This window comes from Gastrolobium bilobum, unplaced genomic scaffold (assembly GCF_033153095.1).
Source record: "Gastrolobium bilobum isolate Gb01-03AN ecotype WA unplaced genomic scaffold, APGP_CSIRO_Gbil_v1 utg3161, whole genome shotgun sequence".
NCBI lineage: Eukaryota > Viridiplantae > Streptophyta > Magnoliopsida > Fabales > Fabaceae > Gastrolobium > Gastrolobium bilobum.
The window spans coordinates 151717-223805 of NW_026899561.1; the positions used below are offsets into that span (position 1 = coordinate 151717).

Consider the following 72089-nt stretch of genomic DNA (forward strand, 5'->3'; position numbering starts at 1 on the left):
ATAAGGCACTCAATATTCTTTAGACTCCTTAAAATCCAAATTTAATTCTTTTCATGACATACTTCTCTTTTTCAGAAATAACTCTTTTTGTATTTAAAAAAAAAATATTACTACTTTCTCTTAGATTTTTACTTTTTTCTAATAAAAACAATTCAATTATTTTGAAAATTTGCAAACATATTTGTTAATTAAAAGTAGTGTTTTTAGAAGAAGAAAAATTCAAACAAATAGGCCATAGACATATGTTATAAACTTCTTATCCTTATACAAATATTTTGTTTTTGTTATTATTAGAACAAAATCAAATCAACTTTCTCAGCTTATGCTGTTTTGATATGGTTGACTTAATTTTGATCTAAACGTAATAAAATAAATCTAAGAGGTTATATGTATTATGTGTAACTGTAGCTTATTACTTATCAAAATGGAACTTTATTTCTAAATATATACGCATGCAAACTGCAACTTGTTTTATCTTATGAGGTGTCTCATAATATTGCATTATATGTGAACCTTAAGACAGGTTGGAACATGGGCCGGTAAATGAAAGATAGAGATGGTTCCTTTCAAACCCATTTTGCACGGGTTATTATTATACAACAGCGAGGTTTTCAAAAAAATAAAATAAAAAATATTATACAACAGCGAGAGGACAATGGACATGCATTTATTAGGTTTGGTTTATTTTTCAAGTTTTTTTTGGTGGAATTAATGACTTCAAATTAATAATATAAAGAATTAATTCAACCCAAAAGCTTAAGTTGAGAAATATTTATGATACTATTGTTGTATGTATCATTCACTCAGTACATTTATCCAATAAAAAATGGGGAATGACTGTCAGGCTTGTATAGAAAAGAGAAAAAAAAAAAAAAAAAGTTTAATGGAGATCTCGGCGATTGGTGAACCATCCGCTGAGGAGGTTGATCTCTTGAAGCGTAGTACTGACAGAGCTAAAGAAGTGTTAGGGAAGAAACCGATATCTTATAAGGATACACTCTTACAGTTGAATGGGCTGAAAGTTACGGATGACGTCGAGGAAAGGGATTGGTTTGAGGAGTTGGATGTTCATGGTATGGAGGAGGATGTTTAATCAAATGACCAAGATGATCCTTTCTGTCCTACATACAGATTTTCAAAAGAGCTATATAAGGAGAGTTGCAGGCCTTGGAAGCAAGCTGTGATTATCAAGCTCTTGGGAAAAAAGGTTGGTGTAAAGTTTCTGCTGAACAGACTCTTGAAGATGTGGAATCTGTCGGGGACACATGAGTTCATTGATATGGAGAACGATTACTTTTTGTTTCGTTTTGCGGATTTGAATGACTACAACTTTGTTTTGGAGGAAGGGCCTTGGATTGTGGCAGACCATTATGTTTCTGTTCAACGGTGGCGGCCATTATTTGATCCTTACGAGGACAACCTTAAAAAATTAGCTGTTTGGATCCGTATTTCGGGGTTACCTATGGAGTTCTATACCTCCCAACATTTGCGGAACATAGGTGATCTATTTGGGAAAACACTGAAGATTGATAGGAACTCTATACGTAAAAGTGATGCTGGTGATGGGGTTGTTACGGAAAGGGCCAAGTTTGCGCGTATTTGCGTAGAAGTAGATCTCAGTAAAGGCTTCTTGTCTAAATTCAATCTCATTAATAAGGTTTATACGGTAGGGTATGAAGGCCTTCACATGATCTGCTTTGCATGTGGTAAGTATGGGCATAGGCGTGACACTTGTTCTTCGGTTACCGATAGTCATTCTCACCAAAAGGATGTTTGTGCAGAGGTTGTTAACAATGGTGTCAGGCGTGAGATGGCAGAAGGTGAAACTTTTGGTTCTTGGATGATTGTCCAAAGGAGTCAACGGGGAAGGAAGGCAAAAGCTACCATGGAGACTGCCGCAATCAATGCTGCCGCAATCAATGCAGCCGGGAATCAGGGGTCATCCGTTACAACTGGCCAAAGGAGAATTAATGCTCAAGGAATAAATCATTCTGTTTCACGTCCAGCTAAAATCAAGCAGCAGAAACCCGATAATCATGTGGGAATTAAATCGGCTACAATGATTAATGCAAAAAATAACGGTTCTGGAGCTTCAAAGGTGGCGTCTTCAACGGCTGGATCAAGATTTTCAGTTATTTATGACGAATTTAATGATAATCATGATGTTAATTATGAGAATATTCAAATCATTAATGATAATCATGGCCCCTCTAAGGTAACCGCTAGTGCTGATTTGAAAAAGGGTTTAAATAATAAGATTTCGAATTTTCCTCGTGATAAACGTCATCTTTCAGCAGCTATTCTCCCTAACTCAAATACAGTTACAAATTTGGTGGGACCCTCTATGCCAAATCAAAATCTAAGTGGCCCTGAGCTTATGCCAGTTGTTGCAGGTAGAAGAAAGGATTTTGTTCGACCAAAAGGCTACCGTTTCCAAGTCTTCTACTTTGTCGCAAAATGAAAAAAAAAAAAAAAGAGTTACGTGATGAAATTAACAGGAATAAAAAGGCAGTTGCCTTATCTATTGTCCCAAAGAGTTTTAAGCAAAGGGCTAAGCCGTTCATTGCTTCGAGCTCGAGCTCGAAGGATGTTGAGGCTTCGAATGCTAGTTTGAGACCTGCTGATGTACCCTCGGTGATGCGGGATAGTTTTGATCTCCCCAAAGTCTAATGACAGGGTGTTTTTCATCCTTTCTCATTATTTTTTGTGGTTTTTTGATGAGTGTGTGTGTTTGGAATTGCAGGGGGGCTGGAAAAAAGGGTTTTTCTCCCCTTATTAGGGACTTGTCTCGTCGTTTTAATATTCAAGTTATGGCTTTGCTTGAAACTCGTATCGGAGCTGACCGTGCTCAGAAGGTGGTGAAAGGCTTTGGCTTTCAAAAGCATGTTATGGCTCATCCTCAAGGTTTTTCTGGTGGTCTGTGGGTGTTATGGAATGATGATGAAGCTCAGATTCAGATTTTAGAGTCTCATCGTCAGTTTATCCATTTAAAAATTTTTTTGGCGTAATAGGAGGAAGGAGGAAGCTGTTACTTTTGTTTATGCCAGTCCGCGGCGTCTTGAGAGGGTGTCTCTGTGGGATGCTCTAGGAAGGTTACAACAGCAATCCTCGGAGGCTTGGTGCATTTTGGGAGATTTCAATTCTTATTTGCATGCAGCAGAAAAGGAGGGAGGTGGCCCGCCTGATTGGAGGAGTATTTATGATTTCCAAAATTGTATTATGAACTGCAATCTGGAAGACTTGGGTCATCAGGGGCCTACTTTCACTTGGCATAGAGGCAGATTGAAGGAACGTCTTGATAGAGTTTGTGCGAATGAGCAGTGGCAATTGTCCTTTCCTGACAGGGTTGTGACTCATCTTCCCTGCTACTGCTCGGATCATAGACCTCTTCTTCTCTGGGAGGGTCCTTCTCCTCACCATCCTGGAGGGAGCCGTCCATTTAGATTTCTGGCAGCCTGGCTCACTCATGAGGATTTCCCTGGCCTAGTGCAGGAGTGTTGGAATGGGAGTACAGGTTGGGGCACAGCTAGTGAAACTTTTCGATCGAATGCTTCTCACTGGCATAGGGAGTGCTTTAGGGAAGATGCCAAGCTTAAGAATAATCTTCAGGCGAGACTAAGGGGTATTGACCGTAGTCTTAGTCACCATCCTTGCCATGCTCTAGAAATTCTGCAGAAAGATCTTTGGCGTCAGTTGAATCTCATTTATATTCGGGAGGATCTTACTTGGTTTCAGCGGTCTAGGGCTAGCTGGTTGAAATATGGTGACCGGAATACGAAATTCTTCCATTCTACTACAGCTGCTAGGAGGAGGAGAAATCGTATTGATGCTCTGAAAAATGATGCGGGTGATTGGATTGGTGATCCCTCTATTCTGATGAATATGGCGGTGGAGTATTATCGTAATTTGTTTAAAGAGGATAATACTGCTAGACCTGGGCTTCCAATTAGAGGCTATTTTCCTCACCTTGTGCAAGAGCACAACATTCATATTGGTAGCATTCCTTCGAATGAGGAGATTAGGAGTACAGTTTTTTCCATGGGACCTCACAAAGCTCCAGGGGTGGACGGTCTTCATAGTCTATTTTTCCAATCTCAATGGGATACTGTAGGAAGCTCTGTTTGTGATCTGGTGAAAGATGTGTTTAATAATCCCCAAAAAGTTCGGGATATTAATCAAACTCTTATTTGCCTGATCCCGAAGATAACTTCACCTCAATCCCTTAAAGATTTCCGGCCTATTAGCCTTTGTAATGTTATTTATAAGACTATTACTAAGCTTATTGCTAACCGTTTGAAATTGCAGATGGATAAAATTGTTATGCCTAACCAGTGTAGTTTCATCAAAGGAAGGCAAGGGACAGATAATGTAATTATTGCTCAGGAAATTATTCACTCTATGAGGTCAAAGAAAGGCGCCAAAGGTTGGATGATGATTAAGGTGGATCTGGAGAAAGCTTATGACAGAATTAGCTGGGACTTTCTCCGAGATACTCTTCAGGATGTGGGACTCCCCCCAAATCTCATTAATCTTGTTATGTGGTGTGTTTCTTCTTGTTCGATGAATGTTCTTTGGAATGGTTCTACAACTCAGGAGTTTTTCCCATCCAGGGGGCTTAGACAGGGTGACCCTTTGTCCCCATATTTATTTATTCTTTGTATGGAGCGACTTGGTCATCTCATTTCCCATGCAGTTAGGCAAAAGTGCTGGAAGCCGATCATGTTGAGGAGAAATGCTCCTCCCATTTCTCACCTCTTTTTTGCGGATGATCTTATTCTTTGTGCGGATGCATCCTTTGATCAGGCCCAAACCATTTCCAAGGTGCTAGATGATTTTTGTCTTTCTTCTGGGCAAAAGGTTAACCATGAAAAAACAAAAATTCTCTTCTCCCACAATGTGAATCATATTTTGGCAGAGGAACTTAGTGGTGAGTTGGGCTTCTCAAGGACGGTGGATCTTGGAAAGTATTTGGGTATTCCTCTTCATCATCGCAGAGTTGGGAGGGCGGCTTTCAGTCATATCCTCGATCGAGTTCAATCTAGGATTAATGCCTGGAACCACACCAGTCTTTCTCTAGCAGGAAGAATTACACTTTCGAAAGCTGTTCTCTCAGCTATTCCAGCCTACACAATGCAAGTTTCTGTTGTTCCTCTCGGAATCTGCAATGATATTGAGAAACATATTAGGAGGTTTTTGTGGGGTTCTAATAGAGCATCTACTCGTCCTCATCTGGTTGCGTGGGATCAGTTGTGCATGGATAAAGATCATGGAGGGCTGGGTCTGAGGAAAATGAAGGAAGTTAACAGGGCTTTTATTATGAAAATTGGTTATGGGATCCTTTCTAATCCAGACGCGCTTTGGGCTAGAGTTTTAAAGAGCAAGTATAAAGTTCAGTCTGATTTGGTTCCTAATATTTCTGCTACTCGGAATAGCTCCTCTCTTTGGAAAGCAATTGTTTCGTCTTGGCCTGTGATATTACAGCATTCCAGAATTTTGCTAGGTAATGGAAATTCTACTCATTTTTGGGATGACCCGTGGGTTCCGGGTTGTGGTGCACTCTCATCCTATGCTGCTATTTCTGATCCCTCTCAGATAAATCATCAGCTAATGGTCTCTGATCTTGTCTCATCCTCCGGAAGTTGGATGTGGGGGGCTTTCCAGCATAGTCTTCCCGATCACGTCAATGCTCGTATTAATAACATCCTTCCTCCTTCGGATGTTAATGGTCATGACCGAATTTTGTGGACAAGGACATCTGATGGGAGTTTTTCGCTGAAGTCCGCTTATATGGCCATATCCAGGGGTAACGAGGAATCTACCAATTTACCTTGGAATCGCGTTTGGCAGTGGCATGGACCTGAACGGATTCGTACGTTCCTTTGGCTGTTGTTAGGAGATAAAATTTTGACAAATGAAAGGCGTTGCAGACGGCACATGGCGGGTTCAGATATATGTCATCTGTGCAATTGTTTTACGGAAACTTCCTTACATGCGGTTAGAGATTGTATTGCAGCAAAAAAAGTGTGGGAGATTGCAGTTAAGCGAGAGGCTTGGGAGGATTTTTTCTCTCTTAATCTTCAGCAATGGTGTTGTCCAATATCTCTGAGGATCGTAATTGGTCCAATTTGCCATCATGGCCTCTTCTGTTTGGTATCATTTCCTGTTTCATTTGGCAAGCTAGGAATAAGAAAATTTTTCAGGGATCTTCTGTTCCTGCTTATGGCACTTTTAGAGCTGCTATGGTCTATGGTGAAGATTTTTCTTGGTCAGAAAACACGCTTCGGGTTGCTGGTCTTGAGACTAACTCGAATAAAGAGAAATTAGTTTCTTGGGTTTTTCCTTCGGACCCTTGGGTTAAGCTCAATGTGGATGGGTCAAGTATGAATAATGGAGAAGCTTCTGCTTGTGGGGTGTATTTAGGAATGCTAGTGGAAGGTGGCTTGTTGGCTTTTGTAAAAATCTTGGCTGTGGTAATGTTTTGTTAGCAGAACTTTGGGGTTGTCTCCTTGGGCTTGAGATTGCATGGAGGAAAGGTTTCCGTTTTGTCTGGCTTGAAGGTGATTCCTTAGTAGCCCAGTTTTTCATAAAAGAAGGGTGCATCTCTCATCATCCAGCCTCTAACTTGGTCTTGCGCATAAGGAATATGCTGGATTGGAATTGGAGGGTTAGAATTTCCCATATTCATAGGGAAGGGAATGGGGTTGCCGATTGGATGGCCTCTTTTGCCTACTCCTTTGATTGGTCTTTACAAGAGTTTGACTCGCCTCCTTCTGGTTGTCGTGACAAACTTGAAAGGGACTATGTAGGAGTAGTTTGGTCTAGGAGGTGTTCCTAGTTTCTTTTTTTGTTTTTATGTTTCCTGTTTGCTTTTCAAAAAAAAGAAAAGAGAAAAAAATATTTTTTTATCCAAATGTCATGTGTTGAATGACAGATGTACGAAGATAATCTCCTTAAGCTGATAGGTGAGGTTACATTAATGATTTTACATATTTCTAACACACTCATTCACACAAAAGTTCACTGAACACCAAAGTTGGTCCAGATGTACGAAGATAATACACGGTCCTACCTACCCGTGCTAAGAAACTCATAACACCAAAGCTCTAATATCATATAAAAACCAATTCAACCAAAAACTTAAAGCTAGTGAATGATACTACATTAATAATTTTATATATTTTTAAGGGAAATAGAAATATAATATTGTAGGAAAATGTTTTAAGTTATGTTATAGATATAGAGATTATGGGACTCGCACTTTTTTATTTTTTATTTTTATTTTTGAAGACAAGTGTGGGTCTCACAATTTCTATCTCTATAACATAATCTAAGTACATTCGTACAACATTATACTTCTTTTTCTCTATTTCTAATGTCTTCGTAACTTTTAAACAAGTTTTTTTTACAATGTGACAAGAATTCACCTCGATTGGCGCCATCCCTTTACCTCACTCAAGTATTTTTTTTTTTTAATTAGATAGAATGGATGGATGAAGGATATATATAATCAATTATTAATTAAAATAATTTACAGCTAGTTTTTTTATTTGCATGCTTTAGGAATCAGTGCGGTCACTTGAAACAGCTTACAAGGGCCTTTTGACCACGATGATCTGAGTTTTAAAATATATCACCGGAATAATTTGTGGATAAAAAGTTTTGCCAATATAATACATGACAACGCGGTTGAGAAATTGACGCTTAAGGACGTGATACGATCAATGCCGCGTTCTGTACAATATTTTGGCACCGTTATCCATGTCCTTAAGACGTGATACTATCCCTACCACGTCCCTGCTACGTTCTGTACCGTGTCCTTAGTTCTGTACCGTTGTCCTTAAGACGTGATACCATCCCTACCACGTCCCTGCACATTCTGTACCGTTGTCCTTAAGACGTGATACCATCCCTACCACGTCCCTGCTACGTTCTGTACCGTGTCCTAAGACGTGATATATTAAGTGCCGCGTCATTGCAACCAGTCACTTCCAGTCAGTCCACGATGCACCAGACGCGGTAGGTAATCAAACATGTTCCGGTTAGTCATTTCAAAACAAACGTGACACTGGTTCAAACGCGTCCAATTAGCCAATCAGATTTCTCCATGGACTGTGGGAGTCCTGAAAATGTCTCTTCCCCAACCGTGTTCGGGCCTATATTAACTACCACTCCCGGTTGCCATATCATCAGTTTGCCTCTGCATTTCACTAAGCGTTAAGGCCTTCTAGTATCTATCTTTGTTCTATACTTTTGTTGAAGTGTTTGTTATGTTATGGAAAAAAAAAATGTTGAGCTGTTTGTTCTTTTATGGAAAAAATATTTAATTATGCAAAAAATATAAGTCCAATAACCATAACATATTCATAATAAAATTACTTTTTTTAACAAATTTTATAATAGAAATATAACATATTTAACAACTTTAATAGAATAATGAATACAATAGTACTAAAATCTTATACGCATAATATAAAACAGTGTTAGAAGACAAAAAATAAATAGGACCAGTGTAGACACAAATTTTAATCATGCATTAAATATAAAGTCAATAATAATATAATACTTTTAACAAATTTAATAATATAAATATAGCTTGATTAACAACTTTAATGGAATAATAATAAAATTTTATGCAATTAAATATAAAACATTAATAATAAAATTACTAGCAAATCATAAAAACTAAATATACTAACCTAATATTTTTAGCAACAAAGAAAGAGACCTTTAAAGAACATAAAAATACAATAAAATTATTAATATAGCATATAACATATTGAACAAATTTTATAAAATTATTAATACAATAATCACAAATTTTTGTTGCAATTAAATACAAAATATTAATACTATAAACAATAGCAATAATTACAATTAAATTCACTATTCTAACATTTTAAGACAAAAAGAGAAACTTACAAAAATCTAATATCTTAATAATATGATTATAACACATGTGGACCAGATTATAATACTACTTACTTGAAAATATGACAAATCTAGTATGTTAATCATACAGCAAACCTAATATCTTAATAATACTGCAACCCATTAATTTTAATAATACAGCAAACCAAGCATATAATAATACTACTTACTTGAAAATGATACAGATAATGGCAAACTGAAAGAAACCCCACAACCACCAGACGCGTTCTTTGTTGGAAGACTGGGATCTTCTGCCGGAGACGAGGGAGAATAAGTAGTGGTCCAAGGAGGGCTGGACGCGGCATCTAGAGAAACGCCTCCTGGACGCGGCTCTGACACGACCGCCTTCAGTGGAGGAGATGGTGGACCACCATTGGCTGGCGATTCGCGGCTTGACAAGTACTGCGTCAGTGGTCTTCCGACATTGCAGAGACACGGTCTTCACATGATTACGTTCCAGTTACATCACTTCAGCCCAGTTCCATCACTTCCAGCACCGATTGTCACGTGATTTCTGTTGCATGTAACGCGGTTTGGAACAAAACGCGACTGAAAACGGTACATTGTCCACCGCGTCGTTATGCACTATTCCAGCAATACATTTCACCTCAAAATCATTCCGGTGATACATTTTAAAACTCACATCAGTATGGTCAAAAGGCCGCTTACAAGCGGTTGTGTAATTTTATTTTAAATACAATTGTTTAATTTAATTACGTCTTTAACTTTTTTCTCTAATTTTTTGGTAGCTGTGAATGATATTTCTTCTCTTTTATTAAATCTCTCATAGGTGTGAGTTTTCTTTTTCTTGTTTAAGAAAAGATCTACCGCTGACCATTGATGTGGGCCTTTAAGATAACACATAAGAGATTTCATGCAAAATAAAAAGGAAAAGGATAAAAATGACACAATATGCATAGCAAAACTAAATTCAAACATTTTTGTTTTATATCTCATAACTTTATCCATAGATATTTTAAGTGAACATCACAAATGTAATTAAATCAAACAAAATGACGTTTAAAATAAATAACACCACATGCATAAGTTTAACGATATATATATATATATATATATATATATATATATATATATATATATATATATATATATAGACATGTTATATTTACAAACTTTTTCGTTTACAAACTACATTATCTTCTCCCGGAAAAACACTAGTTACACTATCTTTTCCCGGAAAAACATAATGTAATTTGTAAAAATTTATAAAAAATATATATATGGGCATGTTATATTTACAAACTTTTTCGTTTACAAACTACACTATCTTCTCCTGGGAGAACACTAGTTACACTATCTTTTCCCGGAAGAACATAATGTAATTTGTAAAAATTTGTAAACGGATCATTCCCCAAATATATATTTTACTACTTGAACAATGTTTTAAATATTTTATTAGATTAATACTAAACATAAAGGTTATCAATCTTGTTACGGATGTTAAAAGCCCATTTATTTAAATTTTAAGAGGGAAAGAAATAAATGATATTTATTCATGTCACATAACATTAACCATATATAGAAGAGTAAATAAAATAAATATAATAGATTGATAACTTCTTCTGAAATGAATAAGTAGTCTTCAATGCTAGGAGACTATTGAAAAATGGAAATGGCGTTAAATGTAGTTAGGAATTTAACAATCTCTATAATAGATTATGTGCATCGTATTTTCAAGATAGTAAATTTTAATTGAAGAGATAAGACACGAAAAAGTGGACAGGAGATTTCCTTACATTGGAGATGGATTTAGAGTCGATTTTTCTTTTCTTTTCTGGTTACACAACTGGCATTAAACCAGCCAAAGAAGCAAACAAAAACCGATTCTTTTTAAAACAAACCAACCAACAATTCAATTGCGTGGCAAGCCATTTTGAGTTGAATTTGGACACCGATTTTCATTTCTTTGTTTTCTATTGTACTTTGAGCAGCTCATGTGCATATCAAACTTGTCACGCATTGTGGTTATTATTTTTTGAGACACCTATAAAAGCAACACAAATTGCCTTTATCTTTTTTTACATCTTTCATTCATTGTTGATATAATATATTAATCTTCGAAGAAAAATTCATTTAGCATACTATTTATGGATTATTTGACTAATTCGATTTAATAGAAACCTTGATTTTTCCCCGCTAATTTATAAACCTTAGCTTATATTTGAACAAATAGGGACATCTCATCAGCAGCAGGCGAACACTTGATGTGGAAGTCGTGTTATCTTCTCTCCTTTGCATGAGCAAATTTGATGTCGTCACGTCAAATGCTTATGCACCAAGGGAATAGGGAGATCAAATATTCCTCCTTTGTACTTAATAATAGGTACCATGTCGCAAAATTCTCCCATGACGTGCCAAGATATTGACATCGTGATCATCATGGAATGGTGATGGAAGTGAATCCTACATATGATTTGTGATACACGAGACTGCATGGGAGATAAGATGGGCTTGTTCTATTTTGTAGATGTAGAATTTTTTTATTTATTATTATTTTGGTAATTATTTTTATTTTTATTTGTACACTGCCTCGTTTATAATTTTTTTAATTCTATTTATTATTTTAATTAAATGGATTTGCATTTTCAAATTATATTCTTAAACATTAATTAAATATTTAAATTACTGTCATTATTCGTGTAAGAAAAATACATCATTACACAAGGAGGAAGGGAGAACTTCTAAGCGAAAGCGTGTGGTAGTACCCTCTTAATTAGTCTTATCCCTTAACATGCATCAGAAAAGTTTTTATTTTATTTTTTACTTTTTACGTCGCGGAACAAAGATCCCACTGCAGGTTCAACGTGTTTGTCTACTGGAAATTGGATAACCCTGCCATTGTCTCTCTCTTTCCTGATCACATCCACACTAAAAAAATGAGAGAGAACAGTAATGTAATTTGAAGGCTGTTTCATTCATTTAGGGTGAAATCAAAGCCTTTTTATGCGTTTAGCATGGTTGGAAATATAATTTCTAATAGAGGGTGGTGAATCCGCAAACCCATCCCACAAAACTTTTTTTTTTTTTAAGTAAGTGTTGCGACACTGATTAAATTTTCCCATTCTCCCCCTTCTTAAACAAGTGTCATATTGAGTTGGGTAGAATTAATGTGGAAAACGTCAATATTATAAAGGAAAGTTCTAACATGGTTATATGTGGGCTTAATTACTCATGGGGAAAAATAAAAGGCGATTTTCTTATACTCAACGGGAGGCAGGGATGGTTTCATTAACATTTACTATCTGGTAATTGCCAAGATTTACATTTGACCTCTCTAACTTTCTGGATGGTTATTCATATTGACACAATATATAACTACTGTCAATCTCATGTGCTACTTGATCACTCAGAATTTATAGGGTTAGCTCAAAGTTCATGCAAAAATCCTGTTACTGTCTGCAATAATGCTTCATTGCTTTCAAGCTGGCGTGAGGAAGCAGCTGTTTTTGCATCAGAAGCACTCCCTCTTGGTATCTGTTTACAACATGAGAGTAAGAGAAACAAAGGACAATGAAATTATATATTGCAGAAATAAGATGGAAATACTACTCTCATTTTACATGAGGTAGTTATCTCATTTTCTCTCACTTCGAAAATCGTGCCTCTTCTTTTTTCTTTTGCTTTTAAATAGTGGGCCCTACTTAGATTCTCTCTGTAACATGAGAGAACTACTCTCATGTTACATGACAGTAATATTACCCAAATAAGAAATATAATAAAATTATTCATGTGTGTATAAAGAACTTTATGCACTAGATTCATGAAAAATATGAAAATCAGTACAAGCATTAATTAATAGCTGTTTACGACTTCAATTCATAAAATACCCAAAGCTGTAGAATGCCATTTCATAAGTAAATTAGTGAAAGCTAGAGTAAGAAAGAGATCATACAAGTGGTACCTTTCGCCTCTTTGGTACCATGGTGCTATCGATATCGGGAGTCATTCGCATCAACTCATCAAACTGAAAGAATTGTAGACCCCCAAGAAAGATCGATTTGATTAACTTAGTACACCATATATATATATATAAGAGATTAATGTCAACAATAAAAAGAGAGAGAAGAAAACACCCCATTGTAATCTTCTTTTAAAATGTCATATCAAAACATTAAAATGATACCTGTTTCACTATTGTTTGATACTTCGTTGCATACTTGCGTAGTCTTCTTTCATCCTCTACCTCCTTGGATATTATCTCTGCAACTTCTTGCTCTTTGTGGGACATGTTATTTGAGAGCAAAAAGTTTCCTATACATAATTGGCCAAGGGCATGTCTTATATACATGAATAAGGAAGAAAAAAAGAAAAGAAAGAAGAAGAATTAAACGATCGTAGCTCAACATTAATGTTCACGTGATATGATCAGGTCCTTGCCTCATGACTCCTTAAAAGAAATAAATACACGTGACAGTCTATTATATATTGTCAATTTTATATCTGTTATTTATTTTGCAATCTTTAATTAATGTTTCTTCTTTTATATTAATAATACATTGTGTGCACAACTGCCGGGTCGATAACTAATATAATAACAAAACATGTGCTAATAACTAAAAAATTAAATAAATAAATAAATGAATAATACATTAATATTATTAAGCTAATAATCACTTAAGAAACTACCAAAATCTCCCAAGGTATGACTCTCATGAATGACAACAGAAGTGCTTGACTTTGTTACAAATATTTTATAATATTTCATGAAGTCCTAAAAATATAGTCTCATCATCATATTCAATTCAGAAATTATTTTTCATACTTCTAATTAATTTACATTGAAAATTATATATATATATAGCATTTTGGATGTTTCGGTCACAAATCTTCCATTTTATTTAGGCATGTACCTGTAAGTTCTGTTATCATCATATCCCTAAAAACGACCTGAGGAAACAACCATCTTCCATAAATGACCAGTGCGTTAAAGATAGCAAAATAATAAATATGTTCAACAAAGAAGACCAAGGTCATATGATAAACAATTGTTCATAATTAATTGTTCTCGTGATGGTGATGACTGATGAGGACTTGAGGAGGTTCTTCAGCATTTACGGATCATGATTCAACGTTATTGATATCGAATTGGGTTTGCTCGGCCCATCTTGAATTTAAACTGGGCTGGGCTGCGTAGAGAAGTTCTTGCTGGGGGATGGTTTTGCGCAAAATTTATATATATAATGAAAGCCCAATACGTCTGTCTTTTACCTCTTTAAAGATATGATTTTTTACATATACTTGTCATTTTCTTTTTCTTTTACATGGTTTGAATCCTAGTCAAGTAAAAAAAAAAAAAGTATAATACAAGCGTTAATTTATATTAGAAGAAATATGAGTAAAATCATTAACTATTAGGCTGGGTTGATCCATTACTTTCACTGTTTCACGAAAGAAATAAAGGACAACTAAAATTTTGTTGTTGAGATATATAGTCTCACATTGGTTGTATGAGCAACTAATGTGGAGTTTATAAGACTTTGGGCACTCCACCCCTTGAGCTTGCTTTTGGGGTGGTGTATCCCAACGTTCTTTACAGTTATCTAATATCCAAAAAAAAAAAATTTGTTGTTATCAACAACAAAAATAAAATGTTATCCTTGGAAATAATCAAACTACACGAAACAAATAATAAGAAAGGAAAAAGAAAAAAGAAAAAAGAATGAATTGGTAATAAGCAACAGAAAAGTCGCAATCTGATGTGGTCGTAGGACATAGGAACTAGGAAGTGTATCCGTGTAAATTGTGTTGGCAGGTAGGGATGTGGGGGCCACCGCACGAGGCTGAAATAGTGCCGCGTCATTCGAATTTCTGTCGTGTTCGGATTCCACTCCCCCTTTGGGTTTAATGCAGGCCTTCTTGACAAGGAGTGTTCCATCGTCAGTTCGTCACCCTTTCTTCTTTTTAACCCTTTTTTTGAAAAAAAAAATGAGATTTTTTTTCAAGTAGATAATTTGAGATATTTCTAGTTCGAAAATTCTTTATATCATTACTTATTAACGCATTAAAATATTATTTAGTAAATTTCATCATTTTAAAATATTTAATATACTAACATATTGTTAAATATGAATATTAATTTTTAAATTAAATTTAAATTCGTAAAAAAATTTACACACATTATTTAATAACAATTTACAATTATTTTGTATTGATGATACAATAAAATTAAACTTATTTTTTACGAGTATAGTATATTAAAATTAAATTTTTTTGTTTAGGTTAAAACCTCTTCTTTTAACCTCTGTTATTATTCTCTTTCTTTTTTTCCTCATGAAATTAATAATTAATTCATGTATAACACAAAGACAGATTGTTAAAAATATATTTGGAATTTATATTTTTTCTTAAATTCAGTACAATTCTCATTTTTATTTACTATTAAAAATATATTAAATATTTTATCTTTGTATTTTTTATATGCACTAAAGTATACGAAATTAATGACACATACTAGAATTAGTGTAATATAAGATATTTACTGAAGCAAAATATAATTTAATTTAGATCTCAATAGAATTAATCGATTTACCCGTTTCTTAAAAAATAAAGCATGCCAATAAGATCACTTACTTGTGGAAATTTATATTGAAAAATAAATCAGAAAACAAAAAAGTGTTGTGCAATTCAAAATGAGTGATTGTTAAATAATCTGGGAGAAAAGGTCAAATAATTGAGCATTCAAAGGGAGGAAATGATCGTTCAATTAGGGGAATGGATCTTTCATGTGAAATTTTTGTATCTTTCTCTTTCTTCATTAATTAATGATAATTAGATTTCATTTATTTAATACATATAAAAAGAGATACACACAAAAATTTTATATGATAAAAAATGATGTAAAATTTTGACACCAGAGAATCCATTCCTTTCAATTGAGATGAAGTACTTGTTCCATATACCGTGACCCCTTTATCAAAACAACTAAACAAGAAGAAGTAAGTCCCACCTTTTATATTAAAAGAAAAAGATAAGGAAAGATTATACTTACTATTTTTTTTCTTACTACTTGTTACTACCAAATCTTAATCGTTGATTTCTGTCAATCTAACGGTTATAATTTATTAGGTCACATTTATTAATTAATTATTAATTCTAACAAATTATAACCGTTAGATGGACGGAAATCAACGATTAAGATTTGGTAACAACGAGTAGTAAAAAAAAAGATAGTAACTATATAATCTGTGTCTAAAAGATACGTTCAAATTCTAACAAACAATCCGTTTATATTTTTTTAATTATTTAATTTTTTTTTTCTATTTAATTGATATTTCTCCATACAAGTAATAAACAAAAGTCATAGTAATTAAATAAAATATTTTCTATACAAAAAAAAAATATTTTCTATTTTATCAAATCCTCATTTTCTCTTCTTATTAATTTTCTATGCGTTTGGAAACTGACATTTCCTTGACGCAATTGTAAAGCCATGTACAGGTTTTAAGTAGGCAGGACTTTTAGACACCCATGCCTATACCATAACGAGTCATTTATTTCTAGATAGACACGATGCCATATTTGGTGGAAACTGGGTCCTGAATATTGTTGTTAAAATCGTGATATATCACTATGATTTTATGTTTTTATAATTTTTTTTTATCAAAATAATTTTACTTATATTTCAAACGTTTTTACAATTTTTTTACATTACGATTCTATGTTTTACGATTTTTTAATTCTCATCCGATTTTACTTAAGATCTAGATTTTAACAATTGATTGAAAACAGACTAATTGAAATTGAAGGCAAAATAGTTTTTGTCTCCTTTCGCCTGCCTTATTGCTCCATCTTTTGGCACTTTGACTATTAATTTTTCTTCTATATTGCTTTTTTTTTCTTTCTCCTAAGATAATTTGGGGGTGTGGATATGAACGAAAACTTGAGATAAATAATAAATTTATTAAGAATTTTGCTATATGTTCTTCAATTTTTTTCAATAATTTTCGTAATACTTAATAAAATAATGTACTTAATATCTTGAAAATATTAGAAGCAACCCAATAAAGAGATGTCGTTGACAAGACGGTTTCCTTTCACATGATCCAACGCAAGATCTGATCATTTATACGTATCCTGGTGTTTCGGGTTCTGTCTTTCTTGCTGGTTGAGAACTTTATAAATGAATTATATTAGTTAAAATTCTTTTCTTTTTTTCTGATATATTGAGGAATAAATCTCTTACCATTACACTAACTCTAATAGCTTGAGTTAAATTCTTTCAACATGGGATCTACTAAAAAAAAAATATTTGAACATGGAAACTTGGTATTCGAAGGAACTTTTTAGCTAATACGCTTTTGCTCTCTCAAAAAAACCATGCACCATGTGCTGACTAATAAGTAAAATGGTAAACGAGTTTGGACATGCTTCCACACCATTAACTTTTTGTTATTTTTATTGTTATTTTTACAGATCAATGTTTCTAGCTAATGATTACTTAGGGACTGTTTGGTTGAAGGAATCTTGTGAGAATGATAAATAAATGGGTGATGGGAATGTATGAAAGCAGCGTTTGGTTGAAGGTGGTTTTTCACTCTGCTACATAAATCTGATTCCTAACAAACGTATTTGCATAGGTATTTCAAGACAAAAAGCCGGCCAAGATTGCCCTTCTCATAGGTGGTTTTCCTGAAAAGCTCAATATTTTCACACATCACTTAAAAACCCAAAGACGAGCGTACCCCTTATTTGAAGTCTTTTCTTGAAATGCTAATCTCAGACATAGAAAATCAAACAGAGGAGACAACAGAGTTGGAGCTAGGTTCCAAGCAGAACAAAAATGCACAAATTCTTTCAATGCTTTTATATCCTTTTGGAACTTACATCTTCATCAGTATATAGACACGTACGGAATTGATAAAACTATCACAAATCATAACTATATCTCAACACTGTTGATTTTCGTTAATCAACTATTATTATTTATTGTGAATTAACAATTAAGGACTAGTCCCATCAATATAAATGACAAATTTAACTGCATTAATTTTAAAAAATTTATCCGATCAACTTTAATTGGACAATTTTTTTCTCCAAAAATTTTAAAATAGTAATTTTCCCATCAACAGCACGTGAGAAAGTTTCTCTGACTTGCTTGGTAGTTGGTAGAGTAAAGAAAAAGGTAATAATAAGTTCACGTGCGGTGAGATCAGCGACGGTAGTTTTACGCAGGTGTTGCGGCGCGTTGGCGACTGGGCTGTTTTGTTGTTGACTCAACGAGTTTTCGAGCTTTGACTAGCTAACCTAAGCTAACCCCAGCCCAAAACAACTATTTTCAAACTCGTCACTTACACCACTTTGATTGCAAAATTGTATCTTTTAACCCTTGTAGTTTGAAACTAGAATTTCCTACACACACAATATTTTGTGAGATTTGCAATAACAACAAAAAAAATATTTCAGCATGCAAAATGAATTTCTATAACATAACACAATCACTTTTCCTACAACATAACTTTTATAAAACCCTTGAAAGTATCATGTATACTCATTGTGATTATAAAAATGTATCACTTAAATCCTTGTGGTTTTATATATATATAAATGAATTGTTTTAAAAATTTATTTTAATTTATTTGGATTAATTCATTAGACGATAGATGTTTGAATATTGTGGTCTAATATTTTTATCGTGAAAATAAATTTAAGTCAAATATTATTTTATTTTGTTTATTTTTATGTGATATCATTATAATATTATAAACAACGTTATTAAACCTGACTCAGACATCAACTCGGACGTGGTACTGGATCATTGGGTCAATGGTCAGATCGGTAGGTCATTGGTTGGATTAGTTAACCCGGATATATAATAATATATATAAATATGAACATATAAATTTAATTATATTTTCTATTTTTAAAATGAGTTAAACAAAGTTTGCTAAATAAGCTCAAAAATTATCCAATTACATTTTTACAAATTCATAAAGCACAAATAAATAAAGGGTAATACTTCTCTTATGTTGCATAAGAGAAGTATTATCTCACCCAATGGGTGCAGCTCAGTTGGTAACTTGGCGCTGAGTTAGTGGGGTTGGATATGTGTTCAATTCCTGCTGAATGCATTCTTGGGGAGGGGGCTGAACCTTTAGCCATCACTGTTCCCCCGCACTCCGGATTAGTCCCATAGCCGGCTCAAAGAGTCGAAGCTCGTGGGGATATCGGAGGAAGCCAACTCGTCTCAAAGAGATAATTAGGGTTGGGTAACTCCAAAAAAAAAAAAAAGTATTATCTCATGCTCAAACAATAGTTAGGAGAGAGAAAAAAGTTGAAGGTGAGAGAAAAAAAATCTTGTGGGACCCATTTGAAAAATGTGAGTGTAGGAAATAATAATTTTTTTATGTAACATAAGAAAAATAATTCTCATAAATAAAAATGCACGCTATTATTCTGTCAATTTAAATTGCAACTCAGAATCCCCATAGCATACCTCTCAATGACTTTCAAAAGGCCAGATATTGTGAACTTATATTTTTCAAATTATCTACATTGAAATGACATATATCATATTTTTTTTAATTTATTATTCTGCAAATTGCTTCAGTGTTGAAAGCTGAAATTTGAGGTCATTGTAGAAAAGTATACTGCTAGCAAATAAAATTACAAAAAATTTTAAAAGGAGCTCTACATTTATTTCTAACAAGATGAAACAATTTTGGTTTTTTTATATAAAAATGCATAACCTGATCGTGTCACCAATTTTGTTTGGGTTTGGCTGAGTCCGATGCATAGTTGGTCAGATACTTGACTCGAACAGATTCGATGACTGGTTCGTCGAGTTTCAGGTCGATCAGGCCGGGTGGGGTCGTGTTTCACAACACTGATTATAAAAAGATTAAATTTAAAATAAATAATTTATTTAGCTAATACATCTTTAATTTCTCTAAAATAATATTTTTAATAATTAAATTTTAAAAGTTTATTTGATAATATCATAATTATATAAAATAAAAGTAAAAAAAAAATGTATATTTATAAAATCATGAGAGGTCTAATTTTATAACCACGATAGCTGTAAGTAAAAATTTGAAATCACATATGTTTAAATGATAAACTTATTTAACCACAATAAATTTGAAATCACAAAAGATTAAGTGATACACTATGAAATCACAAGAGATGGAAATAAAAGTTTTCCCTAAAATTATGATCAAAGTTGAAGGGATAAGTTGTATTCTAACCAAAATTTTACATAAAAAATATGAAATCATTAAAAAAATTAATTTAAAAAATATGTTCATTAGATTATATTACTCTCTGAATTAATATTAATATTATCTTATCCAAGTTAAATTTCTGGTTTGATTTTGGGATATGAAGTTGACGTTCGCGAGCAGTGTAAATCTGTTGCCGTGCGCGAAACATTAGGTAAGATATTAAACTGCTAACTAAGTCAACTGAACCTCTGTTTCAACTTTCTATCTGGTGATTAGACTTCAAACAAACTTTATCTTTTTGTTTTTATATTTCTCTTTCTCATGCTCTTCAATTTTCCGGGTCAAGCAAGAAAGTTTTTTTGGAAGACCAAAGATGCATCCAACTACTTCTACAAAAAACGTAACTTGTCTACGAGAAGACAAACTTGTTCACACCTCATTGTTAATGTCACTTGACATTTGTAATTGAATTACAAGTCTGAATCCATACAAAGACTGATGTAATTATGCACCAATTTCCTACCCACCAAAGCAGACACAGATACCTCATTGAATATTTATGGGAACATGAGCCAATTTTGTAAATGATGTCGTGTGAAATTTCAGCCTTAGAATTGCATTTGAAGCCAGATGGAACAGTGATTGCAAATAAATTGTCAGACATTGCATATGATAAAACTGATATTTATACAACAGCTCCAATAAAATAAAGGTACAAGTACAACCCCACAAAGCTGGTAACTACAGAGGAAAACGCTTCTTTATTTATCTCAACAAATATTCAAGCCTAGGTACTTTTTTTTTTCCTCTACAAAATCATTGGTGTTTATATACGTCCTATAAACCAATCATATTTATAGGGATAACCAAAAAAAAAAAAAAAGACAACTCTCCTGTTGAAGAAATTTTTTTTCTCATGCACACCTATCAAAAGTCATGCTGACTGTTTTTTATTTTTTTTTTCTCACTATGGGTCCACGCTTTGTTGTTTCTGCATTTGGTTATAAGTTTTTTCTGCAACCTTATAACCCATAGGCTCGCAACATTGCATGAGAAGTTGAAATTTTTCTATTAAGAGAGAAAGAAGTAGGGCTCCTCTTAAAAAAAATAGAAATAAAAAAGTGATTGGCACGAAAATAGAATTGAGGGTAATCAGAGAAGAGACTTCTTATACAACATGAAAAGTCTTTTTTCCTAAAAACAAATTGTACCCCTTTGCTCCTACCTCTCTTTTTTTCAACAAAATTATAAAAAAAAAAACCCCAAGTAAACCTATAATCCAAAAAGGGAAGGAAAAGCATGAGCTAACTCAATACAAGAAAAACTCGAATCCAAATATCTCCTTCGAGATCCAAGAGAAACATTAATGCGGAGAGTTTAATATTCAAAAATTAGATCAGACTGTCACCTTCCATTGCTTCAGGAAGGGTAAAGGGTCAGAATGGTAATAGAGGAATTGATCAACCAGCTGTACAATTGAAATAATGGTTTATTTTTTCCTCTACACTCTTCTATTGTCTCCGTTGGAATCCATTAGAATGTTCAACCTCTTGGCAGTTTTGGTGAAGTCCCTGAAATGAAAAAAGATTAACATGTTAAGCTCTAGTTTGACTACAATTTGCAATACAAGAGGATGGTGATTTTGATTCCTACCTGAATGGTTCATCTCCAATGTGTTTGACTGCCCCATTCATATCACTGTAAAGCACATGACTTAGCACCTCCGGTTTTTTTATGCAAAACATGTCTGCAAGTTTTCTGTACAGTTCATTGTAAGACCCAAGCAATGAGAGGTCTAGTGTCCGACCTACATCTTCTGATTCCATAAAAACTTTACATTGACCTGTCTCCAAACTAGCATCCTTATAATTATGGAACCTCTCACAAGAAGAGCGTTCTAGTAGGCCTTGTTGATGAAGAGCAGAACCTGAACCATCCGAAAAAATAGTCATTTTATCAGCATTTCCGTCAGATGAAGTATTACCATTAAGAACTGGGGTTACTGCATCAGCAGAGGTGTTCATAGACATCTGCTGCTTGGTGAGAATTGTTTGGCCAAAAAGCACAAGCTGGGGAGCCTTAACATCATTCAGTTTTTTCGAAGACTCAGGAGAACTTGACATGGATAGTAGGCAAGAGATGTTTTCAGTTGTGTTGGGCTTTTGCAATGCTGGGTTATTGGAGACCCTCATTGGTGTAGCAGTGTGATCAAGTGGCTGGAAACCCGGGAAACCAATCTGTAATAGACCTGAGTGCAGTTTATTGAAGTGCAGATCCGATAAGGATATACCATAATGAGCATGCCTGGCTCCCTGCATGCCAGCAGGAGTAGTTTCAGGGAGACAACCAAAGGGGTTGCTGGGAAATGTTGGCACTGAAATCTGGTCATCGAAGGGAAAATATGGGTTTTGAGGTAATCTCAATTTCTTCCGTGGTGGTGAGAAAGGGGAAAGATGGATGGTAGGCATGTTTGATACCAATTCAACCAACCAAGGGTTCACCCTTTTTACATTTTGAAGTAACTCTGGTTCATCCCATGTAACCTAAAAATATGACTTCAGAAGGTTATTCAGAGCTGAAACAAAATAGAGATTTACTTGCACAAAATAAAAAGGAGGGGCTTCAATGCTTTCATATGAAAAGCGGGGGCATATAACATGGTTTTAAATTTGATAAACATGCCAAACGGAATTAGAAATGAGATGCTCATCAAACATAATGAATTTCGTTAATAATTTCTCCAGTAGAAAATTTATCAGCAACAGCAATGTTTCGCTGTTCCTATATTATTTAGTCCAAATGCGCAAACAATTTTTCACATCAACTTGCTAACTCTAACATGTATAAGAAATGAGATATGTAAAGGTCCTGAATAAGAATTCTATTAAAGTCCCTTAATAACTAAGCTACCAATAATACATATTGTGCAGAAAAAAGAATTCAAGGACCACCAGAATGAAAGCACAACTTACCATTTCTCAGTACTATGTAATAGAGTATGTTCTGCTCTAGTTCAAGGATATCAAGTTTAATAAACATGATTATACCTGGAGAAGTCTCCAAGGAGAGTCAGGCCATCTAGGATCGGCAACCTGAACAGAAGATATGGTACCCATAAACCAACTTATCCGCGAGGAGTCCTCAGTTTCAAAGGGCATCTTGAACCTCATTCCAGGACACCACCTAATCTGCAGTGCTGCTCTAACCAACGAGGCCTTAACACAAAACTCAGGAGTACTTGCCCGAGGGTAGTAAACAACCTCAAAGGGTTGCTCATTGGTGGCAAGTGTTGCAGCTTCAATAACAGCTTCGGCCCTTACTTTCCCTCTACCCATCAAGCTTGCATTTGAGCTCAATCCATTGCCATTACCATTTCCAAGGAGCTGGTTATCATCCTCTCTCAAAAAGGCCGAAAATACACCATAAGGTACAGGGCGAATTCCACCTCCTGGATTCCACCCTGATGAACCCTCAGGTCCACCATAGTTTCCCCTTTTAGCCCGCCGAATTCCAACACGTAGATCCCCATTTTCTGCTCTTAAAAACACAATTGAATCCCCTGCAACAAGCTTCTTGTTGTTGACAAAAGTACTCCAACCAGTTGTCAACAGATGCCGCCGTGGCGTGCCCCTATAAATGTGCCTGAATTTCCATGTTTCGCCATGAACGTCTCTGGCAAGGATGTTTTGAACAGGAGGATCCGCTATATAGTCTAAGCGAGGAAAAATTGTCTCTGCACAAAATCTAGGAACAGAAAAGCCACCACCATTGTTGGCATCAGATTGCGTCAAGGTTTTTGCAAAGGAAGCGGGTTTGTCCTTTGTTTCACACCCATTGATGCCTCCAACACCATCATCCTCAAAATCAGCAGCATCATTATTGTTCAGAGGAACAAGCCTAAGTTTAGCATACACCTCGTCTGTTTCAGGATCAGCCATGTATTTGATAGCTGCTACTCTGCATTGAATGAAAGGTCGAATTTTGGGGTAAGCCCTGAAGTCCACGGGTCCACATGCATGTTCAGCGTGGCCCTGGGGGAAGTAGAAGACCTTAGCGTTCACCGTTGGCATTTGCACCATCCCTCCCGCACAAGCATGCCATAGTTGAGGATCCAAACACTTTTCCATCTCTTTCGATTTCTCTTTTGACTCCTCACACGTCATCATCTCAGTTGGAGCTAAATAGCAACTTTTTCCACTGCAAAATTCCTGCAACCATGTAAAATTTCTTAAATTAAGATTGGCCAAGAAGGATGATGATGGGGCAGGAAAATATATATATATTTTTTATTTCTTATTTTCCATCACTTTTCAAGGATCAGTAAGTAAATTGCATTTTATGAATCTCATACCTGAAAAAGCATATATGATCGCAACAAAGCTGAAAACACAAGAATCTGTGCCACTTGTCCACAAAAAATCATAGAAATCCCCAACAAAGTGATTGCAACAGAATCTCAAGTCGATGCCCACAGTTCCTGGGGTCCCAACTTTGTTGATTGACCAATTCTGTTTTGAGAGGTTTCCTTCTCTCTCTCTTTTTGCACGGTAAAATAACTGGTTTTTCTCCCCAATTTGGACACCTCGGAGAACCTTATTTTAAAGGCACAAGCAGAAAGGCTTTGTTTCCAAAATTCAAAAATCTCACAGTTGCCCCATGCTAACGAGTTCAAACTTCAAACCCAACATGTTTTAAAAGAGGATAGCTCAAACAGAGAAGAAGAGTGGAAGGGAGAGTTTGGGAGACAGTGAAAAAGGTTGTAATTGAATCATTGTAAAAATCAAAACCTGTAGAAAAAGCACAATTCAAGATCAAGGAGGCTACTACAACAGTTTCGGACTCAGTCACTGTCTTGGGGCACGACAAGATAGAAGGTAGAAGGATGATAAAACCAGATATATAAAAACCAAAATAAAATCCTAACTGACTATGCGAGAATCTCTGCACCAATATCTCAACCAAACTCCACAATTTAAGTTCACAATTCTCAAATCACTCATCCCAACCCAAAACTTTTTTTGTTTTATAAAATAAAAATCAGTAACAGAATTTTACTATACTGAATCTTTAGCGTTCATAGATTCAAAGTCACGAGATGATGAATTGTATGGCCGACACGGATGCGCGTATAAGAAGCCGACATAGACCCACACTATTACAGAGCATAGCAGAACAGAGAAACCTTTTTCTTTCAAAGTTTTAGCTCATGCAATGCAAGAGTCCAAACAACACAAACAAGAAAAATAACAGAAAAGGGCTTTTTTTTTTTTAACTAGAAAGACCCTGTGGTGTGGTACTGGTGGTCACCTTAATAATAGTGTGGGACACTTGGACCGTTGCTTTTTTTTTTTTTTTTTAAACTTATATTTTTTATCCACTTTGTTCTTGATAAGAAAAAAAAGAGAGAAAAAACTTCGGCTTTTTCTTCGGATCTGAAGAAACCCTGTAACTTGAGAAGCCAGCAAACCATTTTTTTTTTTTTTTTTTGTATTTAACATTATTATTTATTAAATTAAAGTGTCAAGATTCATGAATAATACAAAAAATAAAATGAGTTTATTTATTTTGGTAGTTGGAGAGGAGATGAAGGGGACAATAGGTTCCGACTAGAACTTAGGAGCCGACTCAAGCCGTTAATTAAACCTTGGTTAAGTTGAGCGAAACAGATTAACTCTATTTTCAAACCACGGGTTAACCGGGTCATGTTTATTTTACCATTTGTGGCATATCCCAAATGGTTGTTGGCTTCACTCTCTTTTTTGGTGCTTGAAAACACACACACCTACGAGTCAATGTCCAAGGAGTTGAGTGTGTCACGTGTGAACAAGGACAACGTTAAATCGTCAATATAACATTGTAAACTTTTCGTTTGAGGCGATGCTTTAAAAATTAGAGTGGGTGCTGTATCGACGAGGGTTTTGCTAGTTTATGATTTATTAGTTTGATATAAGATGAATAGATAATTTTAGTATCATGTAATATAATAAATAATAAATAATCATTTGATATAAAACAATAAAAATTAAGTTAAATAAATTTAAAATTAACTTAAAATTATTATATTATATCTGTTGTAAGATAAAAAATAAATGATATGAAGTTAAATAATAATAATTTATTCTTGAGCCTTTATATTTTGATATTAAATTTTTTTGTCTTAAAAAATATTTTAAATTGAATTAAAAAATAAAATAAAAAGTGAAAAGAATTGGTTCAAATAAGTTATTTACCATTGGTTCTCTGCTTATTTTCATAAATTTTTGGCTAATTCAACCAATTTTTTGATCGGTTATTTATTAAAGTTTAATGGACCAAACACCTAATTGATTCATTGATTTTCTGATCCCAGGATGTCTTATTAAATTTTTTTATTTTTCCCATCTGTAAATGTAGCTTCTTTTTATTTTTTATTCTTACGAAATCTTTAGTATCCATTTCCATCATAGTCTATGACTCTATGTACTCCGTATAGGTTGGAAATGTTGCATTTTCCGAAAGATTTAAACAGTTATAAAGTAAGTAGCATTTATATTTACCGTAATTTTAAGTTTACCATTCTTATTATTTATTTAGTTACTATTTAATTAATTTAAAATCAACGATAAATTTAAAATAATATTAAGTCTAATTTTCTCCAATTGTTAATATTACTTATTAAAGTTCCTCCCACCTTCAATGTGACTATCATTTTTACTACTTCCTTCACCGATGTTGGCATTTTTTTTCAATCGTTGCATTGTCATCGATCGTTGTCAGACGCGCCTCATCATACCACCATCCATCAACCTTTTGGTTCAAATTAAACAAGAATTTTTGCTTTGTACCCCCAAAAGGGAAAATATTTGCTTTGCCACAAATGGACAAAATTATGAAGTATCTGCAATTTCAGATTACCTATTAACTGAGTTTATTTTCTGTTTAGATTAATTTTAAGAAAATATTACTTCTTAAAAAAATTACTAATAAAAGTTCAAGTTATTTTCAACACAAAATAAGTTAATCTACAATCTTGAAAATAGTGACAATCTACGATTCTGAAAAATCTTGATCATGTATATCAAGTTGCAACCTAAACTGTTTGACAAAAAAAAAAAAATTATTGATTCTTTTATTAATTTGTTAGGCTTTGCTAAGAAACATGTTGCTATTATATTAGTATTATTATTTTTTAATTCATAAACATGAGAAGGGTTCGATTCATTTATTTAAGATGCTTAGTCTACCATTATTAATACAGGATAACTTTGTCTGTCGTAGTTGAATTGGCTGGGAGTCAACAAAGACTCTTTTTTTTTTTTTTGGATATGTCATCAACAAAGACTATTAAACGTGGATTCTAATAGATAGTGCCACTGAGCTATTTTAAATCATATGATAATTAAAATTTTAAAAATGAACAAAATTATAACATTTAAAATTGTCTTTGAAAAAAGACTGGACTGGATCGTTAGTTTATCCAACGAAAGCTTCAAAAATCAAAAATAGATGGGTAAGATCAATTTAATCTAAACAGTCCGATCCACAAATTAACAATAAGTCGTAATTTATTAAATTTCATGAGTTAATTTAATTGGACGACATCATATAACGTGTCCAACATTAGTAAACTTCAAGGACCATATAGCATGATTTTTTATTCAGAGACTAATGTGTCTAACGCATTATTTCTTAGGGACATGGGGTGTATGACTTGACAACGGTCGGCAAATGTTATTTCTGATTAGAACGAAAATAGACAGGCTTAGAACATCTGGAAGTTGGTTTTAGGAGGGGAAGAGAAGGAAATGGAGGGTTTTAGTAAGTCATTTTCTTGTTTGTGAGTTTTAAAAAAGGAGTAGAAGAGTTTAGAGATTTTTACTAAACCCTCCAAAACCCTCCTTCTTCTTAAAATTAAAGTTCTCCCAATTTGGAGGGTTTGAGGGGAAAAATATTAAAAAATATTTATCTACCCTTAGCATTACAATGTTAAAACTACATAATTGTGAATCATCTTTAAATGCGATATTATTAGAAAAGTCTCAAATACCGCAGAATTTATCAAAAATAGTGATGAAATTTTTGATGAAAATCATATATGTCAAAATATTTCCGTAAAAACTAAAGACAAGATTAGAGACGGAACCAAATTTTGTCATAATCACTAATATAAATTTTGTACCGAAAAAAAAATTCAGTCAAAATTATTGATAGAATCTAAATTCTTGTCGAAAATTTTAACGAAAATATTTTCGTCCAAAATTTTGATGAAACACATTTCCATCGAAAGTTTCGACGTAAAACAATTACGTCAAAATTTTTTACGGAAAATATTTCCAACGAAATTTTGACGAAAAATATTTCCATCAAAATTTGTGACTAAAAATATTTCTGTAAAAAATTTTGACGAATTTTTTATCAAAATTCTTTATGAAACCTAAATTTTGCCAAAATATTTCACAAAAAATCATATTCATCGAAATTTTTACGTAAAATATTTCCATCAAAATTTTCAACGAAACACATTTCTATCCAAAATTGTTGACGAAAAAAATTTCATCAAAATTCTTAACAGAATTTAAATTCTGGCGATAGTTTTCGAGGGAAATATTTTCGTTAAACTTTTTGGCAAAAAAAATTTCTGTCGAAAATTTTAATGAAACGCATTTCTATTGAAAATTTTCGAAGGGAAATATTTTCGTCAAGTTTTTTGATAAAAAAACATTTCCATCAAAATTTTCAACGGAACGCATTTCCGTCAAAAAATTTTGATGGAAAATATTTTCGTAAAATTTTTTGACGGAAAAAATATTCTGTCAAAATTCTTTACATAATCTAAATTTTGTCGAAAGTTTCGAATGAAACATTTCCCTCAAAATTTCTAACAAAACAAATTCTGTCGAAATTTTCGTCAGAGCATATTTCCATCGAAATTTTGAACGGAAAACGTTCCGTCAAAATTTTTGACAGAATTCTTTCTCGTCACTTGATGGAAACTAAATTTCGTTAGAAAATTTATTTTTGTAAAAATTTTCATCAGTTGAAAAATCCTGTCGCTTTTCGTCGAAAAGTATTCTGATGAAAAAAATAATTTTGTGATGAAATTTTCATCGGTTGCAACGTAAAAATTTCATCTAAAATATGATCTTTTTTGGTGTTGTGAAAAGTATATACATAATTTTGTTAAAAATTTTAAATTTAATTTAATTTGTAAAGTATAATAATTATATTAAGGAAAAAATGTGTGTCATTTTAAAAGATGTAAAATTGTGTCATTTTAAGATAGAGAAAGAGATAGATAAAGGAGGAGAGAGAGTTGACAAAAAATAAAGGTGTGGGTCCCACCTCTTTGTGAGAGTGAAATGATATAAGTTGTGTCATTTAAAAGGATAAACATTTTTCCCTTATATTAATTTTTAAAAACGGGTAAAATGGTAAAAATATCTCGTTGACCTTCCATTCCATTTTTTTGACTCTCAAACAAGGGAAGGGGATACCCTCCAATTTCCTCCCCTTCCTTCCCCTCCCTCCCCCTTGGATTCCCTTCCTTCTCTTCCCCTCCAAACTCCCAAACAAAGGCTAAGGCGGTCTTTTTCCACGTTCATTTTCACTAATTTGCTTCTTATTTGTGTGAAAATTATTAATTAAAACCTCCCGTGACATTTATTCATTTAGTATATCACCGAACTATGTAGGACAAGCTATAGTTATTAATGGAAAATTATTCTATGGATTGAAAATAAATTAAATTGAAAAATGATTATATTAATTAATTATTCAGTTTAAAAGCTTGATTTTGTATTAAAAAGTATTTCATACATGGGTTTAACTTTTCTTATGTTGTAGGATTGTAGGAGAGAAAAAAAGTAGAGAGAAGTTAATTGTGGGTCCCATATTTTATATTAAAAAAGAAAAGAAGAATTATTTGGCACGGAAAACGAATTTGTGTAAAAAAATGAGAGTATCTCATGTGGCATGAGAGTATTATTTCCCTTCATATATTCATTTTATCTGTGATATTAATTGTTCGTAAAAAATTAATATGATAATTACATGTTTTATCCTAATAAACAAAAGCAGGATAAATTTTAAAATAACATTTTTATTAAGAAACTTAATCAAACGATAAAAGAAGAAGAAACCCAAGGGGACTAATCTTGTTTTTCTTTTAAATATTATCATAACCTCAAGATAAATACCCCTAATAAATGTCTATTATATAGGGCCACCTATATATGCCAGTTAATCATAAGCCCTAATTACTTTGGGAATGTATTTTCTCATATTACATGAGGTTATGTGAGACGACTAGCCATTTATAAATAGATTAATTATCATAGAAAGTGCATTAGAAGAGTGAAAAAATAACATTGATTGTTAATTTAGAAAATGAAAAAAAAAAAAAAAACAAAAACAAATGTACCTTGCTAAGAATAACCACGCATGCACAAACCACAGCGGGTCGGATATTTATTAAGTAGCATAGCTTTCCAGCACCACTTTGGACCAATCCCATCTCTGTTGACGTTAAAAGCCATTGCTATTGCCAAATGTAGCGGCAGTAATATTTACCCCTTCATTTCTGGGGTCTGATTGCAACTACAAAGAAAAGGGGTGGGTTATTATTACGATTTCAACCAATTATTTATCTAAATTTATACCTATTCTAATTTTATAATCTCATATTTTATCTTAGTAATTTCTAAAGCCAAAAAAATAAAATCGAAACCCACGCAAGCCTATTGGAAAGAGAGTAAGAGACTCGATGCTAGAACCAGTTATAAACAAAAACAAGAACATGTTAATTACAGCAAGAAAGAGACAGGGTAACCACCCGAAAAAAAGGGGGAAAAAAGAAATAAAGACATAATAAACTTGCAAGCATGTTATAACAATTGATAAGGTCCTGCCCTACCCTGCACTAAGAGATAAATGAAATATATAAGTGGTGGGGATTGAGAGGAGAGAGAGAGAGAGATAGGTTAGTTAGGTCATCTCATGGAAACTCCACTACATGGCGCTGAGGCTGGCATCATTGAAGTTGAACATTGAAAAACACATGGAGCATACGTCAAATTTAGGCTCTTGTCGTTCCCCTTTGGCTTGAAACTTGCATGACCCATGCTGTGTGCACTTGTACCCAATATTACAGGCACCCATCCCACCTACACTAAATAGAGGGTTCATGAATTTGTCTGCATTTCGTTGGTAACAACTCAAGATTTCTTCCATCAACTTTCACCTTCCTGGAGCAACTCACCTACGGACCATTTGGTACGCGGTTTTTTTTCGAGATTTTCGAAGAACTGAATTTTTTTAAATTTTTAATTTTCAAATATTATCGTAAACTGAATATTTTCATCATAATTTCAATTGATTGGGAAAGTTTTCTCTTCTTTGAGGATGTGTCTGTTGGAATCAAACAATCACACATACAGTCCAAAAAAAAAAAAATAGAAAAGAAAGAGAGAGCCGGATTTACCTTTGTTTACCCAACGTGGATTATATATATCCAACAATATTTTATTATATTCTCCTTACTGTATTTATTACAAAGCACTCTATTTATAATGTAAATATAAATAAGTTTAGAAACCCTCCACAACTGTGGTTATTTATGGGCTAAATCTCAAACTATTAAAAAATAGAAAAAATAAAACAAACCCGAGATCCATAATAATACCAATCTTGTGTGAGATATTTGTTTGGCTTTATCTGCTTCCGACCAACCAGAATTATCATCTGAACGTAAAGTATGAGTCATATGTATCCAGATTTGTCTTGTCACCCATAGAAAGAAATCCCAACATTTTATTTTATATTTTTTATATTTTTTTAAAATCTAATCTACCTAGCTAATTAATAACTATTGTTCACTATACTACTCGTATATAGCCACATTTTCTATGCTTCGATGTGAAAGAGACAGAGATAACATTGAAAAGAAAACACTTGCAATTGGTCGGATGTTTAATCACATTGAAAGGACTAAAATTGATTAAAAAAAAATATTGTCTTTTTTGGTCTTGTAATTTAAATAAAACTTTTATTTAGTGATATATAGTACATAATTGTTTACAATAGAAAAAAATAATTTTTTTTATTATATAATGAAATAAAGCCTAGAGAAGATTCCCATTGTGCTATTACTATCAAAAAGTAAAATTGATGCCAAATTATTATTTTGTTTTGCAATATTACTTATTAAATATGGTCTCTTAAGACACTTTTTTTCATAATTAGTTTTTTTTTTATAGTCAATTCTGGTAAAACGTAGTTAAATAAACACATACTTAGAAGACTCCTGAAAGAAATGTTGTATATATTATTGGTGTACGATGATGGTTAAATGGATTCACAAATTAGGCGGGAACCAATGGAAACTGTGATATGTGTATGTGATGGGGATTGTTTTGATTTTGAACAACGTTACTTCATGTAAGACATCGCGAAAATAGGGTGCTGAAATGAATCTGTGTTCCCATCCGTCCCGTTTCATATATCTTTTCTTTGTGCATTCCTCCCAAACCCTAATTGTAATAATCAATGAGTAAATGTTCTCTCTTTTCTCTATCGGGACATTTGGTAGAAGATAATTTTTTTTTATCTGATAATCACGATTTCTGGAAATATAATGAGAAATATTTTTTCCTTGGAATGTTATTAAATAGCTCTTTGGTTGGCCCATATTTTTCTAAGAATATTTGGTTAAGTTTATTGAATTTGTGTTTGGTTGATTATGAAATATTAGTGGGAATGTGAGATTACTTTAGAAAAATAACTCCACCTTTACTTTTCTATTCTTCACAACTTTAACAAAGCAAAGACGAAACTACTTTCGGAAATGATTGATAAAGTACAATCCATATTGTTCTCTTTCTTAAACACGCAGCAATCTCAGGACTAAATTGGTGACATGGTTCGCGCTTTTTTTTTTCATTTCCCCGGGGAACCCAAAATACTAACAAATCTGTGGAATTTTTATCTTGGACATTGGGTGCTATTTTACACAGGCCATACAAATCCTGGAAAAAAACTTTCTTGGAATATTTTAGTATTTTCTGTTACCAAACACATCATTTTAGGATACCCAATGTCATTTTCTCAGACAACTTACAATATTCCTGCTACCAAACAAGCCCTATTAGGGAGTGTTTGGTATGGAGAATGTGATAGATACCTTGAGAAAGTGGGGTGTGGAATTTTTGTGGAACCAATGCACTCTACGTAAAGATTATAAAGGTTCAACGATTTTGATGATAACAAACAAGCATGAAAGGAAGGCTTCAAGTTGCAACAATAAAAAAGAAACAAACATCCAACGCTGATGAAGTCCTTCAAGAGAAGAATCTAAGTCCAAGAATTATCAAGTAATATACTTTAGGACTTAGAATTAATTGTGAGGGTAACTGACTTCTTGCATGAATAAGCTCAAACGTATTTTTGCTAAAATACATGCATTAAATTACCATCTGATTACACAGAGGATTTATAACATTACGCTTTCATATAGACATATTTGAAAAAGTCCTAGAACATTTTTAAATGTATTTCCAACCCTTCTAAAAGGTTGGGAATCGATTCCCTGCTATAAGGAATCGATTCCCACTCATCTAAAAGGTTGGGAATCGATTCCCACTCATAGGGAATCGATTCCTTCTGCACCAGAGGACGAAAATAACGGTCATAAATGGATAGTTTTACGAAAATGAGTGTGCAAATGGTCATAGGGGGCCTCTATAAATAGTGACCAATGTTCCCCTTGACGGGACACACCTCTTGATCATAATTCTTGCTTTATTTCACATCATTTACTTACTTTCTATCATCTTGATCATAAATCATTCTTGAGCTTTATTCTTGTGAGAGTGTCAACACCCATAGTTCTTCAACTTGTATTATTTGTACTTTAAGAGTACTTAGCCATTGCTTAAACACCTCCATTTGATTTCTTAAATAGTTAGAAGAGTGAACTCTATACTAGAAAGGTCACCAAATTCCTAAGAAAATTTGGAGAGAAAAAGTGTAGGCATCAAGAGCCCGAAGTCTTGAAAGGTTGTAGTGGTTTGTCAAGCACCCTCAAGCTTGATAGTTAGTGAAAAGAATTGATCGAGCGGCTTCAGTCTGGACGTAGGTCACGGTGTTGGTGACCGAACCAGGATACATCTAGTTTGCAATTTCTATAACCTTAATCTCTTTATTTAAGTATTAAAATTGCTTTTGAGATTGTCTTTATATATTCGCTTGCTTACTTTGTTAATCACTACATTTGCTCTTACACATAGATTTTTTCTTATTAAATCACTTTATTGAAGAAATAGTCTTTAAAATACAAAAGAAGGTACTTTGTGAAAAGATTTTGTAAAGCTCAATTCACCCCCCCTCTTGAGTATTGAAGCTATCTGTCCAACAATTTTTGTTTACTATGATTGGTATGGAGAATGCGATAAAAATTTAGGTATAAATTATTCCCTTGAATCTGTTTTTCAACGTGACATTGGAAAAAAATCTCATTTGAAGGGTGGTATTATTTTTTACCCATAAATCATGAAAAGTGTTTTACATTTTTTAGACAAAATTGCCCTAAGATAAGACATGCAGATGTCTTAAAAATTTGTGGCAAGAAACATGAAATCATCATTTTGCTTCAAAATCACATCAATATTTTATCCCCAACCAAATACAACATCATTCAAATTAACTCAATTTTTTCGATATGATTTTGGCATACCAAACACTTTTTCATAATTTACCTGGGCACAAATATTTACCACCATATTTTTAGAAAAAAAAAATTTCCGATAAAAAAAAAATATCTCTTATAACAAACACCCCCTTATTAATTTTTATAACTCTAATTATTATTTTTTGGGCGAGTCAAGTTGCTTAGGTATTTATGATCCAGGCAGAAAAAAAGCCTATATAAATATGAGATTAATTCCAAATGGAGCGGCACAATAATTGCCCAGCTCATGTTTCTTCAAGAATTTGAACCAGTTTTGAGAATTCGTTCATCAATCATCCCTGAAACTCATATACATTGTCACTTGAGTAAACTCTTAAATATTTGAGTCAACTCTTAAATTTTCTTCCAATGTAAGCAATTTTCTACCCTCACCACTACCACATTCAGAAATACATAAACAAAGACGGATTATGTACCTAATCACAATTAGAATTCCTGCCAAATTGTCATATCCTTTCGTTTCAAAAAATTTAATTTTAATTGCATGAGGATTTAAAAAGTTATTAGCTAATATTAATTATAATAAAATACAATTGCACTTGATTCAATTAGCCTTTATTAAATAATTTAAAATAATATTATTCCATTCATTTATGTTTTTGTATTTAATAACAATGATAAAAAAGCCAATAATTTATTAATTATCTAAAACAACATGAATTTCAAAATAGTTTTTTAAGTGACATTTATTTTAAAACAGAAAATTAAGGTGATGATTGATCTTATATATTGTAATTTAATAATTAAACTTTGTTTACCAAAAAAAAAAAAAATAAACTTTGCTTGCAATATAATTTCATATTTGACACTAAGAGAGAAAGGGAGGTTAGCGAGAAGATTTTTTGTGGAACGAGACCAGTCCTTCCCAAAAATAGAAAAAAAGGAGAGACAGAGGAGGAAAAATGAAAAAGAAAAGAGTAGAAATGGAAGAAAATTTTTCATTTATAAAAAAGAACTATTGAATAAATGGTGAGTCTGGAGCGTGTTAAATTTTTTCGAGGTTAGCATATAGCAAGTACATGCAGCTTGATGAGTAAGGCGACGAACGAGTTTAACGAGTGTTACACGCATAATAACATGTTAGGTTACAGCTTATAAATTTTAGTTTGACTGGTCAACAGAATAATATATGTTATTATTAATTTTTTTTTTTGGTGAGGTGTTATTATTAATTTACTTTTACTCGAAATATAATTTAAGATTTAAAATTATGTACAAATATATTTATTTAAAATTTTATGAAATATATTATTTATAAATGAAACTAGATTTAATTATAAACCTTCTATAGACATACAAAGCAGAATTCAAACATAATAAATTAATTTGACACCACAAGCATGGTTTATCTTATCCTTTTTCTTCTTTTTTAATACAAAACAAGAATTGAACTCTAAATTACTTAATCAAATCATATATCATGCGATTAATTATTTAAAAAAATTAAATATAAATGAAAGTAGATAAATAATTTTTTATTTTATAAGTAAAATTATATTATTGGATTAAATGGGTGTTGGAAATTGAACTCTAAATTATATTATTGAACTCTATATTATTGCATTACCGTCCTATCATGGTCATCTCATCAATGTGGTACTTGAACTTTGGAGGTGGCAACTGCACCTAGCCTGCTCCCAAAATCTTTGTCCCTACGCTACTTCTACTGTTTTTACACACAAACAATAAATAAATAAAAAGAAAAAGTGTGTATCATTTTAAATAATATAAAATTGTGTCATTTTAAGTGAGAGAAAGAGATAGATAAAGGAGGAGAGAAAGTGGACAAAAAAATATAAAGATATGAGTCCCACATCTTTATAAGAGTGAAATGACATAAATTGTGTCATTTAAAAAGACAAACACTTTTCTTATAAATAAATTAGACATACATTTAATTTTATGAAGTATATATATTATATAAAAGTCCAAGTGCTAACCATTTTCTCCAGTTTTAATTATGTGAAATATAATTGAAGGTTAGGTATGAAATGCTCAACCCGCATAGGGAGTACACTGTACAGTTATAAATTATGATTGAAAACATTTTTCTCTTTTTGAATTATAACAATATTATTTAAAGTACATAGTCTACCTGGAGGAACCCAATCTGTACGCGCGCGTAGGCCATACAGACGGCTGGTAGTAGGTTGTACAGTTTTACCAGAACCACAATCAAACCTATTAAATGCAATATCTTAACATTTTGTATATAACACAACCTATATATATATATATATATATATATGGGATTTGATTTTTTCATGTTGAATGAGAATTCAATTCTCATGTCGTGACTCAACTAGTGGTGGATCCTATATTTATTAAAAAAAAAAAAAAGCTTTGCACGCAAATCGAAAAGTCACTAACATGAGAGTTGAATTCTCATGCAACATGAGAAAAAGTTTTCCCTATATATATATATATATAGAAAAATATTTCTCAAACAGTTTGAGATAAGTTTATCTTCGCCTATCCCAAAATCAGTGTTTTGAAACCCGGCTCAGATCGGCCGGGTCGACCCGGGACTCGATGATCCGGTGGGTTCCCCGGTCCAAGCGGGTAGTTAGATCGGTTATGCAGTCAGCCCGGATTGGACCGGTTGACCCGGTTGACTCGGGTTAAACCGGTTTTTCCTTTTTTCTTTTTTTTTTTGGTAATTTTTTTTTTGTTGATAAGAAGTCTTGAATTAAATCATGTTTATATTTTATGATGAATATGATTAAAAGTAAGGTGAAAATAATAAGGTATTTTAGATTAGTGTAGTTCGTTTATGTAATTTAGTTGCATCTTATAATGATCTCATGAAGTTAAGTGGTGATAAACACTGATGGTCTCATGATCTCATCTCAACGGTCTAGAGCTAGAGCTTAGAAGTATATAATATTTGCTATCATTGAAAACCAATTTATTTTTTGAAGCTCATAGATAGTTTTCTTATGAGAATTTTTATTAATATAAGTAATGTTTTTATATTTTTAATATGTGAACAGTAAAACCGGTTCAACCCGGTTGAACCAGTGACCCAGTACCTTGACCGGTTCGATGATCGGTCCGAGTTTTAAAACACTGCCCAAAACTACTTCGTTTTATTTATTTATTTCTTTATATCAATTGATTCACCTTTGATTGATTATAATTTCCTTTTTCTCTCTCTTTCTTTATCACCATTGGTCCATCTTTGTACGGTTATGATTTAGTAGTAGGAGATAAGATTATCTCAAGCAGCTTGAGAAACGATAAGCACACACACACACATATATATATATATATGGGCTTTACATCGGTTATGTTACATGATGTACGGTCTATTTCCTGCACAAAGAGAAAAGAAGAGAGAGAATGTAAGATAAGGAGAGAGAAATAAAAGTTTGTGGGCCATACTTTTTTTTGTTTGTGCAGGAAATGCACTGTGCATTCCTATAACATAATTGATACAAAACCCTATATATATATATATATATATATATATATATATATATATATATAAGGACGAGATATTCTTACACCAGTATAAGAATTAGAAGTATTACACTCAATCTTGAGCATTGATCCACTTGTATCCAATGACTCAAATTACTAAAAAATTAGAGCCTTTAAATATAAGTGGGATCAATGGTAAAGATTAAGAGTGTAACTTACACTAGTGTAAAATAATCTTGACCCATATATATATATATATATATATATATATATATATATATATGTATGAGAGAGAGATCTTTTGACTCTAGAGTAAGACTTACAACTCTTACTCCTCATCTCAACCGTTGATTTCTGTCCATCTAACGGTTATCTATAACAATTAATTATTTATTTATTTCAAATAAATAACAACAGTTAGATGGACGAAAATCAACGATTGAGATGGAGAGTAAGAGTTGTAAGTCTTACTCTAGAGTCAAAAGATCCCTCCCCATATATATATATAGGATCCTTTGACATTATTTGACACCTCATATGAGAGCAGTTAGATCAAAAAAGATCAACGACTCTGATTTGTAAGCATGTGACACAATTGATCTTTTTTGATCTAACGACTCTCAGATGAGGTGTCAAATTTGAAATTTGATACTGGTGTCAAATGATCTTATTTCATATATAAATAAATATATATATATAAATATATATAGGGTTTTATAAGAGTTATGTTATAGGAAAAATGATTGTGTAATGTTATAGAGATTCGTTTTGCGTGCCTTAATTTTTTTTTTTTTTTTGCGTTAAAAAATCTGGGCTCCACAAAATGTTGTGTGTGTAGGAAAATTTTTTGTGTCATGTTAAAGGACAAACTAAAACCCCATATATATATATATAGGGGTTTGATTTTCTCATGTTGCATGAGAATTCAATTCTCATGTTGCATGAGAATTCAATTCTCATGTTGTGACTCAACTAATGGTGATTCTCACATTTATTAAAAAAAGAAAAAGAAAAGAAAAGTTTTGCACGCAAATCGAAGGGTCACAACATGAGAATTGAATTATCATGTAACATGAGAAAATGTTTTCCCGTGTATATATATATATATATATATATATATATATATATATATATATTAGGATTTATAAGAGTTATGTTGTAGAAAAGTGATTGTGTAATGTTATAGAGATTCGTTTTGCGTGCTTTAGTTTTTTTTATTTGTTTCAAAAAGTATGGGTCCCACAAAATATTGTGTGTGTAGAAATTTTTTTTTGTCATGTGACATGATATAAGCAAATCTCATATATATATATATATATATATATATATATATATACGGAAAAATGTTTATTTTTTTAAATAAAATAATTTATATCATTTTACTCTTATAAAGAGGTGAGATCAATACTTTTATTTTATTTTTCCACTCTCTCTCATCCTTTATCTATTTCTTTCTCTCATTTAAAATGACATAACTTTACATCATTTAAAATGATACACACTTTTCCATATATATAACATTATAAATTGTCAAAAATATGTGTAACAAAAAAAGCATATACAACTATTGTTAAACAAAAACAGGGGGCCTCTTTACTAGTACAGTGATAGATGACATGTGAAAAATCCCACTTAACCAAATAAAAAAAATGTGGTCCACGGAGAGTTTTAAATGCATGTCTAAGAATAAATTATAATAAATAGTAAGGTTAGGAGAATTATTTTTATACGTGAAAAAACTCTTATCACATAGATAAGAAATTGTTTTTTTTTGTTTTTGGGGGTTTGAGAATAGTTTATTTTAATTGAATGAAATAAGCAGATTTTTTGTTTATTTCCACATAAATGTCCTACTATAAAATTTTAAATTTTGACATTAAAATTCCTTTCAGCCTGTGTCACTTAGATTTTAAGTTTGCAATTTATTTATTTAATTATTTTAATCTCCACTACTTTCTTTACTTTTTCAAAATAACCTTTTTATCTGTTTTCAAAACTTGCTATACACTTTTTTAATAAAAAAAATTAAATAAAAATTTTCTCTGCAGTATAGAGATATAATAAAGTAACTATATTTTAAAATATAATTTGTTTACAAATTGTATTGTTGTATTGATCAATTTTGTATATTTATCTAAACAAAGAAATTATAATGAAATTAATAAGCATAATAATATACCGATGACCATGCTGTGAATATTTTTCTTAAAAATATATTTACTGGATGAAATTTAGTCAGTTTTATTTTAAATTTTGAAACGTAATTTAACAATTTAATTTAATGGGTCATTTCAGAATATATTTTTTTAAAAAAAAAAATGATTATTGGTGTAGTGACCGGACTACAGAGACGGTTAATGAAGACGAGTGGTCATTCGACGGCTCAAACTTTACCCAATAAATTAATTACAACAGATAGCCTCATTGATTAATGGTGATTGCGAATTGCTAGATCAAATTGGATGCACATCATGCTTTTCTTTTGTAGTTTCGTGGTTGATTTTGTTTCTCATGCAATAATATTCATCATCTCTTCATGTGTAATCATTACTTCTAGTTCCAAATTTGCTCCTTGTTCGATATCTTATTCAAACCATTCATGTTGTTGAAAATCCCGTGTTTGTTTAAGTGATACTAATCTTATAATTGCAATTTTAAGGTTACCGTAAAATAGACGAAAGTCTGGGTTTTGTTCAGACAAGATGGAGGTTTCAACATTTATTGTCAATTTATCAGAGTCAACATTCATAAATTCATGTCAAGAACTTTAAAATAAATTTTAGAAATGTAAAAATGATTATAAAACCTCTATAAAAACTGAACTAAAAATGTCATTTGCATTCTTTGACAATCCAAATCTAAAATACAACAAAACTCAACCCTCCTTTTCCATAAGAAGATAAATTATCAGCTCAAAGAACCTAATGGCTTAAAGTTGCATTATTTTTCCTAGAAGTATTACAAGGTCAAATGAAAGCAGAAGTGACGTTTGCTTGCAGTGTGTTCTTGTCACCTTCACGAATATCAGTAAGCTTGTTTTTTTCCGAAGGTGTAACTATGTACAATCCATTACGTTGTTCAGCAAAACCAATCATCATCTGGGAATCTGAGTGTTCATATTTGTCAAAGAGGATGGAACATGGTAAAGAGCTGAGAAGTTTTGAAACAGAAATTAAATTAACACAGAAATCTGGGACATAAAGGACGTTGGTCAAAATGAGCTTAAGTGATAGATGAATAGTTCCAGATATAGATGCAAACAGACTTGAACCATCCATCTCCAAGGTTTATGTACACAGGTTTGATATCTTGGAAAGAAGAAAATAATGACTTATCAAAGGTGATATGGTTAGTACAACCTGTATCGATGATCCAAACATCCTTAGCAGTGTTCTCAGCATTAGAATTGTAAGTTGTTTTAACAAATAATAAATAATTATTTAAAATTTAAAATTAATATTAAATTAAATTAGTAAATAAAGTGCATATTATATATATATATGTTTTTTTTTCATGTGCGTGTGTTATTTGTTGGAATAGATTCTACTTTACCTCAAAATTTATCACTTATCATGTATAATTCGTCATTACTTATTTAAAAACAAGTAGTTATTTTTCAAAAAAATGATATTTGAGTTATGCAAAAGGTAAAAATGATCGATTAAAACATTAAAAAGATAAGAAGAATGCTCACTAAAAGATTAGGAAACTGCCAAGAACAAATAAAAAACTTATAAAAATGTTATTTCATGTGTTGTAATGAACATTATTTAAGGATCTTTGTGATTTTGTTAAAAAAACTGTTTGAGAATTTTTAATGAAATTTCCATATATGCTTTGTGAATAAGAAATTTTAAGAATAATATTTAAAAAAAAATTCATGTGATCTCTATGAATATTATTTTATGTGTTGTTAATGAAAATATTATTTCATATGATTTTTGTGAATAAGAAAATTTATCTTTTATATTACAACTTGGTTGGGGCCTACAAATTAATTCCAGAAAAGCAAGGAAACAAGCAGAGTAAACTAAACGGGTTAGTAAGAGGAAGACTTGATCCATAAGTTATTGACAGACTAAATAAACGGGATGACTTTGTTTTTTCATGAGTAACTGGGCAGGGCAAATTTATGTCAGCCCATTCGAGCTGCGGTCTTTTGTTAGATTGATTATGGGCTTGTAGACCTACAGTCCAACATTATTTATTTACTTTGTAATTAAATGCGTGGAATGCAAAGAAAAGAAAGGAAAGAATAAGAAAGAAAATATTACGATGTGAAAGAAGTTAATTTATTTTGATTTAAAAATTTCATTTTTCAATCCTACACAATTGGATTAATTGATGTTAATTAACGTTGAACATCTTGAAATGTGATAATATAATTTATTGAGATCAAGATTTTAATTTGGCGTTGAAAGTGGCTAAACTTTTAAATATTAATGTGGGCTCTCGAATAAGGGCTACATACATTTTCTTTCCCTTGTATGTTTGATTTATTTAATCCTTGTTGCTTTTTCGACAATTTATTTTTATTTGGCAGGGGGCATGGGAGTTATTTTTTTTAACAAGCTCGTGTTCAGCTCAAGTTCATTAATTACTTGAACCAATATTTAAATTTTAATTTTTATATTTATATATTAAATTAGGAAGTTTATTGATTTCTTCTTCTTTTTTCTCTCTCGCCATAAGTTATCCACCTTTCATGTTATTATCTACGTGAGTCAAAATTTATGTACAACTAACATTATTGTTGGTGATTTTCCGAGTTTTCAATGAAAAATAAAAACCCAATCACAGGCTCATGATGATTTTAAGAACTTTATCTGCAATTTTGAAGAGCAAAAGTGGCAAGGCATATGGGGTGATTAATGTCATTTAACTTGGTCTTCACATCGGGTACCATTTTTCTGCACAAATATTATGAAGAGCGCAGTGGTCATGATTAAGATAAACAAGGCAACATGTAACTTTTTATTAAAAAAAGGCCATTGTCGGTTAAAAGAAAATGACTAAAAGGACTGACAAAAAAAGGGGATAATTCTTGACATAATTAAGACCACTGCATTTGTACATAACAAACGTTAATTTCTGTACATAGTGAAACATGCACATAATAAGATCATTCAATATCGAAATGTTCCTTATCCAACACACAAGTTTAAGAAGTTGTCGTTAATCGATTAGAACGGAGGTTTGGCAATGTAATGCATGTCCTTTTAACTTGAGAAAACTGAAAACAGATGTTGAAACTATAATATACAAACCGCGTTACCTAACATAACAATAAAATATTCCTTGAAAGGTGCTTTCCCAAGGTAGTGGTCCTAGACGTAGATGTTTGCCAAAATTAGCATTGCATAATGCACAGTCAACCGTTTATACTGTAGTCAATGGCCAATACTGGCCCTTTAATTTAGACAAGTTGACTGATACAAAGAAAGAAGCTTTTCCCTTGACCCTATCCTTCTCACCTTTTTTTGCTCTTTGCTTGAAGATGAAGACCTATGTCTCCTTCAAGACCATCTCTTTCTAAGCCTCAAGTGCTTCTAGACTACTTTTACCTTCTTTTATTTTAGCTTTGAATGCTCAAAAGGAAAAATAAATAAATTATAATGTGAATTAATTCCATACAATAATTTTTTTTGTTTTTTTTTTTTGATAATCGCCATACAATAATTTTCTGTTGCGTAACGAAAGCATCTTTTTTTCTAAAGCTAATTCAAGTAATAAGAACTTCTGAATATATCTAACCTTGATTGGAGCTGTTAACTTTTTTTTTTTTTTTTTGAAATATTCCAATCGGTTCATTGCTTCGCAACTGATCCGATTCAGGGCGGGTCCAGGATTGAGATTTTAAATCCCTCCCAAATGTGATACTGGGGAGATTCGAACACATGCGAGCCCATGTTTCAACTTTCAACATCATTTCAAAGGAATAAATACATCAGAATTCATGACTACACAACCACTCAAAGCTTCGGGAGATATCTTCAAATCAAACCAATAGCCCCAAATTGCTCAAAGTTCTTCTTTCAACCACTAGCAATTGTTAGATGAGATCGGGGACCAAAGATGGCCATCATATCGTTTTCAGATGCATGTGCAACATGATCCCTTTTAACTTTTTTCTTTGAATCCCATGTTGCCCTTGGAAACACATGGCACTGTCCCGTTCGCTGGGGGATAAAGGGCCCTACAAACTTGAGTCTCTTAGTCCAACTGAGCTGAGGAATACAATCCATGCTTTCCATGAACTTCCACTCAAGAATTGACCCCGGTTACCCCTTATTGCTTGCTGGTTGAATCATTCTCTTGTCTGTTGTCTTTAGCTATCTGGCATTCCAAGACCTTTTGAACTCAAAAACCATTTACTTCAGACAGGCCATGGACATGTGTGTCTCATAATGTCTCATAATCGGTTCCATTCTTAATTATTAGCACCTTGCAACATTTAAGTTGGACCATAGTTCTATACATTACCCCCATCAAGTCATGTATTGTGTTATCTTGTTTATATCTTAAATAAGTGGTTCTATCATCTGTGTTTGATACTTATCCAAGCCAAATAACACAAAAGGGATGAGGATGACTCTGAAGGTCAATTAAACGTGAAAATTAGTTGGCATTGAATAATAAGTTCAGAGGCGGGTACTTAGTACTTACAACTTGTAAGAAAATCAGAGTTTCACAAGGGAATAAAGTAGTTTTACATAATCAGGTCAATCCAAGTAATTTACACAAGGAAAAAAAAAAAAAAAAACAGAATAGTGATAGTCGAAAATAGCTTCTTCCACCTCCAAAATTCTATATTGTTTCATCTTCCGTGTGCATGAAGTAAACCCAGCTATCTTGAGATGTCATAATCTTGAGGGTAAGCAAGCTGCTGTTCCATCTGCCAGCTCAACTTGGAAGCAACACTCTCATGACAGGGAACATAATCCTGTGAATTAAAAAACAAAAATATTTAATTTTCTTCTTTCATATTACAGAAGTGCATAATTTTGCCAAAAAAAAAAAAGAACCTTGATTACACATACAATTAATTGACTTGAAAAGCTTGATGACATAAATGTGCTTATTGTTGAACATAAATGTGCTTATTTGTTTTTTGTAACAAGAAACAACAAATGCATATAGTTTTACTAAGGACCCGTTACCTCCAATTTCTTCACTAATTCTTTTGCTGTTGGTGCTGATACAATTATGTGGCGGGCATTTGGACTGATAAATCCCTCTTCCACAGCTTTGTCAATAAATGACAACAAGGAATTGAAGTATCCATCAACATTAACTAACCCCACCTACAATTTTGGAATGTCAAGCCTGATTAGGCTGCAAGTACAAGGTAACTCAATGGACATTAATTGATAAATAATACATATTCCCGGTAAAATGGAACTAGTCAATTACCGGCTTGTCATGAATGCGAAGTTGGGCCCAGGTTATGACTTCAAGAAGCTCCTCTAGAGTCCCATAACCGCCTGCATGTAACTTGCATGAGTTTCTTCAGAAATTGAATGCACAAGCATAGGATAGGCCATCCATGGTTGAGATGAACATGAGAAAAACGATGTCAAATTGAACAATTTTATTTATACTGGCTCACACCCTGGTTATAGGAAAGGGAAATAGAAATTTAATTGAAAATTAAGTTTCACTATTTTCTTTCACTTAAGACTGTGGTGTCTTTTAATCCCCACGTTTAGAATTAACTACTCTATGTTTGGTGAATGTAATATTTAGTACTATCAGATTCTTGTTCAAATACTATTTTGTCTTCACAGCCTCCCTCTCCTGGGGAATCCACTTTCATAAGAGGGATCTGAGCTAAAGTGAATGACAAATTAGTCTTGGCGTGCCTCCTCTCTCTCTATCACTAATTTTCAGCACTCAATTAATTTACTCAGGATGATGATAACTATCAGATAAAAAAGGTCTTTGAAAAGGGTCAAGATTATTCTGTGTCAGGTGCAGGTGCTACTTGGAAACGTTATCTTGTGAAAGTTCTTTTGCTTTACTTCCCATCCCTAACAAAGGAAGTAAGTTAGGTAGAATCACGTCACGGTTCAAACTAAAGTAGAGGAAAAAATGGCATTCAGCCTGCACCAGAACCACAGTTGCTCAGAGCCGCAGATTTTTAGTCCAAAATATTAAGGGTTCAGGTAAGGTCAATATCATTATCAGCTAGCTTTGAAGGGTTGCTCTCTAATCATCATAGCATTGGGACGTGTCAAAGAAAGCCATGAAAGTTGTTTTGGACTCAAGAGTTAGCCTCACGCAATTGGTTTTGCAGCAGTGTCAATTAAATTGAATAAAAGTGGCACAAAAAGATGATTTAGACTCTTCAAAAAAATACCCAATTGTGTATTCTCAATGCCTCAATGTTTACTAAGTGGACGACTAGTCAACATTATCCTTTACGTGTTGTGACTTCAAATAATCCACACAAGTATTTAATTTAACACCTTGTCAAGCAACATCCATAATTAGGCATGGTAAAAACATTTTAACAATGTTTAGCCAAAAAGGTTTGGCAAAGAAAACCACCATAACTTGTGTCGGCAAGAGATACTTGAGTGTAACAATTCCGGGATTCTTTTAAAAAGTTAGAAAACCTTTTTAGACAAAAATCATTCTGTTGTTAAATATCCTCGAAAAAATCAAACACTGAGATATGGTCATTGACACACGCTATAACTAGAAAGATTTAAGCACCTCATGATTCTACACAACTACTACTTTATGTTAAGTGTGCCTCTGTATCTAAGTATTTGCAAACTAACCTGGTAAGGCAATAAAGGCGTCTGAATGCTTCGCCATCTCTGCCTTCCTTTGGTGCATATCTGCTACAGCCTTTACTTCTCCCACTGTTTCACCAGTTAGCTGCAAAAGGACATCAAAGCAAAGGAATTCAAAGACAGAAAGAGCATTTAGCCTAGTTCTATATAGTAGACAGTAACTTGTAAATTATAACCTAAGAGATTAACTTTTAAAAAAAAAATATATATAAAGGTTTATTTGCAAAAGAAAAACAGAAGATGCAGATATTCTAGTGGTATATTCATGGACAAGGCTACCAAAAAGCATTGCCCAAAAGAAACAACTTTTAACAACAAAACTATAAAATACCAAGTTTTGAAACTGACAAGAAGTTTGTGAAACCGAGGGAAATGAAGGCAAAACTTAACTGAAAACGAATAAGATATAGAACAAGAAAGATATATAACCAGCTTGAATACATGAATAGAATATGAAAGAACGAAATTTGAGTTCGACCCTTGATGAAGAAAAACAAATAAAATAAGAAAAGATAAAAGGGCTCAAGCTTTTCTCCTGGCTGAAGCAGACATACCTCTCGAGGCATGAGCGTCTTGGGAATAACTCTGCAAGAGACAATAACATGACAAATATAGTGTCAATGGTGAAAAAGTCCAACAAAGGCACGGTGGTTACTCATTGACTCTGAGTTCTTGTTCTTTGGGGGAAAAAAGAGAAAGAGAAATGAAAAGAACAAAAAAAATAGAACGGTGAGGGAAAGAGAAAAAGAGTGTTACCCAATGACATGGCGACCGCCATCATGAACAGCTTGTGAAACTAAACCCATTAGACCAATGCTTCCCCCACCATACACCAGATCGATGTTCCTTGAGACCTTCATAGATCATTAACAATTATATAATCAAGCCTAGAAATACTAAATAACAAAAAGCAAACAATGGTGGCTATGATTGTGTGTGATGTCAAAAAATAAAAATAAAGCATGAATAATGAATGACCCATCTTGAAAACACTCCCATGAGAGTACATTTTTAACTGTTTGAAATGCAAATACTGAAGAGGTATAAGTAAAAACAAATTAAAAAAAAAAAAAGCGCTGAAAATGTTTCTTCAATGCTCACTCAGCAAAGGACTTCAAGCTCTGAGAACCCAAAGGTAACAGATGTGTAAACACAAGCCAAAAAAAAAAACTCTTGGGCATTTTTTACACAAACAGAATATTTTGCATTGCAAACATGGTGGACACAAACTCAACCAAGAGAGAAGTTATTGTTTCAAGGGAATCAACATGAATCTAGATTTGCAAAAAGTCAAAGACCATGAACATGTTAGGAACAAAATGACCTTACCCAAGCAGAATATTCAAGACATCATACCATAAAGTTTAACCATTTTCCATCTGATTTATCCATTCAACTCACGTACACATGGAAAACGTGGCAGTAAAAAAAAAAAAAAAACTCTTGGGCATTTTGAGGAAGACCACAAATACTGAATAACTAAAAAAACGGGTACTCTGAATTGAAGAAAACAGAGCCAAAGAAAAAGCATAATGTAGGAAAGGAAGGCATGAAGAGTGTACCAATTCGTTTCCAAGTTCAATGGCAGCATCTTGATAGCTACTCTTCTTGCCAGGGCTACTCCCACAGAACACACAAATCCTCTTAAACTTTGAATGCCTTACCTCAGTGCGTGTTTCCATTTGTTAGTTGTAAGGTAAATGGTTAGTTATATTCACTTTCACACAGTCAAACACACACACACACACACACACACAGACACTAGGCTTCTGTGATGCTTCTTATACAAAAGAATCTCCCTCCAAATCCTATTCGAAACAAAACAGATACAACAAGTGTATGTGTGAAAGCATAAACTACAATTACAACACAACACTCTGTAGTCAATGCTTGCTTCACTACTAATCTTCCGAGTCTCACGCCTTTATATAAACACCATTGCTCTTCGCACGTGACTGCCTTAGCACGCGTGGACTACTGTTGCGGTCCCAACAATAACCACTCTTCAAAACCAAAGATTTTTTTTTTAATACTAAAAATTAAAAAATTAAAAGAAATATGTAAAAAATGTACCACCAAATTAATATCTGTAGAAATAACTTTTTTTAGTGCAATATAGAAATAACTCTAGAGTTATAACAAATTATTTTGAATTTCATATATATAATTTTAAAATTTTGATTTTATAGAAAAATCTATATACGTTTGAATTATTTTATTTTAATTTAAAACAATAAAAAAATGCAAAGAGTTTTTTCTATCTAAATATTTTTATAAATATAAAATAAATTAAATTATAGTGTAAATATTCATATTTAAAATTTAATAATTATATATAAGAAAATTTGGTTTTTTATTTATTTACTTAGTGAATTTCTTATAAAAGTTTATATGTATAGTTTAATATTTACATGTAAGTTGCTTAAATAGATTAAGTAAATAAATAATATTAATTATTTAATTAATATAAAATCATTAATTATTGGGGTGGCTAACTCGGAGTTGTGATTTTTTTTTATCGTTGGTAATTATGTTTACGGAAGAATAAAAATTAGATTAATATGTACATGTATAAACAATAATTAGTGATTTATATAGGAAAATATTAAAAAAGAATAGAGATCGAGAATGTAATAAATGGAAAAGAAAAAAAACAGATGTAAGAAAAGCAGATAAAAAACATCATGTTTTTTCGTTTTACGGTATTTCCTTTTTTGTGAGGAAATAATAAATGGTGGAACAAAATATTTTTATTTAATATGAAAATTAGTTAGAAGATAAACATATGGAAGGGTTAAGAGTTATATAAGAATTTCGAAAAAAAAATAAATTTATATTAGAATTTTGTATGAATATAAAAAGTGCTTGAAACCTCTCTACATATATATCAAGAGAGAGGGTTCGCCACTTCTGCAGCGACAGCAGATGAAATTTTTTAAAGCAAATATATTTAGGCTAAGATCGGTAAGTGAATCCTTTTATTTAAGAAAATGAATTAGGATTTACATGCGTATCCTGACTTTATATATGTTGCTGCAAAAAATTTCATCTGCAGCAACGGAATAAGTATTAAAGCCTAATTTAAATTAATGTTATGGTTTTAATGTATGTCTGTTCAAGAACGGGATTGTGCTTTTCTCCATTTTATTCAACTTTTAATTAAAAGTGAATATTGTTCTACTGTTTATTTGTTCAAGGTGGTAGTGTACTTTTCTTCATTTTATATTTAGTGCATAGAATCAACATAAATTAAATTTTTAGGTGAAAATAAGTTAAAACAAAATATTTTATTTCAACTTACAAATAATGACTTCTTTCAACACTAAGATATTTATTATTCTTGTTTATATATAAACAAAACACTAAATGAATTGTAGCTGTATAAATATTTGGTCAAAGACAAAATATAAAAAAATGGTAAATATTATTATTGTTATTATTTTCTATAAAATTAGAGTCTAATCATTTTCTCAATTTTGCATAGGAAACTCATTTTTACACAATAAAAGAAAAAAAAAATCTTATACCAAATATGTTATTTGGTAGCAGGAAATTTTTATTATTTCATCCACACAAGTGAGATGGCGTAGTGGAAGCACGTAAAGGATATGTGTTCAGTTGTATGTCAGTGTCTATGAAAAGAGCCATACCCGTGTCTAACTAAGTTAAAAAAGAAATTGGGATGATTGTTTGAGGTTGAGTTCACTTATGACACGAGTTGATGTTGCCCTTGTCTCTTTTCAAATGAGAAATTTTTTATCGGTTCATGAGAATCATTGAATTCCACCACCTGAAATTTTGATCATGGGTGTGGGTGGTCTTGAGACCTGTGATGTGAAGCAGTTGAACAGAGGCTTATCCAAGAAAATAAGTGCATGTTTAATTGTGTTTTGTTTTGTTTTTTTAATTTTTTATATAAAATAATTAATAAAATAGATATTTTTTATGTTTGTTTGTTTTATAAGTTAAAAGTCAAAACATAAAATAAAAATAATTGAAATATTATTGTTCTTTAAATTTGATTCTAAAAATTAAAAAATAATTATAATTTTTAAAAATATTTTTACAAAACAGATCTTATCAAATATTTTTTTTTATATTTTTTCTAAAAATTAAAAATTGTTTTTAAAAATAAAATTCAAACAGTCCCTAAGTTGTTGAACCCTATTTGGCAAAAAACTTTAAAGTTAAAAGATATTTTTTAAGTTAAACTTAAAAAAAATTACAAAATAAAGGTCAAAGCTATTTAAAAAATTATTCTTAGGCTTTTCAAAGGAGGGATATGAAATAATTTATTATAGGATAAATAATAAATTTATAAATAAAAGTTTAGAATAAAAGTATAAACGAAGACTCCAAAAAAGTGACATACATCTTAAAAAAAAATTCTCCACGTTTTTTAACTTTTATCTTTTTCTTTGATTATTATAAAAAATTTATTTTATAATAATTTTTTTATAAAATTATGTTTAATTAAAATTTTATTTATAAAAAGAAAAGAAATTAAAAATATGATCTCCCAAACAAACATATAATAAGGCCAATTGTGTGCACAACACTGCCATTTTGCTTCTTTCACTTGTCTGTTTTCCATAGGCCCTTACTCCTTAGCAAAGTATTGAAGAAATCATTCAAGGCTTTATCTAGAAGATGACTGCATCAATTAAAGGGGATTAATGTTTTCATGGCCAATGTTTTCTCATGTTATATGAAATAATATTATTTTATATAAAAATATAATTAAGTGGGTTTCATAACTAAGAAAAAAGAAAAAGAAAAAGAAAATATTGGTTTGGATTTTGATGGATGTGTAACTAGGGGTGTAAATGGACTAGGCTGGCCCACCCTAGCCTACGGCCCGGCCTACATTGAGCCCAGCCCAGGCCCAGCCTTTCAGAAAAAGAGAGTAGGCTTAGGCTTATAAAAAAGCTTTTTTAATAAATAAGTCATTGGCCAATTTTGTCAAGCCCGACCTACAGCCTTGTAGGCTGGCCTATTTAATTTATTAAAATAAAATAATAAAATAATATTTATTTTATATGACAAAGACACAAAGTGCCAAATACCAATATCTCTTACTTTTTGTGCTATTTTATTTTATGAAAGGAAAACTTGTCTAATGTCTCCAAATTTTACATGCTGTTGCAGCTTAATACCATGGAGCAATGGGTACCTTGCTGGATTATGATGTTACTGATGAAGATCTTTCAATAATACTCTTTTTTCCCTTGTCTTGATGGTGGTTTAAATATTTTTAGATAAATGACATTCTCTTGTAGACTTTATTTCAGCATCCAGTAATTGTATTTTTCTTATTTTTTCCATTTCTTTGACTCTATTCTTCTATGATATACATTTTAGAGCTGAGGTATTATGTTGACTCTTTTTTGTTTGTCATTTTTTCATATGAGAAGTACTAGTGCATGCATGAATGGAACTTTCTTTGCTCTATACAATTTTTTTTTGCTTAGTATATATAGTGGGAGGCTTGCAAGGCCTGTAGGCCATGTCAGGCTTTCTTATTTTTGAAAATGGGTCGGGCTTGGCCTACAAATAAAGCCTTTAATAGGCCAGTAGGTCAAATAGGCCAAATTTTTTTTGACGTAGGCTTGGGCCAGGATGGTCAAAGTCCAGCCCAGCCCAGCCCATTTACACTCCTATGTGTAACATGAGATAAGCTTTCTCATGTAACATGAGAAAAACATTTCCATATATATATGAGGTTTGATTTTCTTACGTTGCATGAAAATTAAATTCTTATGTTGCGACTCAACCAGTGGTGGACCCCACATTTATTAAAAATAAAAACTTTGCACGCAAATCGAAGGTTTACAATATGATAATTGAATTCTCATGCAACATGAGAAAATGTTTTTCCTATATATATATATAGGTAAAATCATTTCTGCAGTCGCTTTACGTACAACAACGACATGTGTATGGTTAGAATCCCCACATTTAATGCTTTCATCTTTTGTATGGTTATGATTTCCCGCATTTAATGCTTTCAAGTATATATATTGCAAGTATTTGATTGTTGTACGTACAATAGCTGCAGAAATGTAATCCATGTATATATATGGGTTTTATAATTCTCATGTTGAATGAGAATTGAAATCTTATGTTGTAGAGATAAAAAACATGTGAGACCCATATGTTAGAAAAAATTATATGTAGGACCCATGCCAGCACGGAAATCGAAAGGTGTGTAGGAAAATTTCAATTCTCATGTTGAATGAGAACTATAAAACTCTATATATATATACATGAGGTTTATATTTTTTTTCTCATCTTTTTATATTATTCTATATAAATTTCATATACTATTATATTTATATATATATATATATTTATATTTATATATATATATATATATATATATATATATAAGAGATAAGTGAATCATCCATAAATAACTTTTCAAGTTTCAACTGACCAAAATAACGATGCTTAGCTACTGAGAACACCCACTCTTCCTAGACATCATAAAAGACTAACAAAAATAAAGATAAAACATAATTCTACCCTGGAAAAGAAAAGGCTCAGTGGGGAGCTCACTGTCTTTGCTTTACCCCTACAAGGCCAACAATTAAAGAATGACACATGGAGCTTACCCTTATGTCTCTAATTAGTTTCACCTCCTAAAATGGTAAGATACTCACCATACAAAATGGGAAAAGTTTAAAAAATTTCCCATGGTTTACGCTCCAAAATTATTTAATTCTCTATATTTTTTATTTTATCATTTACTTTATTTGTAATTTTTTTAATCCAAATTCACCCTTAACATCATTAAATATTAGGCTATTTTAATTATTTCATCACCCTTGTGAATAATAAAAAAACACAAAGGAGGTAAGTGATTAAAAAAGAAAAGTAGAAGGGGATAAGTGATAAAATATTAAACAATCAGGAATTTTAAACTTTTCCTTGGAATAATTAAAAATTAAAAGAAAAAACTTTATGCGAGCAACAATATGAAACTCAAATGCAAATAATGGGTGTTATGTTCAAGAGGTAGGATCCTTTAACACCAGTGTCAAATTTAAAATTTGACACCTCATCTGAGAGCCATTAGATCAGAAAAGATCAACGGCTCTGATTTGTAAGCATGTGACACCATTGATCTTTTCTGATCTAATGGCTCTCAGATGAGGTGTCAAATTTTAAATTTGACACCAGTGTCAAAAGATCCTACCTCTATGTTCAAATATTATCCACACGTGTCTTTTATATTTGTGATCGTTGTATTTAAATACATCATTATTATACATATAAATTGTGGGTTTATTGATGTTTCTTTTATTATGAGAGATAAATTTATTTTCTATAAGCATATAAAAATATACCGGTCTTATATAGGTCCATGTAAAGAGAAGAAAGAAAAAGAAAATATGGGTCATACACACTTTTATATATATGTAGGAGATAAATTTATTTTCTATAACATAAGAAACAATAAACCCATAAATTGTTGCTAAAGAAAATATTATTATTATCCTAATAGTTTAATTTATTATTTTATTTTATCTCTAGTTATTTCTTTTTTTAATAAATTAAAAACTAACATTTAAAATAACATAAAAGATTAAAATAATTAAAATAGAGCACCAATAAAAAATTTGTTTATATTTTTTACAAAAACTTTAAACTATCTATTTCTAATTTAAATAAATCGCTAGAGTGTCCAAAAACATAATTACAATAATTTCAATTCTAATTTTTTTTTCATAGAGACATTATATTTTTTTCTTGGACACCATATTATAGTGGATTTTGAACGGAACGCCCTTTATTTGCACTGATCATATTTCATTAGTTTATTCAGTTCCATATTATTTCTCACTTCTAGATTTTTCTTTTCGTTTTTTAATTGTTGGAAGGAAAAACTTCAAAACCCCGGTATGGTTTGATAGTTTACCACTTACCCCTTTATATTTTCTTAATCACTTACTTTCCCTGCATTTTTTTTAGAGTAAATATCATTTTTCGTTCTTGACAATTTTCACGAAGTCCCTTTTAGTCCCCAACAATAAAAAAGGCTCATTTTGGTCCTTAATTTTACAAAAAAAAAAGGCCACGTTTGTCCTTCCGTTAGTTGGCATCCAACGGCCCAACTAACAGAGCACACATGGAACGTTAGTTTGCTGAGTCACTGTTAAGTATGCCAGCGTGGAAGTAATACGACGTCGTTTTGAACATGCCTTATGTCTTCTTTGAGTTTTGGACAGCTGACCCTAGCATCGAAGGCCCTATTTGGTCCCTGACAAATTTATCGAGGCCCTATTTGATCCTTAACACTAAAAAAAGAAAGTCTGCAAAAATGCTTACCAAGGAGAACCTTTCACATATCTAACAGCCCAAACTCTCTCTAGTCCATAATTCAGTGTGTTTTCAAGCCTGCAAAGTGGAGTCAATTATTTGATCAAATTCACTCCATAAAGAACAATATGTTATCATATGAACTAGCACTTCTATGATTGATAGTACCTATAAACTCAATGTGAATGAATGTAAAACAAGAAACCAAAGCGGCAAAGCAACCATTGTTGTCAAATTTAAAACCTCATCATTGAAGGAACTCAAAAGACCGGAAAGTATTCCACACAAGAAATCAGCATGCAAGGTCTATAGTCATTAAACTTAGAGAGAGGTTTAAGGTACTTTGGATGACATGAACATCAAGATGAACATGAATGAGGTATGAGTAAATCATGACCAAAGATACGATAAATGTTGGAGTAGTATACTGAACAAGTGAGTAAAGAAGTCATATAACCAGCAATGATACCTAACCGTAATCATGCTGTTGAGCGAAGCTAAAAGGGGTTTATTTATTTACATGAAAATTTTATGAAAGTTAAATAAATCCTAGCATCCACTGAAAGGAGTAGCTATAAGTTGTTGCATTCCATATTCAAACTGTCCCATCCTAACAACCAGTCAATATTATGGGAAGTTCAGGATGAAAACATACTGCAGATACATTATGTTGCATGTCCTTCAAGCGTCTAAACACAACTTTTGGTTTGGTAGTCCCACACCTGTTCAACAGACGGTTAGCAATGCCCAACTAAAAGTTGCAAGTACAAATCATATATCAAATAATAGGCTCTACTTTAGCTGTATGATCATCAGATCCAGTAATTGGATAACGCTTATCCCCACCAGTAAAGTAATCAACACAACTTACCCCTTTCCGGTGGGCGTCCAATGTAAAATTTGGGTCAGGAAAACTTAGCCAAACATGTTTACAAAATATCATCATACATGAAACCATATAACTAGTTCAAGGCAATTAAAATAAAATGATCAACATGTCACATATGAAGAAACTCAACAAGATAGAGAGAAGATGATTGCAAAGAATTAGGAGGATAAGAGATCCTCCATAAAAATGAAAAAACAACAAAAATAGAGAAAAGAAAACATCAACGAAACAATGCTAGGCATTGGTATTCTTGACCTAACACACTCATCAAGGCCCCTACACCCCTTATTCATGTAAATGAATTATAAAATCATGTGTGCCTTCAAAATTACAGCTGAACAATATCTTATACCTTTCAAATAGAAATCAATAAAGAAAGTCTGCAAAAATGCTTACCAAGGAGAACCTTTCACATATCTAACAGCCCAAACTCTCTCTAGTCCATAATTCGGTGTGTTTTCAAGCCTGCAAAGTGGAGTCAATTATTTTTGCCCCTACACCACTTCTTCTTGAACTAGAAAGAGTTTGGGTTGTTAGATATGTGAAAGGTTTTCCTTAGTAAGCATTTTGCAGACTTTCTTTATTGATTTCTATTTGAAAGGTATAAGATATTGCTCAGCCAAACAACATAACAAAATGGATATAAGCATTTAATTTTACTGTAATACATATCAAAAAAGAGGGAAAACTTACAATTTTCCCATCCCTCCTTGCTTCTTGCAACTTTTGGTCTCAAGATTCTTTGGTGGTAATAAGTTTCACATTCCCACCAGCAAACTCCACATTATCATCAAAATCATTATCCTTAGCTTGAGGCTACGAGCATTAGGAACATGAATCTTCTCTGTTAATTGACTTATCAATGAATGAAGTTGACTGATAGATTACAAAGTTCTAGAAGCATTGAGGTTCCACTAAGTTGGTATCATACATTTAAAATAGGGCCATTGGATTACTGCAATGGTGGTTTGAAAGGTTTGTGGTTGGTGGTTTGTTGCAATATGCCTTGCAACTTCTTTGTTCATGTCCATTTTTTTAGTGTTAAGGACCAAATAGGGTCTCGATAAATTTGTCATGGACCAAATAGGGCCTTTGATACTAGAGTCAGTTGTCCAAAACTCCAAGAAGACATAAGGCATGTTCAAAACGGCGTCGTATTACTTCCACACTGAAATACTTAACGGTGACTCAGCAAACTAACGTTCCACGTGTGCTCCGTTAGTTGGGCCGTTGGATGCCAACTAACGGAATGACAAACGTGGCTTATTTTTGTAAAATTAAGGATCAAAATGAATCTTTTTTATTGTTGAGAACCAAAAGAGATTTCGTGAAAATTGTCAGGGACGAAAAATGGTATTTACTTTTTATTTTTTAATTGTTCATTGGAGCAAACTGGACACGATAGCCCAATATTTAACAACGTTATAGGTAGATTTCGAGGGAAAAAATCAAATGGAAATAAATGACAGAAAAAAATTACAAAGGATTAAATAATTTTAGAACAAATTATAAGGGATTTTTTAAATTTTCCCTAAAATAATAATCAGAACAAAAAAAACAAAACAAAACAAAACTGATATTGTTATTAAAAGAAAATGTGAGGACGCTACAATTAATTAATTATCCTGAATGGGCACTCCTGACAGATTTTCTTATTTCGTTTGTGTTGAAAATCTTGTTTATACTGAGCAAGTTATGGGTAATAGCAGAAGTTAATTCAGATGGTGCTCCTGTGATATTTGATATATATTGAGCATCGTGCATTGACGATTGAAAAGAAAACATAAGTGGGTAGTGTCCTATATCACCTTGTGCCCTCATCCACCCTCCCTTACTCGACACTCTTGTTGTTCACATAGGAAACATTTGATTTTTATTACACACGCCCCTTTCCATTCCCCATATCCTTTCTCCCTCAATTCTTCAAGCATCTTGTCCCCAGCCCCATTCTTTGTCTCTCTCACTGATTGCATGTCTCTTCTTTAACTCAAGTCTTAATTCTCCAAACTCCAAAGACCCAAGACTTTTGAATCATTCTTTTAGAGTTTCAATTTTCTCATGCAGTAAGAGAAAATTTTTTCATACTATAGACATATTTTGTGTAGGATATATATTTTTAAAAAAATAAAAGAAAATACTGCATGAAAATCGAAGAGTTATTGGTAGGAGAAAATAATTCTCATACAACATGATAAAATATTTTTCTTTCTTTTAAACGATTTACCAGTTTTTGAACAATTTTGAATATATGACGTGTCATGTGTTAGGCTTAATCTACACAACTACACAAAGCTGATGGGGTTTTGCTATGCTTTGATTAAATGCAAAAAAATTGTCTATATCTGTTTTGCCAGGATTACTGGAACTGAATCCATGCCTTTAAGCTAATGGTTATTATATTAGTTTGAGTTGCAATCCCAAAATAGCCTTTCTGGCTGTTCTTGTTTAGCTTTATTAACACCTTTGTTTGTCTACTTGTTGTCCTCCCCTATGTTTAGATATTATAAACTTATAATCACTGTTTCTAAATGGGGGATTGAGCTTGTGTATAAAAATTCAAGTGAACCTCTTGCATGCTTGCACGCGCATTTAAAGCATATTTTTGTGTGTTAGTGTACTGGTTGTCCTGCTATCTTAATATAGTAATATGATTAACCTCAAGACAATAAAAAAAGAAAACTAATTAAGCCTGTAACTGTCAAATTGGGCTTAATTTGATTATGGTAATATAGACAAAGGACGGGAATTCAATGCATATACTTGGAATTTCCTGAAATTCTAAGTCTTCGCGAATTTTGAGTTTTTCGGTCGTGCAAGCCCCTTTTGGTGTGGGGAGGACTAAAGCAATTTAACAATAAGGTAGTGTTTGGTTCAAGGTTTATGTTTTCGAAATTGTATTTTTTAATTTGTAATAAACCACTAGTACATTGTTTTCGTTGCCTCTCTGTAAATATTATGTTTACACCTCTTGTGCACATTCATTTGAATTGAATACACAAAAATCATATTTATTCATTGAAGGACGCACCTATATGAGAGCTCATTCGACTTTAAGAGTGGATAATATATTAGGTCTAGGCTATATGTACTAATTTTTTTTACAATATTTAATTATTTTTATTAATAAAATAGAGGTATTAAGAATCAAATTCGTGATAGTGTGGTCATATAGGATTTAATATTATGTAAAGCAATATATTTAACCCAAAAAGATTAAACTCATAAATGATGGATTTTTAATCATTTTATAATATTTTTTTTAACAACCTCATGTTACTGTCTAACCTTAACCTCAATATTGGCCCGCCATCCATGTTTTCAAAAAAAGTGATTTTTATGTCTTACTTATTTTTAGAATACTTTTTACAAGAGTGAAAACTATTTAGATTTTTAAAAAATATTTGACTTTGACTTCTTCTTTTTTAGAAACTAAAATTTTTAGCTTAAAAAAAATATGTTTTTTACTTTTTTTGTGACTTCTATTGTTTTTTTTTTTAATGTAAGCATCTAAACATACTTTTTTTGATAAGTGCTTTTTTTCCTCAAAAAAAATTGCTTTTGAAAAAAAAAAAAAAAAACTCATCTAAACTAATGCTTTGTATACTTGAACACGGTTCAACTTCTCATCAAATTTAATGGGAATGATTACTGATGAGATACATTCTTCTCTTTTTTTTAAGTAAACTAACAGTCAGTTAGAATAGGGACACGCCATGTGTATTAGTTAGTTAGAATAGGGACACGTAGGGCTCATTCTCTTTCTTTCTGCAACTGACTATAAGTAGTTAACACCACATGTAACTTAAGTGGGTTTTTTGTGTTTTACTCTTAGTTTTTGGTTAATCAATGCATTTGGTATTTTTACTCTGTGTTCGTAAGATGGTATCAGAGCTCTGTTCAGAGCTCTGATTCTTGCCTTTCGATTTCTTCTTTTCTCGGTTCAATCTTCTTCTTTCGTTCAGTTTCTTTCTTGAATTCATTCACACAACAATCAACAAATGGCGAATCAGAGCTCTAGAATAGTTCATGAGAACACAGATCACGATCATACATCAGATCTGGCTGGTAATCGAGGTAATTCTAAAGGTTCCAGCACTCGTTTAGATTCTTCAGATCCAGGAAGTGCATATTATTTGCATGCAAATGAAAATCCATCTTTAGTTTTGGTTTCTTCCCTCATGAATGGGAAAAATTATCACGGTTGGGCAAGAGCCATGAAAATGGCATTGATTTCTAAAAACAAGTTTTCGTTCGTGAATAGAGTTATAACTACTCCTGAAATGTCAGATCCACTTTACGGTGCTTGGGAGAGATGCAACACCATGGTACTTTCATGGCTGCATCGCTCAATCACAGAATCCATATCACAATCTATCCTGTGGATGGAGCTAGCTTCGGATGTTTGGGATGATCTGAAGGAGAGGTTCTCTCAAGGTGATATATTCAAAATTTCAGATCTGCAAGATGACATATACCGGTTGCATCAAGGTGACAACACGGTCTCAGATTATTACACACAATTGAAGGTATTTTGGGATGAGTTGGAGGCACTACAACCAACTCCATGCTGTAAATGTGCACGCCCCAGCTGTAATGTTTCTTTGGAGGTGAAAAGAATTCGAGAAAGGGATTATTCAATCAGATTCCTTAAAGGATTAAGTGAAAAATTTTCACATGTGAGGTCACAAATCATGTTGATTGAGCCATTGCCTTCTGTCAATCGTGTCTTTTCTCTCGTTATGCAACAAGAGAGACAGCTTAATCTGGAGGGACATATTCTAGTTCATGACAGTTCCAAGCCCTTAGTTCATGACAATCCCAAGGTTTTTTACAACACAGCAGATCAAGGCAGGGGACGTTCTCAAGATCAAGGCAGAGGTCGTTATCAAGGTAGAGGAAGATTTACAGGAATAGGAAGGACCAATTCTTACAGAATGTGCACATACTGTGGCAGAACTGGTCATACTATTGATACATGCTTTGAAAAGCATGGGTATCCACCTGGATACAAGCAAAGAAGCTATCCACATAGGACCAACATGGCAGTAGGAGGAGACCAGGATTGTTTTTCAGAATCTGTGGAACATGGCAATGCTATGGGAAAGCCAGATGTAAAGGATTCTTTTACAAAGAATCAGTTCAAACAATAATGGAAATGATACAGCAAACAATGCATCAGAATTCTTCAACACAGCAAGGATCCTCACATGCAAGCAACTTGGTCCAATCAAAGGCACACCATGTTACAGAAAACAATGATTCCTCCTCAGGTAAATACAAATCTCGGTGGATTTTAGATACTGGAGCTACTGACCATATCACACACTCTTTTAAGTCTTTGTCATCTATTCGAAAGATTGAGCCTATAGCCATTTCTTTGCCTAATGGAAGTGAAGTATATGCATCTGTCTCTGGAACAGTTATGATTACTGATTCCCTTCAACTAACCAATATGCTATATGTCAAGGAATTTAAGGTGAACTTAATCTCAGTAAGTAGATTAATCCATGATTCTAATTGCCAAGTGACTTTTCAGCAAAGGAAGTGTATTATACAGCGAATTCCAACCATGGTGGTGATTGGTTCTGCTGAGTTTGAAGCAGGATTGTATATACTTGATCAAGAGTACAACAAAGAAGAGCATTTCAATAATAATGCAGATGACCATATGTGGAAGACAGCATACAACACTAAATCTACAGCTTCAGTGGATGATATTTGGCACATGAGGCTAGGACATTGCTCGAAAGCTATACTGAAGGCAATGACAGTTAGCTTTCCTTTTATTTCCTGTAATAAAGTAGATGATCCTTGTGAAGTTTGTCATCTAGCAAAACAAAGACAACTTCCTTTTCATCACAGCAATACAATTTCAAATGCATCCTTTGATTTGGTACACATGGACATATGGGGCCCTTATTCAATACCTTCTATACATGGTCATAGATACCTTTTAACTATTGTGGATGATCACACACGATTCACATGGGGAGTTTTGATGAAATCCAAAGGTGAAACAAGGGAAAATATTCGGGCTTTTGTCATTCTTGTAGAAAATCAATTTGGAGCAAAGATAAAAGCCATTCGTAGTGATAATGGGCAGGAATTTCTCATGAATGAATTTTTTAGACAAAGAGGGATAACTCACCAAACCACTTGTGTTGAGACACCACAACAAAATGGGATAGTCGAACGAAAGCACCAACACATATTGAACATAGCAAGGGCTCTCCTTTTTCAAAGTAACATTCCCAAATCTTTATGGTCTTACTGTATTTCCCATGCAATTCACTTAATCAACAGAATTAGCTCACCTCTGCTGCAGTTCAAGACACCTTACCAGCTACTATACCACAAACCTCCTATCCTTATTCATTTGAAAACTTTCGGATGTCTAGCATATGCCACTACACTTACTGCTGGAAGACTAAAATTTGATCCAAGAGCTAGAAAATGCATCTACCTTGGTCATAAAGATGGAGTTAAAGGTTATATTCTCTATGATCTTCTCTCCAAACAAATTCTACTTTCCCGAAATGTAGCCTTTTATGAAACATATTTTCCCTTCTTCAATGATCCTTCCAAGACACACAATCCTCATAACTCCTTTCCTTTTGTTACTGAATCCCTCACCCAGTATGATCACCCCATGAGCTCACAGTCCATCAAAAATTCCAATGCCACTGCCACTCCACCTATAACCATTGCCACTCCACCTATTGATTCCAATACCACTGCCACTCATCCAATTGAGCCTCACCCTTCTCTTACAGCAACTGACCACGATACGACCATTCACACTGTTGACCCCAATACCTATCCTATCCCAGACACTCTCCACACACATAGACATTCCTCTCGAATACCAACCAGACCAAAATACCTCAATGATTTCCACTGTAACCTCACTGCAAACAAATCCCTTTACCCAATATCAGCTGTTGTGTCATATAACAAATGTTCATCTGCACATTCTGTCTTCTGCCATAATATCAGTAACTTTGTTGAACCACGTACCTATAAGCAAGCTATACAGTCACCTGAATGGACTGCAGCTATGCACGAAGAGATCGATGCTTTGATTCGAAATCACACATGGTCTTTTGTTAATCTCCCATCCGGGAAACGACCTATTGGCTCCAAGTGGGTTTTTAAGATAAAACACAATCCTGATGGGACTATTGCTAGACATAAGGCAAGGTTAGTAGCCAAAGGGTATAATCAAATGGAGGGAGTTGACTATTTTGAAACTTTTGCCCCTATAGCAGCTTCCAATAATTGGCTTCTTGAGCAACTAGACATCAACAACGCTTTCCTCCATGGAGAATTGTCTGAAGATGTCTTTATGACAGTACCAGAAGGTATCCAGCCCCCTTGTCCCGGCCAAGTATGTAAGCTTCGCAAGTCCCTCTATGGACTCAAGCAAGCTGGTAGGCTTTGGAATGAAAAGCTTACCACTGAGTTGATTAAATTTGGGTACTCCCAATCTTCGGGTGATCATTCCCTTTTTACCAAAACAGCAAATGGTTCTTTCACTGCTTTACTCATCTATGTTGATGACATGATCCTTACAGGTAATGATGCCACTGAAATTAAATCAGTCAAGGCTCACTTGGACAATTTATTTCGTATCAAGGATCTTGGACCTTTGAAGTTCTTTCTTGGATTAGAGGTAGCACGCTCCTCTGCTGGCATTTTTTTAAGCCAGCGAAAATATGTTCTTGAGATGCTTGCAGAAACAGGTTTACTTGGAGCAAAGGCTGTCTCTACTCCCATTGATCCTGCTACTCGTTTATGTCAGAACCAAGGACCACTATGTTCTGATCCTTCCATGTATCGAAGACTCGTGGGTCGTCTTCTTTATCTTACCAACACCAGACCTGACATTTCTTTCAGTGCACAGCAGCTAAGTCAGTTTGTAGCTTCACCTACTCAGGATCACCTTGATGCAGCTTACAGGGTTCTGAAGTATCTTAAAGGATCTCCTGCTAAGGGTCTCTTCTTCTCTTCAAAGAGTAATCTCAACTTGTCAGCATTTGCTGATGCAGATTGGGCAACATGCCCTGACACCCGTCGATCTACTACTGGCTTTTGTGTTTTTCTTGGATCCTCTTTGATCTCTTGGAGATCAAAGAAGCAGACCACTGTTAGCAAATCTTCAGCCGAGGCAGAGTACAGGGCGTTGGCTGCTTTATCTTGTGAGATTCAATGGCTCACTTTTCTGTTACATGATCTTCAAGTGGCACTCCCAGGTCCAGCCATGGTTTATTGTGACAACCAGGCAGCAGTACATTTAGCTCACAACCCATCCTTCCATGAACGTAGCAAGCATATTGAGCTTGACTGTCACATTACCCGCGAAAAGATCATGAAGGGTTTGATACATTTGCTTCCTATTCCTTCTGCTCAGCAGCTAGCAGATATGTTCACTAAAGGACTTCATCCTGGTCCTCTTCAGAATTTTGTCTTCAAGTTGGGTTTATTAGATATACACTCCCAACTTGCGGGGAGGTGATGAGATACATTCTTCTCTTTTTTTTAAGTAAACTAACAGTCAGTTAGAATAGGGACACGTCATGTGTATTAGTTAGTTAGAATAGGGACACGTAGGGCTCATTCTCTTTCTTTCTGCAACTGACTATAAGTAGTTAACACCACATGTAACTTAAGTGGGTTTTTGTGTTTTACTCTTAGTTTTTGGTTAATCAATGCATTTGGTATTTTTACTCTGTGTTCGTAAGAATTACCTTGTCTTGTCTTTTCTGTATCCTTGTAGATGAGTTTTTTTAGTGCTACAAGAATATCGAATTGGATATTCTCATTTTCTTAAAAGGAAATTTTTTTATCTCATTTAAACCAACACTTTATCTTTATTTTCCTGTAAATTCTCATCTTTTTTCCATTTTTTGGAAGGATGTACTTACTAGTACATTACTACAGGAGCACCCAAAATTTGTCCCTTATATGTCACCAACGCCATACTTGCTCACCAACCACCGTTAGCCAAGGTGAGGGGATTTTTTTATTATGATCGCTGCACAATTTTTTGAATGCTTTTTTTTTAATAAATTTTTTTTTCTTACATTTATATTCCTATCTTCTTTTTAAATTATCTCTGACTCATTTTTATTTTTTTTGATTAAGGCTCACTAAGTTTCGGTCCATCATAAATGACCTCAAGGTGACGCCACTACCAGGTACAATTCCTGTGTACTCACTCCTCTTAGGTGCGCCGGGATCAGTTTGTCTAAAAGGATGTCATAATTTTGCATTTCAATGTAAACTAGAGAAAAAATTTTTCCTATAGAATTATAATTTAATCTTGATATATCATGAGTGCAAAACTCGTACACTATCGGTGAACAAGGAAAAAGTTAGAGAATAACAATCGGCTCAGTTGACAAATTAAGTTACATGAATCCTTTTTTAGTTATTTTTTGAATTATTATCTATTTACATAGTTACATCATTGAAAGGACTTAATTATGATAATAACTTTTTTAGGGGAAACTTTTAAATAGACATTATATTTAATAAATACTTCATTCAATATTAAATATGTTTTTATATTAGAGTTCTTTTTCTCTCATGTTGATACAAAAAATAAGTTTTTCTGCGCTCCTTATAATTATATATTTCGAAAAGAACATTGATATAATATTAAAGTTATTTTTTTCTCTCTATGTTAACCGGCAATATCTAATAAAAGAGAAAAAAATAGCTTTGATATTATAATTATATACTTCGAAGAATACATAATTATGGGCTCGTTTGTATTGACTTTTGAAGAAAGTCTTTTTTATTACTTTCTTATTTTAAAAGTATTTTCTATAAAAGTTACAGCTATTTAGATTTTTAAAAAAATATTTGACTTCTGCTTTTTGTAAAAGCTAAAATTTTTAACTTTCGAAAAAAGTAAGTTTTTGACTTTTTTTTATGACTTTTGCTTTTTTTAAAAGCAGGTATCCAAACAGACTTTTTTCGATAAATGTTTTTTTTTTCTTAAAAAAAGTAGCTTTTGAAGAAAAAAATCTCATCCAAAGAGGCTCTATAAGAGAAAGGCAGAAGAACATTTTTTATTGAACAACATGAGAGTCTATTATCCCTTTATATTATGGGAAAAATGTTCCAACAATTGCTGCAAAAATTTAATCTGCCACACATTATATATTCCGGGAAATACATATAACTTTGAAATGAATTTTGTTTTTGTTTAGATTTCAAAGTTAGATTATGTACTTTTTAAAATACATAGTGGCAAATAACTTTTCTGTAGTAATTAAAGAAAAGTTAAACCCTTATATTATATGAGTCGTGTGAAAAATATGGAGTTCATTTTTCTATTTGAGAGATCAAAATCTTTTAGTAAAGTAACTACATATGATTGATGATATTATGAAAAGTTTTATACTTTCAGCTTATTAAAATAAAAATTGTTTTAAATTTGTAGCACTACATGGTTTATTCATTGGTGGCACCACATGATTTACTCATAATTAGTGGATCAAAATTTCATTAATAATTCAAAGTGATAAGAAATATAATCATTTAATTAGCGGTATCGAATTTGAGTCTGAATAGTTTTTAACTTTCGTACATTATGTTAAAATTTAATTTAATTTATAAAAAATAGAGGGAAGAGATGTATATGGTTGTAATTTCATTTACTGGAGAACTCAACGAACCAAAGTGGGAAGAGTGGATCGAAAGTTCCAAAATTACAGCTTATTTCGGAAACCAATTCTGCAGAAATTTCAATCTGAGTGGACTCACTCACTGTAGGCCAAGACATGACAATAGCAGCAATATAACGCTGTAAAATGTCTTGCTAAATGGTGTCACGAAATCGTGCCCAATATAAATAGTCAGAAAAGAACTAGTAGTGCAACAGGGAACAAGTTCATGAATCTGTGAAGCTTACACAGTGTGTATGTATGTGATTGCGAACATGTGTTATGAACCACCATCAAGTCCTACCAACGCCCGACCTATTTCTTTACTGCATTCGTTTTCCAATGCATGATTTTGCTTATCTTTTTTGTCATCAAGTCCCCATAACTCTCTGGCTTTTCTCTGTTGTGGACAGAGTATGGTGAAAAACTGAAAATAAATTATACAAGGGGCACCGTCATTGCCTTGTTTCCAAAGTTTTTTTTTTTTTTTTTTTTTAAATTATCTCGGGTCCCATGGTTTCCTATTGATTAATCTGAAGTTTGGAGCGGATTCAAAATTAAAGCTTTAAACTCTCAAAAAATGATACTGGAAGGATCGAACATGTGCTCTCACATTCACTTATGCGCCAATTGAGCTACATCATTTGATCATTATTGCCACGGTTGTTTGCTGAATTATTGTACAAATTAAATTCGATCTTCAAGTTTAAAATAAATAAAAAAGTTGTCGAAGTTACAGAACTGGACTTTAACAACAATAATGATAGCACAAATATACGTACAAAATATTGAAATTTGTGGTTTGATATGGTTACCTATATAGCATGTGACGATAAAAATTAACGAGGAAAATAAGGGTGTATTATGATTTTATAAAATATAAGGGTGTAATTTTTCTGCAAGTTAATGCAGAAAAGTTTATTTACCACTCTCACAAATAAAGGGGTGAATTTCACATAAAAAAATGAGTGAGTCTCCCATAATAGAGTTGGTATCAAAGATTTTTACTATGTACTTCGAGGAGTACATAATATGTGGCATATAAAAATTTCTACAACAATTGCGGAAATAATTTTTCCAAAATATAAACACTTGTCTAAGGGATCATAAAATGTGATCTACTCTTAAAATTTTCTTATTAGCTAATACAATCATGTATTTTACTCTTTAGAATGTATTTTTCACTTTAAAAGAATTAAATTTCAACGTTTGAATAAAGTTTAATGTTACTTGATCAACGGAGCCAGTCGTCCAGTGTAGAATAAGGTATTTGCATTATCATGCGCTACTTTGGTGGTTCCTTTATTCTTTCGTGTTCCTAAAAAAGACTTTTAGCAACTTAATTAGTTTTTTTTAGTATTTACAAGATATGTTTTTTCAAAAAACAAAAGAAAAATTGAGGGGGTCCCTTTCAGACGAATGTAGAGGGAGGCGACCATGTGTCCTCTCTCTCAACAATTTTTTATTTTTTTCAGTTACATGTAAGGTAGTGTTTGGTTGGGGAGTTTTCAAAATTATCTTAGGAAAGTGTATGTGGCATTGTGATTTCTCCATGTTTGATAGAAGGAAATCTTCAATTTTATCTATCAAACTAGGTTGCCTAGTTAAATTGGATTGCATGTAAAAAATGAGATAATACACCGTTGATGAATCCATCTAAGAATTTGGTATTTTTGTTCATAAACCGGATAAAAAATTTTTGGAGAAGAAAATGGTGACAAGTTGGAACATCCCCGTCTAAATCTTATTTTCAACCAAACACACAATATGATTTTTAACCCAATATTCTCATTAATATTTTGCGGTATCAAATAACTTTTTTTAAATTTTCCTACCAAAATTACTTTCCTACTCTTTTTCTTGTAATTACATTTTTCTAGTAAACAAAAATATCTCCTGAACCAAACACTACCTAATATATTTTTACATAGTGGACTTTTGGAGTGTTTGAGAGGAGGGAAAAAAAATTGACTGGAAAAATAGGATAGGGAAAAATACATGCCCATGTTTGATAGGAGGAAGAGTTAAAAAGGGTCTAAAATCTGTATTAAAAAAAAAAAAAGGGTCTAAAAAAAATTTCCTGTGTAATTTTTTTACACATGGACCATCTTCTGAATTTTGCCATCGATGGGGTGGAAAAAAAAATTCCTTCACAGTAGTAAAATTTTACACATAACATCAGTAAAATTCACTCAATTTCTCGGAAAAAATTTGACCTACCAAACATCTTTTTTTAACTTACCCAATAAAAAATTCTTCCCACCATATTCCGAGCAAATTCTTTTTCCTGATAAATTTTTTTTTCTCTTGTACCAAACGCATGTAATTAACTCCTACATTTTCAGTGTATATTATAGGTTATTTGACGTGCTAACTTAATGAATCATTAAATAAGATATTTTTATTAAAAGGTACATAAAAATTTAGAACTTTATCTTTAACTTTAGAAACTGCACAATATACATTTATTTGTAAACTACAAAAAAATTTATGTAACTATCATAAATTTTTAAAAATATATATGTTTTGATCTTTTAACTATGCACTTAATACAACGTTAATTCTTTACTTATTAGCGGCATAAAAATAGTTCTTTAATGTCAATTCAAGTCATCAAAGTAGGGATCTGGATCCTCTAATGTAAAAAATCACATGAACATGTCATGTGAGAAATCATAATTATACAAAGGTAGATCAATGATAATAAAGGAGGAGAGAAAAAATATATTAAAATAAGTAGTTACCAAATCATAACCGTTGATCATTTACCTTTGTATGGTTGTAATTTTCTCACATGATCATGTCATATTTTTTTCCACATATTAGAGGATTTATTTCCTCAAAGTAGTGCTTTAAGTTGATCTCTCAATAGGTGAAGATATGCATTTTATGTCTTTATCATTTGAGTATATTTTTAAATTTAATCGCAAAATACAATATTTTGCCGATGCTAAGATAATAAAATAATAATATTTATTATATCAGTGAATTAAGATATAAATGTAGCTCTTGATACTATAAATTCATCCATTTGTTTGAATTATATACCCCTGTTTTAATTTTTTGATTTTGCACAATATTTTCCTTCTATGTCTGCACGAATATATTTTATTTTATTTATTCGATTTATTTTAATTCGATTCGAATATTATTAGCGATTTTGCAAATATATGTTTTTCAATTCTTAAAACTAGAATTTAAGATCTCTAATTAACGAAAACAAACTTAAATTCTATTTTTATTTCTACGGTTTTACTTATACCTCATCAAAGTTTTTCGTTTTGGCATTTGTTAAATTCTATTAATCTTTTTAATTTTATGAGAAAAATATTTTTCATTTTGAATTATGCAACTTTGTGTCATTTTTAATGAAATTATGTCATTTTGGTGTGTTTTTGTTATTTTTTTACATTTTTTATTTTTTATAAAATTAGGAAGAAAAAGAACGTAGAGATGAAAGAATGAAAACACACACAAAACGACGTAGTTTCATTAAAAATAACACAAAATTAAGTCAATTAAAATGATAAAGATTTTTTTCCAATTTTTTATTCTTGAAATTATTTTAGTTTCATTTTAATATCTTAGTTGTCAAGCATTTATCAATAGTCAACAAAACTTTAACAACTACAATTCATAATATATTTTTATGAGCATATAGAAACTCTTTTATTATAACTTCTTACATAAATCTGATACTTAACCCCGTATCAATAAAACATGAATACATTATTAATTATGAAAATTAATAATTAATTAATAATATGTTAACAATTTCAAAAAAAAATATGAATACTTTATTAATTTAATGCACCAAGTATATCGTGTTCATATAAAAATTTCTTCCCCTTTTTCAAATAAATAAATAAAATTATCCTATCTTATCCATTGTTTCTTTGTACTCATCTCTGTTTTGGTTGCTTTTCATTTGTTAACCTTGAAAATGCATCTTAATTAATGTCAAAGCAGCTGCAAAAGCAGGTGGCTTAATTTATTTTTATTTTTTTTGCATAAATTAAAACATTTAAGGGAGGTTTATAAAAACATTGACTTCAACTATTGGATAGTTCATGAATGTATCATGTGGAGGGTAAAGTATCTTAGGGGTATTATGCGAAATAATGCATGGTAGAGACCAAGACTCAACATAAATTTCTCATGGTGCTGTGCAGGTATACTGCAAAGGGAGAGTGTGTGTGTGGCTAGAGTGGCTCCACATATATGCAGAGTAACAACTCCAATAGAGAAGAAGAGTTCCTCAAAGCGTGGGAGAGAGAAAGCCTAGAGTTGTGCCATCTAGCCAGCTTAGTCATTGAGACTAAGCATGCTAAACCCATTGTTAGTGTACATGGATAGCAGAGCAGAAGAAAGGGGATTTTTCAATAATGAGCTTTTATGGCTCATCATCAATGTCCGCTAGAAGAATCTAGATGTGAGTTTTGATATTGGACCTAATTAACTGAGCCTAAAAGAACCTGTCAAAACAAGACTATTTAAAAAAAAAAAATGAAATTTTCAAATGCACGTATACAAAAATAGTTATAGTTGGGGTTGTTCATGATCCGATCCAAACTTATTCAAACTGCGGTGACCGAACCGAAAATCAAAAAAGAAATCGCAAAATTTAATTGAATTAGATCGATTTTTGGATTGGTTGGTAAAGACAGATCCAATGATTCTCCAACCTTACCATCTACCTACTTTGACCTTTTTTCAATCATAGCCCAAAAATCATATAGAAAAATTTGAAATCCAAGACCCATTAATTCATCATGTTGGAGATAGGGGATTGTGCTTGATCTATGTTATGCTTCTTCTTTTTTTGTAAGATACATAATATATTTATTACATGTGTTATTGTTGTACAATAACTCCTCTATAGGATGAAAATTTGGGTTACTTCATATCTTAGACAACTATATTATAAATTTTTGGTTGGAGGTAAAAGATGGTAATTCAACTTTTTGTTGTCAATGCTTTTAGATTACACAATAATCATCATACAAACTTTATAAAGTCAATACATACAAAAAATATATTATTTACACAATAATCATCATACAAATCTTAAGCTTTTCAAAAAATCAAAAACCAATCCAATCCAAACCGAATAAATTGGATTGGATCGGATCGGATTTGAAAAAAAATCCA

At 32.4% G+C, this 72089-nt stretch overlaps 2 protein-coding genes across 2 annotated transcripts; both read right to left on the reverse strand.

Annotated features, from left to right (window-relative positions):
* Window positions 1-21324: 21324 nt before the first annotated feature.
* Window positions 21325-25291, reverse strand: LOC133291512 (auxin response factor 18-like). Its single transcript, XM_061489783.1, has 4 exons — window positions 24460-25291; window positions 23156-24316; window positions 21762-22651; window positions 21325-21679 (listed from the first exon to the last, which is right to left on the reverse strand). Exons 1-4 carry the CDS (start codon window positions 24529-24531, stop codon window positions 21610-21612), a joined length of 2193 nt encoding a protein of 730 aa, XP_061345767.1. The 5' UTR covers window positions 24532-25291; the 3' UTR covers window positions 21325-21609.
* Window positions 25292-45011: 19720 nt separating this feature from the next.
* LOC133291497 (cytokinin riboside 5'-monophosphate phosphoribohydrolase LOG3-like) lies at window positions 45012-48766 on the reverse strand. The gene is made up of 7 exons (XM_061489768.1): window positions 48617-48766; window positions 47811-47908; window positions 47609-47639; window positions 47040-47139; window positions 45667-45737; window positions 45414-45557; window positions 45012-45196 (listed from the first exon to the last, which is right to left on the reverse strand). Exons 1-7 carry the CDS (start codon window positions 48734-48736, stop codon window positions 45101-45103), a joined length of 660 nt encoding a protein of 219 aa, XP_061345752.1. The 5' UTR covers window positions 48737-48766; the 3' UTR covers window positions 45012-45100.
* Between the last annotated feature and the right edge of the window lie 23323 nt (window positions 48767-72089).

What these genes read in the sequence shown, in the direction of transcription:
- LOC133291512 (XM_061489783.1), bottom strand. Translation starts at nt 24,531, where the DNA reads ATGATTTTTTGTGGACAAGTGGCACAGATTCTTGTGTTTTCAGCTTTG. An exon ending in GATCATATATGCTTTTTCAG is followed by an intron (nt 24,317 to 24,459) that starts GTATGAGATTCA and finishes ACATGGTTGCAG; the next exon opens with GAATTTTGCAGTGGAAAAAG. An exon ending in ATTGGAGATGAACCATTCAG is followed by an intron (nt 21,680 to 21,761) that starts GTAGGAATCAAA and finishes TTTTCATTTCAG; the next exon opens with GGACTTCACCAAAACTGCCA.
- LOC133291497 (XM_061489768.1), bottom strand. Translation starts at nt 48,736, where the DNA reads ATGGAAACACGCACTGAGGTAAGGCATTCAAAGTTTAAGAGGATTTGT. An exon ending in GGCGGTCGCCATGTCATTGG is followed by an intron (nt 47,640 to 47,810) that starts GTAACACTCTTT and finishes TGTCTCTTGCAG; the next exon opens with AGTTATTCCCAAGACGCTCA. An exon ending in CGCCTTTATTGCCTTACCAG is followed by an intron (nt 45,738 to 47,039) that starts GTTAGTTTGCAA and finishes AGTTACATGCAG; the next exon opens with GCGGTTATGGGACTCTAGAG.